This window comes from Dendrobium catenatum, unplaced genomic scaffold, assembly GCF_001605985.2.
Source record: "Dendrobium catenatum unplaced genomic scaffold, ASM160598v2 fragScaff_scaffold_1347, whole genome shotgun sequence".
In the NCBI taxonomy this organism is placed as follows: Eukaryota; Viridiplantae; Streptophyta; class Magnoliopsida; order Asparagales; family Orchidaceae; genus Dendrobium; species Dendrobium catenatum.
This window is the reverse complement of record NW_021319809.1, coordinates 952,676-1,018,495: the sequence shown is the minus strand read 5'-3', so window position 1 is coordinate 1,018,495 and position 65,820 is coordinate 952,676. Positions and strand designations below refer to the sequence as shown.

Genomic DNA, 65,820 nt, shown 5'->3' with positions numbered 1-65,820 from the left:
CTTAGATGGTTTGGTCACATAAAACGGCGGCCTTCTGATGACCCTTTTAGGAAAGTAGGGGTAGTATATTTGACTTATGTTAAGACTTGGTTAGAAAATATTAGAAATGATTTTTCTTTATTAGATTTAAATTAGAATTTGATTTTTAACATAACATAATGGAGAAAAAGTATTCATGTAGCTGACCCCATGTCTTGTTGTTTTTGTTGTGTTTATATGATAGTGCTATGGACCTACTAATTGGCTTTGGATGAAGATATCACCATATTGAGTGAAGTTTGCTTTGATTGGAATGATATTATTTTGGGGTGTTAATTCGGGTCAACGGGTTGGGTTTGGGTCCAACTTGAGTTGACCCTAGTGTAAACAAGTTGACCCGAATATTATATGTTTAACTAGACGTGTCAGGATATACAACATGGACTCGACCCGTGCAGGTTGTTGTGTTGACCCGACCCGCGAACTCGAACCGATATGGATTTCCTTTTATTAGCGTAGTCGTTGAGCCGTGCCGCATAGGGAATTAAGGTCTGGGCCTGGGCGAACAGAGGGGGTGACCGGTGAGGTTGCATTTGCATGTGAGGTGAATTGTCGTAGGCTGGAGGATTCTGGAGTCGGGATGTGGGCAGTGAATTGGTCAGGCTGCAAGTGAGGCCGGGCGAGGAGGGTAGGAGGTGACAGGGCGGGGTGGTGCTGGTTGGCTGGAGGCGTTGGGGCGGGGTCGAGGGTCGGCAGTCGACCATGCAGACATGCGGTCTGTGGCGACTAGGCTAGGCAGACATGAGTATGAGTCATGACACTAGGCCAAGGTTGCGACTCACGAGTTAGTCAGGTTGACCCACAAGTTTTCGAGTCAATCCGAACCCGACTCGTTTTTCATACCGGTCAAAAATCTGAACCCGAGCCCGACCTATTATATAAATGGGTTGACCCAAACCTGAATTTTTTTGGATCGGGTTTCAGGTACTTAGAGGTCAACCTTGCAATTTATAGAAGATTTACCTTACCCTCCATTGTCAGGACATGCAAGGAATAAAACATTTTCTGTGCTTTAAGCCACTTGTTTTTAGCATCCAATGTTTGACAAATATTTATAGTTATATGCAAATAAAAATGAATAATTAAAAGAGTGAAGAGCACGAAAACTTTGCTTAAATATCCATAAGCAAGCAAGGGGTGGTTATGGTACAGTAAAAAAAATGATGGAAAGTAGAAAGATGAAACGATGGATTTGTTTGAGATGATTTTTTTATTGTTTTTTAAAATAATTTTTAGATAAAAAATTAAAAAATTGCTTTAACAAACAGTAAAAAAAATCGTCCCAAATAATTTTTGTAAAATATCTACCATTATGATTTCTTTAGACCAGTAGACACTAATAATCCTGTAGATGAGGTATATATGTTCACTGCTTTGCGTTGGCATTGGAGAGCAATAGCTGAAATAGTTCATCTACGTAGCTTTTGAATCATATAATAATTGCCACAAAGACAGTCTTCATGCATTAACAGCAGCTGCTCTGCAATCTGTATTGTATTACATGGAACAAAAGAAAATAAAAATAAACATAAATAAATAGAATTTTAGGTTACCGACTGTATAATTGGTATAAAAAATCATCTCTTTATTTTATATAAACAAAAGAGAAATTTAATATATCTAAACGAAATTTTAAATTTTCATTTAAATTTGATAAAGAAATATCATTTCTAATCTTTTATAATCAAGTCCTTTTAAGTCTAGTTCTATCTTTTTTAGCATAAGTCAAAATTTAATATATCTACCTCATAATCATATCATCAGAAGCTGCCGTTTTATAAAATAGAACTTAAAGATATCATATGCAAATAAAGGAAAATAAACATAGAAAGTGATAAACACATTTTGAAAATTGTCAATCATGGAAATAAATCTCATTAAGTTTCCAATCGATTTTTGCAACAAATCATCAGTCATCATGATCTACCAGCATGCATTTTCTTCTTAGAAGAATAAATTCATGAATAATTTCTCTTCCCATTCTATTTATCTCAAAATAGATCCAATGACTTCAACGCTCATCATATTAAAAAGATTTGATCAGAATATCGTTGAATAATTTTTTTCTTATAAAAATAAATTCATGAAGATTTTCTCTTCCCATTTGAAGAATAAACAGCAAGAAAGCTGTCCCAAGCTATATCTGATATTGAAATTCAATTCAAATTTATGTATCAGTTTCTCAACTTAAATTAGAAAGGAAACCTTTGGATTGGCAGAACCACGAGAGAAGGTTTCTCAACTTAAATTAGAAAGGAAACCTTTGGATTGGCAGAACCACGAGAGAAGGGTTGCGGCGAGCTCATCGCACTTGCTTCTGGAATCGAGCCCGCCACACTCGTGCCGGACCGCCATCTGAAGCGCCGACCATTGGGAGAGGACGAGAGATATTCCCTCCTGCAAAACCTCCTTCGATTCCAGCGACATCGCTGAAGATCTCTCTACGCAGCCGCCGAAATCCATTGATCGGATCGGCTCGGCTCACGGTTTCTGTCGGAAATTCTAGCTCTCGCCGCCGGTATTGTGCGCCGCGCAACGTAGCAGCAGCTGCATTTTTGTATAAAAGGGGAGGAGAACGGGGAGGAAGAAGACGGGTTTCCCGCATTAACATTTATATAATAAAAACCTATACTTTGAAAATTATTAAATAATTAATAAAAATAATAATTATTTTTTTTGGGAATAATTGGGGCCTAAGCCCATCTATTAAATAACAAAAAGGTTACATGTAGAAGGTGATTACAAGAAATAAAAATTCTACATAAGCAAAAACAAAACCTTATGTAAAAAGAGGAAGAAAAAACCCCAACTATACCACCCTTTCAGCCAAAATTACATGTAAGGAAAAAACAAAGCTAAGCCTATCAGCAATACAAAGAAAGGCAAAAAAGAAGTATTGAGCCGCTCCAATGGAGGCAAAAACATCTGAATCCAGCAACCGGAAGCCCAATCCTTCATCTATACCGAGAGAGGATACTGGAGCACCTGAAATGACAGAAGAGTAGCCGAACAGTAACAGCAACAATAGATTTGAACCAAAAACAGAGGAGCTTGATCCAGAAACTCTTAAACCAGGACTCAGAAAATTTTAGAGAGGCTAAACCCCTGGTTGCCCGAAGGCCATCCAAGAGGTGGTAAATCGTTGTGCAACAGTTTGGAGCTTCATCATTGTCCTGGTTAATAAACCAATCCGTCCAGACCATAACCTCCCAATCAACGCATGAAATCCATCCATCTATATTCTCCAGGATCACAATAAAATTGCCATAGCAAGCAACAGAATAAAGGATAACAGCCACAAAATTTACATAATATATCCAGAGCTTCGAACAAGGCCTCACCCAGTGAATAAGAAACGCAGCCACAGAAACATCATCCACAATTAACCCCAAAAAGATACACCCATCCAAACCATACCGCGTGATAGAAACCATTTTTAGAAATTCTCCAACAAATGCCATGAGTTTTTCCAAATCATCACCTTATCAAATATATTCCTCTTAATATTAAGAATCAAAGTAGTTTGGCATATAGAAGAATTACCAAATCTCCTGGAATTACGTTCTTTCCAGATATGATAAATAGCACATGAAGTCGCAATTTTATAGAAATTTTTGATATCAGCTTTACCTTTATACTTAGAATTGATCCAATCCAAAATCCGCATGATATTAGGCCTTAAAAGGAAGCTATTAAGACCCGGAATAAGCTTGGAGATGATGCCAAAAGTGTAATGACATTCAAAAAATAAGTGGTTAACAGTTTCTTTATGTAAAAAACAAAGGCTGCACAATTCAGGGACATTAATGTTTCTAATTTGAAGGGCATCCACAGTTTTTAAACCCCCTATAAGGGCAAGCCACATATAAACCGCATGTTTGATGATATATCTTTTAGGCCAGACTAGTTTGTACCAAGAACAGTTAGAGTAGTTGGCATAATACTCATCAATAAAGTAACTGAATTTATAAGATGCACTATTTTTCCATCTCAGACAATGCCCATCATCTACAGCTATATTAAAATTTTCACACAAGTTTTTCACAATACCCGGGAAATCCACAGGAAAAACCCAATTAAAGCAATAAGTGAGGTCCTTCAAAAGACAGTCAGGAATGATATCACCGTAATTAGCCCCTAAAATTTCAGAGACAGTAGCAAAATTGCACTAATGATCCCATCGAAAAGAGATAAGAGCATTGTGGGTAATTTTAAACTGACAGCAAGATTTAATAACAGTAGCAGTGACACAAATTGCTTGCCAAACTTTAGAAGCCGTCATAGTAGGTGGTTTCCATGGCGATCTGTATCTAATACGTAGCCAATTAGAGAGAGGGGAAGCAACGTTATACATCTTGAATATGACAGAACAATTATAAGCAAATTGCAAAGCAGGAATGGACGGAATACCCAAACCTCCCTTGAATTTAGGCTTGCAGATTTTTTCCCAAGAAATCATGTGCAGCTTTTTAGAAATATGAGAGTCGCCAAAAAAAAGGAACCTCGAACTAGCTCTTTTTACAAATTTATAAACAGATTTAGGTAAAATGGATCCCCTAATCCAGTAAGCAATGATATTTTGTATAGTAAATTTGATGTATTGCAGCCTACCAGCAAAAGACAAAAGATTTGCCTTCCACCCATTCATTTTTTTGTTAACACTATCCATAAGTGACAAAAAATCTTCCACTTTCAGCCTATAAAAAGACAAAGGGACACCCAGATAGGTAATTTTAGATACCAAGTTATCAATAGATAGGGCTTGACAAATATCCCTAGAATTCTTCAAATGTTTAGGAAGCATAATAGCACTTTTGTCATAGTTGATGAATAAACCAGAAGCATTGACAAAGTCGTTAAGTATACTAGATAACAAATTAAAATTGTCAATAGTAGCTTCTCCAAAAATAAGCACATCATCAGCATACAACAAATGTGAAATAGTGTACCCCTCATAATCAATCCCTTTAAATCCCCTCCCCACAAGGAGATTAGAAAAGGCGTCCATAACTAGGCAGAACATGTAAGGACTAAGAGGGCAACCTTGACGAAGCCCTGCAGAAGAAGAGAAGTAACCCTCAAGGGCCCCATTAAGCACCACTGAAAAGTTAACATTAGAAATACAAGCTTTGATCCAATTCACAAAAAGATTAGGAAAACCTTTTTGAATAAGCCTTGCGAGTAAGAATTCTCTGGAAACGGTGTCAAAAGCTTTTTTGACATCAAGTTTAGAACAAAAATAGTTACCTCTCTTATTCTTACCAACATAAGCAAGAATATCACTGGCCAAAAGGATATTGTCAGTGGAAACCCTGGTTTGGACAAAGCCCGCTTGAGTGTCCATCACAATAGAATTCATAATAGACTTAAGTCTCTCAGCAATCACCTTAGCTATAATTTTGTAAAGAGTATTACACAATGCAATAGGCCTAAAATCAGAGATAGTCGTAGCATTTTTATTCTTGTGGATAATAGCTAAAGCTGTAGCTTTCACCCCATTAGGCATATAGCATTTATGAAAGAAGGATCTGATAGCCTTGCAAACCGCAGGCCCAATAATGTGCCAAACAGATTTATAAAAATGAAAGTTATACCCATCAGGCCCTGGGGCAGCATTGGAAGCACCTTTGAAAATCACCTTTTTAATTTCATCATCCAACACAAGAGATATGCAAGAAAGAGCAAAATCATCAGGAATCCTAGTTCCAACAGGAAACAATTCAAGCCGCAAATTAACAGGAGGAACAGGATTGTAAAGATTTTGATAATAATCCATGATAGCTTTAATAACCTCCTATCTAGAAGAGTTGGGATTAGAAGTAAGGAGATTCACCGTAGACTTATTAGCACCCCTTCTGGATCTAATTTTTGCAAAAAGGAATTTTAAATCATCCTCACCTTTTTTTCAACCAGTTCACTTTTGCCCTTTGGATGATCCAGGAATTGAAAATAGAAGTGAAGTTGGCAATATCTGCATTTATCTCCTTATAAGCCATGTTAATCCTCATATTGTTATGATCATCCTGGAGCAAACCCAACAACTCCTTTTGTTTACACAATAAACCATCAAGATACTTTTTAACACCGTTTATAGAAAACCAAGCCTCCTTTTTAATACATTCTTTTAACAGTTTGAGAGAAGCAGTAAAGTGTGTTAAAGGATTGCCAACAGAATGTTTAGAAAATACATCAATAAGATGAGCCCAAAATTTATCCATCTTCGACCAGTAGTTTTTAAAAAGAAACCGGTGATGCACTTGAGAAACCAAACCAGAGTGCAAAATAATAGGACAGTGGTCAGAGCATGAATGATTTTGTAAAGAACAGTACGATTCAGCAAAAGACTCCAACCAGAGGTCATTCACAAGCACACGGTCAAGTTTTATGTGGATGGGATTGTCATTGCGTTGATTATACCAAGAATATTTGAAACCGACATAATTAAGTTCCTTGAAACCCTTAGAAAAAATTAAATCATTGAAATCTTTCAAAGCAGACATGGTGATAGGAGCTCCACCAAGTTTTTCAGATGCATACCTACAACAGTTGAAGTCCCCTATAAGAGCCCAAGGAAGCTTATTATCATGATTTGAGTTTGAAATATCAGCCCACAATCCCTTACGATCAGTAGAATTATTAGAAGCATAAACGGCAGATAGCTGAAGAATAGGCTGCCTAGCAACCCAGATGGTACCCGAGATTAACTGAGAAGTAATCAAAGCTGGCTTGAAGCAAAGTTTAGAAGAATTCCATTTGATCCAGATGCGACCCGAAGAGTTAAGATGGAAATTGTGGCAGCTAGATTCGGAAGGAAAAACAGAGTGCGAAGATTCAAAAAAAGGATCCAGAAGCGACTGGACATTGATATGATTCTCCAAAATACAAACCAGATCAAGTTTGAAGGAATGAATCAAATTCTTACAAGCAAAAACCTTATCAGGGTGATTAAAACCCCTGATATTCCACACCGCCATGGGTGGAAAAGACATTAATGCTTTTTCTTTGTTTGGGATTTTTTGGACTGCTTCCCCCTTGCAGAGTTTTTGATCACCTCACTGGAACTTGCCTGTATATTTTTCCCCTGGATATGAAAGTCATCAGGCAACTTGACTTGCTTATCAATCTTGTCCTCTAATACTTCCTCTTGTTGGCTTTGATCATCCTCTATAGTTAAAGCATCGAAACTATTAGGAGAGTTGATAGATTTAGGAAGATCAGAAGTTTTAGAATTCTGTGAGCTGGAGGCAGAAGAGTTCACTTCCTGAGGAGAATTAAGATTTGGGATACCCGACCCAATCTCCAAATTGGGTAGGGAAGTAGTAGAATCAATACCAGGTATAGTCAGTATTGTAGCATAATTTTTGAGAGTGGGAGAATGTGGCTGGAAATGAAGAGGAAGCCCTAAATCATTGGTGATGGCTTCAGCTGGCTTTTCTATCTCATCTGCAATGCCCGTATCAGTGGTCCCAGCAGTATCAACATTTTGCTCCAACTGCGATTTTGGCTTAGCACGGTAACGGGGCTTTCTACTAAAACTCCGACCTCTATTTTCTACTTTAGTCTTAGTGTTTAAATCTTCCTCAACATGAGGTTTTACCGGACAGGAAGACGATAAATGCATTAAAGACTTACAGTGATCGCACGGAAAAGGACGCCATTCATATTGAACTTTCAGGGATACCTCATCACCATCCAAAGAAACTCGAATAACTTCAGGGTAAGTCGCCTGATTATCAACAAGCACACATACCCTAGCATATATAAGTCTTGTCTTTTGCTATGTCAGTTTGTCTGCAGCAACAGGAATGCCAATCCACGATTTGCCTCTTGCATGTTGGAATTCAGAGGGAAAATAATAATTATTACTCATCATTATACCAATTTGACTTTGACCTAATAGATTATTAAGTAATTAATAAGTCATTAAATTAATTAACGTTTAATGAATGACAATTAATCCTTAAAATAATAAAAATGATAAATAACCCTATTAATGAAAGGGGGATTTACATACGTGCCACTTAATGAAAATAGATAAATGAGGAAAGCCTCAGCGCACCCTTCACTTCTGAACTCTTTCCCTCCTAAAGCCCGCGCCATGAACCCATGGCTTCCCTCCTCGCCACCGGCCCGCAGGCCCTCGCCGGCGCCGTCGAGCTCGCCGTATCCTCCCGATCCCTTCTCCGCGGCCGTTCCACCCACGCGCAAATCATCAAATCCCTCTACCCTCTACCCCTGCCTTCTTTCCTTTCCAACCACCTCATCAACATGTACGCGAAGCTCGACCTCCCTTCTCCCGCCTTCCTCCTCCTCTCCCTCGACCCATACCCCTCCGTCGTTTCCTTCACCGCCCTCATATCTGGTGCCGCCCAAAACAACCGCCCTCTCCTCGCCCTCAACCTCTTCCCCCTCCTACTCCGCTCCTCCGTTCGCCCCAACGACTTCACTCTCCCTTCCCTCCTCAAAGCCGCCGCTCGCCTCGGCTGCCCCCTCGCCGGCCTCCAGCTCCACACTTTTTCGCTTAAATCCGGCCTCCTTTCTGATGTCTTCGTCACTTCGGCCGCCGTCGATATGTACCACAAGACAGGTCTTGTTTCCCACGCCCGCCACCTGTTCGATGAAATGCCACATAAAAATATAGTTGCTTGGAATGCTGTCATGACCAATGCAATTCTCGATGGTTTCCCCGAAACTGCCATTGACGCCTTCATTCGCCTTCGATTGGCTGCTGAAATTCCCAATGAGGTTTCTTTTTGCGCCTTCCTGAACGCTTGTGCCTCGGTGGAGTATTTCCGGCTCGGATCTCAGCTCCATTCCTTCATCATAAGGATCGGATTTGATACCAATGTGTCTGTAGGAAACGCATTGGTTGATTTCTACGGAAAATGTTCTAGCGTGGTTGAAGCAAGGCAGGTTTTTGATAGCTTGGCCATCAAGAACGACGTCTCTTGGTGCTCTGTGATCGTGGTGCACGCACAAAACGCCGAAGAAGAAGAGGCCTTCCGACTTTACCTTGCAACCAGAAGGGAAGGATTTATCCCCACTGATTTCATGATCTCGAGCCTTCTCACCACCTGCTCTGGCCTCTCCGGCCTTGAGCTCGGCCGTTCGCTTCACGCCGTGGCGGTTCGATCCTGCATCGACGGAAACATCTTCGTCGGTAGCGCTTTAGTAGACATGTATGGAAAGTGCGGGAGTATTGAGGAAGCCGAGCAAGTCTTCGAATTGATGCCTGAGAGGAACTTCGTCACTTGGAATGCTATGGTCGGCGGGTACGCCGCTCAGGGAAACGCTTCTATGGCTCTCAAAGTGTTCGATGAAATGACGATAAGAGATGAAGTTAAGCCTAATTATGTTACTTTGGTGAGCGCAATGTCGGCTTGTGCGAGAGGAGGAAGGTTGAAGGAAGGAATGGAATTGTTTGAGGAGATGGAGGAGAGATATGGAATCAAGCGGAGGAATGAGCACTATGCCTGTGTTGTGGACTTGCTTGGAAGGGCAGGAATGGAGGAAAAGGCCTATGAGATCATTAAGAAGATGCCGATGAAGCCGTCTGTGTCGGTGTGGGGAGCGCTTCTTAATGCCTGTAGGATTCATGGGAAAGAAAAGCTTGGCCGAATCGCTGCAGAGGAGCTTTTTGAAATTGATCCTTATGATTCTGGCAATCATGTACTGCTCTCAAATATATTTGCATCGGCTGGAAGGTGAGTGATTTCCGTTATTTCAGCCTATTATTTTCAAGAAAAATATTTGGAAATAAAAAATCAAAATACTCTGATAAAATTTTGATTATGATGATTTTAAAAATGATTTAATTATTTTGAGATGAATGCAATGTATAAGTAATCAATGAAATTTAATATTAGGCTTGTTGTGTCCTGAAATATTCGCGGTGGTAGAGAATGATATAGTTTAGCATCTTAACTTTGAACGAAGATCCAGCACACAAACAAATAAGAGAGTATGGTTATAGCGTTTGAAAGAGACCATAATTTTTATGTGGAAACCCCTGAAAAGGAGAAAAACCACAAGGTCTGACCCTGTTTGAATGGATCCACTAGTGTGTGAAATTGATTACAAATGAGACCCTTTCTAAGGAGGAAGGTCTTGGCTCGATGTTGCAAATATACATCATATAAAGAGCATTATATGGTGGGAGTTAAAAAGAATCAATGTTGAAATGCTCGTTTGGGCGGCAGGACCATAATCGGTGAGCGATGTAGGTCGGAAGGACCATAGTCGAATGACAGTGATCGAAAGGACAGTAGTCAGGTGACGGAGATCAAAAAGACCGTAGTCAAGCGACCACCTGTCGGATGGACCGTAGTCGGTGGACAACGGAGGTTAGAAAGGATAGTAGTTGGCGATGGTGGTTGGAATGATTATAGTTGGTAAGTGACTAAGGAGGATCGTAGTCGGCGAGAGACTAAGGTCAGAAGAACTGTAGTTGATAGGGGTGTCGATTTTGGGTCACGGGTCAGGTTCAGGTCAACCCGAACTCAACCCATTTTTTAAAACGGGTCTGTCACGGCCCGAATGACCCTTTGCCAACAAAAAAATACTAATTTTCGGGTCCAAAAATAAATCAATCTCCGCTTTTCAGGTCAAAACGGGTCAATCTCGGGTTGCCGGGTTAAAAATGAATTTTTTGGTCAAAACGGGTCAATTTCGGGTCAAAGGTTTAACTTGAACCCGACCCGATTTTTGAAACAGGTCGAATTGTTGAACTTGAACCTGACCCGTTTCGGGTTTGAGTTGACCCTAACCCGAAATTTTTGGGTCGAGTTCGAGTCATGTTTTCGGGTTGCGTCAAATATTGACACCCCTAGTAGTTGGCAATGGTTGGTCGGAAGGTCCGTAGTCGGTGAGCGACGGAGGTCGGGAGGACTGTAGTCGGCGGGAGACAAAGATCAGAAGGATCGTAGTTGGCGATGGTTGTTGGAAGAACCGTAGTCGGCAAAGGATGGTGGTCGAAAAAACCGTAGTATTCAGGCGACAGTGGAAATCCGTTTTTGTGCACAATTTGTTGAGTAACATCTTATGACACCTAATTTCTGATTTAGGACTATATTTATATTCTCCAACTATATTCATGTAAATCTAAATTCTCTAGTTATTGCATTCTTGTTAATTACTCTCCTATTCTCACTGTGGCCTTTGATTCAGGTGGAAGGAATCCATAGAAGTGAGGAAGGAAATGAAGGATGTAGGAATCAAGAAAGAGCCTGGGTGCAGTTGGATAACCTGGAAGAACTCGGTCCATGTCTTCCAGGCAAAGGACACCAGCCATGAGAGGAATGCTGAGATTCAGGGCCTGCTGGCTGAGCTTCTTCAAAGGATGGTGGCTGCCGGTTACACTCCCGACACTCGATTCGCTCTCTACGAGCTTGAGGATGAAGAGAAGGAATCAGAGCTTTATCAGCACAGCGAGAAGCTTGCGCTCGCCTTTGGTCTCATTTGCATCCCTCAGGGAATTTCCATAAGGATCAACAAGAACCTCCGGGTATGTGGAGATTGCCATCAGGCTATCAAATTCATCTCTGGGATTGTTGGAAGAGAGATCATAGTAAGGGATAATGTTAGATTTCATAGATTTAAGGACTACCAATGCTCTTGTGGGGATTATTGGTGATTGAATTCTTTGATTATTCTGTTATAAAATCGAGTGAATTATTAACATTACTGTTATGTTAATTCAAAATTTGGCATGTTCATTCGTGTTTTCAGGTTACAGTGGTCTTGCAATTTTTTTATAAGTTGCTTAGAATTAAGACGATGGTAATAAATTATGTTTATTTTTATTATGCTGATGAAGAATGTCAAAAAATTTTGCTTCAATTGTGACCATTTTTCATATCTAAGTCGAACTAAGGCTTAATCTTCATTCGTTTGGGAAGGTTTTCTTACTGTTTTTTAAAGTAATTTTAAAATGTACTAGAAAACTATGATTTTTTTTACTGTTTCTTAAATTAATTTTTTAGTAATAAAGCTGTTCCAAATAAAAAGAAATATTCAACACAAATAATTGTCTGAACATGTGAGTGTATGATGCATATAAATTTATACACATTGTGTATCTTCACAGTTTGAATTAGAAGAACTCAAATAATTCTTCCTGTTCGGACTCCGCACAGAATAATCTTCCCAAATGAAGTCTTAGTATTAAGACAACTTTTTAATTGCTTTCTAAGATAATTTTCTAATAAAAAAAATTAGTAGTTTCCAAAATTTTTTACTAAAAAACTGTTTTAGAAAGCAGGAAGCTCTTCCAAACGAGCCTAAGTATAATAATTTCTTGATATAAATTTTACCAAAGAACAGTAAGACTTTAAGCATGAAAAAAAAAATTATTAGGATACTCATGTTCAATTAAAACATGGATATACTGTTGATTGTCATTATTTACTCATATGAACGTTCTCTCCATAGCAAAGCAACAATTATTCTTCATTCCAAGTAGCCCAAAACATGTAACTAGAAAATATTTTCTTTTTCCACTTCACAGGAAAAAAATAAAATTAAGCTCTACTCATTTTCTCGTTGAGCCGCGCAGCCGCCGTGACAGAGTCGGCGACACCGCCCGGCACCGTCCTCAAATCGGGCCTATTCCTTAGTTCAGCTCCCATTACTGCTTCAGCGTCTTCCCTGGTCACCTCTTTGTCCGGCGCCAGCTTCGCCGTCGCATTCTGTATTCACCACATACAATATGCAGTCTTAATTAATAGTTTATCAGTCGAATCAAATTGTGTTTCAAGATAGAATTTTTATTTAAAAATTATTACATTTTAGTCAAATTTATCTAAATTTGGCTAAATTTAGTTACAGAAGGATGGAAATTAAGCTCCGAAACTGGACATCAAAGTAAAAAACTTAACGTACGTTAAGCACGTCACCAACCGTAATCTTATCCTCCTCCCTCGCAATCCTAGCATTTATCTCGGCCGCCGACTGAGCCGCCGCGGCCACCCCTCTCGGTGCCGTCATTTTGATCGCCCTCACCTCCGCCGCCTGTATCGCCGCCGCATCACTCTGTTCCACTGGCCTGTCGCTCTGCGAAAGCCCTGCCGCCTCCAATGCTTCTCCCATAGTTATTTTCTCGCCAGGGACATCCTCTTCCGCCGGCGTCGCCGTCGGAACTGTGAAATTAACGACGGTCTGGCCGGCAACCCTCTCGCGAACTATGCGGCAGCCAGGAGCCTCAGTTTCAGTAACGGTGACTCCTCGAATGGCTGCGTCGTCGGTGAAGTCGTCGTGGCCGACAAGGCCGGCGCGCTCATTAAAGGTGGCAGCGGACTGCATGACGGCGGCAGCGCCGTCTTTTTGGGTCTTGCCGGTGATCTTGTTCTCGGCGGTCTGCATCAACGCGGCGTCGCGAGGTCGGATGGGTTCACCGGCAAGGTCTCCTTGGACCGGGAAAACGTCACCATACTTGATGGGTTCATCCAGATGGTCGGAGCGGCGGCGGGGTTGTTCATTCTTGCTCATGGCTGATTGGAGCTTCGGAATCGAAGTGAATCATCCCAGAGTACACCGGTGTATTTAAAGGGAGAGGTGAAGAGGAGATTGTAACACGTGGGATGGGGTGATGGCACGTGGTGGAGTGTGGCTTGTCCTTACGACATGTGGCGGTCCAACGGTTTGAAAAGGTTATTGCGTGTCAACGTACCTACGACAGATTTTTTTTAAGGAACAGTTCGATTAAATTTTAATTAAAATATTTTAGCCTAAAATTTTGGTAACTTTTGCATATGACAAACTTTAAACCCAAAATTTCTTAATTGATAATCAAAATCTGCAATCAATATATTTATATGAGTTCTTATATCATAACATATATTAAATATATATAATGACCCACCATTATTTAGTTTGGTTAATGAGCGAATACTGTTGGGTATATTTTTCTCTCGAATAACAACGCCTCTTAAGTGAGACCCAATCAAATGCGAGTCCGGAGGTTTCTGAGATGAATACCTCTTCTAGATCAATCAAGGATTAGTCAGGCCGTCAAGCACCCTTTCAAGAGTTACAATAGTTGGATACCACATTCCCAATATATATATATAATATATATATAATTATTTCTTAAATATTTTGAATATTTTTTTATGAAAGATCATTATAATTAATAATTAAAAACTGAAAGCTAAAAATTGAACTAGAATATAGCTCCAATAAGAACTAATAAGATGAATTTTAGTTGTTATAAAAAAAGAATAAAAAAATAAAAAATGATGAATTTTGGCAAGCTCCAGAGAAAAGATAAGCATAACATAATAATCATAAGTACAATGGTTATTTTCCTCATATGTTAGCATCAGCAGTATTCAAATACTCCAGAATGTTTGACTTCACTTCTTCAGAAAGAGGAGCAAAAGGTCCAGCTTTTGAGTAGAAGTTTGCCAGTGATCTTATGGCCTTTTCAAGTGCAGCATATGATTCCTGCCAAAAAAAAAGAAAAGGGGAAGGGGCAAATTCAAAACAATTTCTTCTTTTGTTATCCACTATAGAACAACATTTTTACGTGCAAATGCTAAACTCCGTCCATAGATCATCTAGAATGTGTCACGTCACCCCTTGCTCGGTATCCGGCTCGGTATTGCTCGGTGCTGCGGCTCAATACTGCTGAAGTGGCGCATTCTGATTGGTCTCCGAACGATAAACTACATTCAGCGCTAGCAAAGAATAATTTCTCCCTAATATGAAGATGGCAGATATTACTGTCTGATTTCTGACCTTATATATAGTACCACATTCAAAGCCTCTAAAGCAATTCATGCAAAACAAGTGGACAATCAATGCTTAAATGCTTATTTTGCATATATGTATGAGAGATATATGATATTGAAATACCTCAGTAACAACTACTTTCTGCCCTTGCCAACCATTCAAGTATTCTCGTATAGCTTCCTTTGCAGCATCAGCAGATCTCCTGAATTTGGCAACATCTTTGGCATCTTCCTCGAGTGACGCTTTGAGAGTTTTCACTACTTCTCTTGCAGCCTTCACGTAAGCCTTTGGCAACACTTTTCCAGTCTTTGTTGTCTCGTTGGGATCAAACAGAGATGTAATTGACCCAATAACTCCGTTATTATCACCCTCATCTTCCTTTCCTTTCTTCTCTTCAGCTTTCAATGGTGAAGGAGAAATGGAAACCAATGAGAGACTGCTGCAGAGAACAGCAAGACGTCTACCAAGTAAACCTTCCTGAGAAGCTGCGATGGAAGGACTTCTTGTTTGGGATTCATCTACATGTATTTTAAATGAGACAATCAAGCATGATTAAGTAGTTGCGATGAAGAGAGAAAAATATGGAAAATTTTGGGTCAGGATATTCTGATTAAAATTTGATTGCGAGGTATTTTATAATCATCAAATTTGTTTTGAGACGAATATAACACAATGACTATTCAATCAAAATTTTTTAGTATGAACTCAAAATAAATTTGATGGTTATAAAAGACATTAAAATTAAATTTGAAACACCTTTTTTATTGCTGGCATATAAACTTTCGTTTGAGACAGTTTTTTTATTGTTTTTTAAAGCAATTTTTTAATAAAAAAATTTTTGAATTAAAAAATTTTGTATTAAAAAATTATTTTAAAAGTCATCCAGAAAGCTGTCCCAAATGAAGCCTAAGTTGGAAATTACTAGTTGTGCGGTGCTTTGCCTTCTTTTCAATATGTTTTGAAGAACACCTGTAGCAATTCTCTAGTAATGAAAAAGAAGCAACCATTATGTCCGCTAATAATATGCTGCAAACAATAAGTAGTCTTCTACCAACACCTGCACATTAGAATTGTACGCAATAGATTTTTTAAGTATGAATGTACATAAGCTGTCATAACTTCTAGCAAGATGTATAAGCTGACTAATTAACAGGATAAAAGAATAATTAGTATATCATATGTAATTAAAAAAATTAAACATATGGTTCAAATGTTACTAGAAGCATGAAAATACGAATGGGATGCCCAATCTCTAGAAAGATCAGAAAAAATTACAGTAAAATCAAAACGGTGGATGATTTTTTATTAAAACTTCAACAAGATAAAACTAGATACATGTGATCTACAATTCGAGAGATAGATTGACTCTCCCAATCACCTTTGATGCTGTTAGGAAGCGCTCAAAGAAAAGAACTACAACAAACACCCACAAAACTCATCAATAGCATGAACCTAAAACTATAGACAACTTCTTAAATAGCCCTAAAACACAATAACATAATTAGAATCATCCTAATCAACATAAACATAATTTAAAAAGTCTTTCCAAATAAATAGAACATTTCTAATCAATATAAACATAATTTAAGAAACCTTCAAAAATAATAAAACATGATTTAGAAAACTTCCCAAACAATCAAACATGATTTATGAAACATTCCTAAACAATTAAATATATTTTAGGAAACCTTCCGAAATAATTAAAAACCTCTTAAATAGCACAAACACAATTCGGAAACTTTTCTAAACAGCTCCCCTCTTGATTATGAACCTTTCTAAATAATTTTCCTTAATTAGGAAATTTCTTAAAGAACTCTCTTTTGATTAGGAACCTTCCTAAACAGCTCCCCCTTCTTGATTGTGAGCCCCTCCAACATATCAATACTCCCTCCCAAGAAATATACCTTGTTCTCAAGGTTTACGGAATAGAAATGTCACATGATCATCTGTTTTAATAACAAAATCTGCTTCTTGTCGAGAACCACTTAGCACATGATCCAGTTCTATATCCTTCATTATTCGCACGTGCTTCACTCTAGAGAACATATATCTTTCAAAATTTTAACATATTTGCCAATGCCTTCACTTTTTATCCACTTGCTCCAGTGATCCCAGTTATCAACTATTTTTTTTTCACTCAAAGTCAGAAAGGTTAAAAAAAATGGCGCAAAAAACCAGGTGACAACAAGGAACCACATGGATGCAGTAAGAAGCATAAAGGTTATTGAATCAGTAGTTGCATATCCATAAATTTGATAAACAATTAGCGGCAGGCAAAAACATAATTTCCAGGCCATTTGTAAAATGACTTCTATAGTATATCTTATAGTTCTTTGCAAACTTTCCATGTCGCCCAATGAATCATCTTTCAGTAGCTTTTTATTTTGCTCCGCCATATAGGATTGTCCGTCCAAAGTAATAGGATTTCGTTCCAAGCAAGAATGTAAGGAACACTAAGTACAATTGAAGTTGTATGATGATTATGTTATTGTTGCCCAATGCAGTTCTTGTAAAAATGTGACCATGTACACCAAGAATGGTTAGTGGGAGCAGTCCATGATCTTCATTGAATTCCCCAAAAGATTCCTCTTTTTGAAAGCCTCTTCCAAATAGTTTAACCTAATTCATATCAATTGCCTGAAGAGCCTCCGCTCTGGTAAAGGCAACTGCATGATTTTGATTTTCTTGCTCACCTTCACCAATCTTTGTAGCTCTAGATAATTTAATGCAGTAGATTTTCTGATCGACACCATCAGCTTGGTTTTGTAAGTTTATTTCTTTGCTCTCTTTATTCACATCTTTCCCTTTATCGATTTGTTTATCCTCGGAAGAAGCTTGTGTATAAATTATTGAACTCTCACTCTTCTTCTCCTCAATTATTCGCATATTCAACTTTTTCACCTTAGGATCGCCGCCGCCCCAACAACTTCTTCCTCTTCCAGTGTAGTGGTTGTTGTGATCCTTCCATGTTTCCCCCATGTATCAAGGATGGGACTCCCAACTTTCTTCCATTCGCTTCACATGACCAAATCCCTATGGCTCGGCTCATCCTCCTCCTCCTCCGATCATCCACACTCCTTGCCCAAAAAGCCTCCCATAGTGATCGACCACTCTAACACCTCCACAATAAAACTCCCTTCCTACCGTCCCCTATCTGAAAACCCTATTTCCCCCCTTCTCCGAGCCCTAGGAGATGGCTCTTGATTCAAAAAAAAAAAAAAAAAAGAGGAGATGACTCTTGATGAAATGAACTCTTTTCGTCGAACTCTCAAGAATGCATTTTTCTTGGGTACTCTTCTCTTCACAAGGGCATGTTGTCTTAATATACATTCCAACAAAATTCATATTTTCCGTCACGTTGTGTTTCATGAACATATTTTTCCTTATATACCAACCGTGACCTCTTCATCTCATTCTCCACCTCTCTCGCCTCTATTCCCTTTATTACTCATTCCAACTTCTGTTACTACTGCCTCACTTAAACCTTTTAAATTACCCGCCTCCGCCCATTCTTCCACACCATCAAATCCCTCACCACTTCCTACATCTATATCTCCAAGCCCAAGTTTCAATACCTCCTTTGCCACTCCTTTGGCTACCTATTCTCCTCATAAATTTCATCCAATTCAAACCGGGGAAAAGTCCAGCATCACAAGGTATCAGAGAAAGACAATGGCGGAACAAGATTCGGCTGCTTGTTAGAACCATATACACGTCAACATCTGACGCGTCTCTGTTTATGTTTTTTACCTTCTGTTTCTATATAAAGCTCTGTACCGCAGCTCTTTAATGATATATATGTTTATTTCTTCATTCTTCACACCTCTTATCTTCTTTCTTAAGTTCTTTTCTTCTCTTGCCGTGGGTTCTCACATGGCATCAGAAAACGACAATGGCGGACCAGGATTTGGATGCTTCCCTCCTGCCCACCTCAGCTCTCTCTATTTCTCTGTCCGAGTTCATCATCCCATCTTCCCTGAAGTTCTTGATTTCTAATCTCAAGAACTTGGTTCCCACCCAACTCACGTCTGATAACTATGCTATATGGAGCCTCCAGCTCCTCCAACATTTCTCTACTAATGGGTTTGCCGGTCATCTAACAGGAGAAATTCTCTATCCGCCTGAAACCTATACATCTGATCATAATCTTTGGCGTCTGATAGATCGCAATATGATATTTGCTTTACTCTCAACAATCTCTCCTTCAATCTTTCCGTATGTTCTTTCTTTCTCGACGGCTCATGAAGTATGGTCGATTCTTGAACGACGGTTAAAACCAACCAATCGTTCTCAAGTTATTCAACTCAAGAACCAACTTCATCATATTCAGATGCGCAATTCCTCGATGCAGCAATACCTAGCTCAAATCAAAACCATCGTTGACACGTCCGGCTCCAAGATCGACACTGAAGATATCGTTCTTTATATCTTGAACGGCCTTCCTTCAACATACAACTCCTTCAAAACCTCTATTCGCACTTCTCTCCATTGAATTGATCTTGGTATTCTTTATTCTCTGCTATGTAGAGAGGAAGTAAATTTACAAAACGAACAACATAAAGGTTCCAATCCTCCCGCAGATACTCCTGCTCTTTACATGAATCTCTCCACTTCTACTCGTGGCAGATATCATTCTTGTTCCTCTAAAGCCCGAAACTCTTATGTTCGCCCATCGCATAACTCAGCTTCCCCTTCTCAGTCCTCTCCCAACACCTCGAATGCCCTATTTGTCAAATCCGTGGGAAGAATGGCCATTCAACTCTAAATTTTTTGGCACATATGCAACTTAAAATACGCCCCAACCACCTCTTTGTCTCCTCAAGCCTTCTTCACACGTCATTCTCCAACTCATTCTACGGATTGGGTTCTTGATTCCGGTGCTTCAACGCACTTAACTCCAGACATCACTAATCTACAGCAATCCACTTCTTATCAGGGCACAAACCCGATTTCGATCGCAAATGATTCAACTCTTCCAATCCACAACTCAGGGAATGGGCCCTTCCTCTACCTAACCCGGCTCGTAAGTTACATTTGCATAATCTTCTCCATGTTCCATCTTTATCTCACAACATTTTTTCGATTTCTAAGCTTACCTCTGACAATCAAATTTCCATCTTTTTTGATGCTAACGGCTTTGTCATCAAGGAATTGCAGGACAACCGTCCCCTTCTGAATGGTCATCTTCGTGACGGCCTTTATCAAATCAAGATGCAGCCACATAAATCCACAAAGGCCTTTCAAGCTGCCATCTCCTCCACTCAGCTCTGGTATGCGCTTCTTGGTCAACCTCACCAGTGCCTTTTGTCCACCTTAGCTCAGAATATTCTAGCTCTTTGTAATCTGCGATTCCTTTATGTTTGCACCTCTTGTAATTTGGCTAAGAGCCACAAACAACCTTTTAATAATATCTCTACGATTTCTTCCCATCCCTTTTATTTAATCCATTCTGATGTTTGGGCTCCAACCGCGCAACAATCATTAAATGGATACAAAATACTACGTAATATGCATCGATGATCACACTCATTTTTGGCGGCTTTACCTCATGTATTCTAAAAGTGAAACATTTACCAAATTTAATTATTTTTGCTCTCTAATTCAAACCAATTTTCATTCTCGACCTACAATTTTCTACTTTGATTGTGGTGGTGAGTTCACCAGCAATTTATTCAAAGCCTTTCTCCTTGAACATGATATTACTCATCAAATAAGTTGTCCCCACACTCTTGAACAAAATGGCCATGTTGAATGCAAGCACAAACATCTTATGGATCTCACCTGCACTCTGTTACATGCATCTGATTTACCCATTTCATTCTGGGTTGAAGCTCTATCTACGGTTAATTACCTAATCAATAGGCTTCCTTCCAAAGCCCTATCTCTTCAGACACCATTTCAAAAGCTTCATGGCAAAGCCCCTAACTACACTCATCTTCGTACATTCGGTTGCTTTTGTTTTTCGTGGCTTAAACCTTACGCATCTCATAAACGTTCACCTTGCTCTCAAGAATGCATTTTTCTTGGGTACTCTTCTCTTCACAAGGGCTATCGTTGTCTTAACATACATTCCAACAAAATTCATATTTCCCGTCATGTTGTGTTTAATGAACACATTTTTCCTTATACACGAACTGTGACCCCTTTATCTCATTCTCCACCTCTCTTGCCTCTATCCCCTTTATTACTCATTCCAACTTCTATTACTACTGCCTCTCTTAAACCTTTTAGCTTACCCGCCTCCACACATTCTTCCACACCATCAAATCCATCACCACTTCCTACATCTGTATCTCCAAGCCCGAGCCTCAATACCTCCTCTGCTACTCCTTTGGCTACCTATTCTCCTTGTAAATTTCATCCAATGCAAACTAGGGCAAAGTCTGACATCACATGTCCCAAGAAAATTTTTAATCTTTCGACTATCACCTCTCCATTCGTGACACCTACCACTTACAAGCTTTCAAATTGCAATATTGGCGCTCTGCTATGTCCCCAAAATTTTTAGCTCTTCAATAGCAAGCCACATGGTTACTTGTGCCTCCTCCCATCAATAAGCCTATTCTCTGCTGCAAATGGACCTTTAAAACTAAGGTCCTACCAAATAGCCAAGTCGACCGCTACAAAGCTCGACTTGTCGCTCAAGGCTTCGCCAAAGAATTTAGAGTCAACTATACCGAAATGTTTAGTCCGATGGCCAAAATGCCAACCATCCGCATTTTACTTATTTTAGCCCTTCACCGAGGGTGGTCTGTTCTTCAACTAGACATTGCAAATGCACTCCTACATGGAGATCTTATTGAAGAAGTATACATGCAGCAGCCTATCGGCTTTTTTGACAATCAACATCCAAACCACGTTTGCAAATTACACAAGTCCATATACGGGCTTAAGCAGGCACCCCAGCAGTGGCTTCAAAAATGCACCAACTTCTTACAAAAATTCATATTCGAGTTTAGTCGTTCTGAGTCTTCTGACCCATCGCTTCTTATTTATAACACAAGCACATACACCTATACGTATTGATTTACGTCAATGACATCTTGATGATAGGGAATGATCAACACATAATAACAACTCTCCTCAATCAGCTCAACTCAACCTTCAACATCAAATAACTAGGGATTGTTACACTGTTCCTTGGCATACAGGTTGTCCGCAGATCAATTGGGTTGTTTCTTCATCAGCAACATTATGCCTCTAACCTTCTTAAGACAGCCGGGTTTGCTGACTGCAAAGTAGCACCTACTCCAATCACTCCAAAAACATCCTCTAAGACACCTTCCGATCAATCTTTCACCGACCCACAACTTTACCGCAAATTGGCAGGCTCTCTACAATATCTCTCGATCACTCCACCAGATATTGCATTCGCTACCAATTCCATCTGTCAGCACATGCAAGTGCCAACAATAAGCAATTTTCAAGCTCTCAAATGTCTGCTACGATACAGTAAAGGTACCTCACACAATGGACTTCCGATCACTATTGGAGATCTACAACCACGGACCTATGCAGACGCAGATTGTGCTGCCGATTAAACAGATAGGAAATCTATCTCAGGATTTTGCACCTTCCTGGGCAATAATCTTATCTCCTGGTCCATCAAAAAGTAGCCTACTATAGCTAAATCATTCACTGAAGCCGAATATCGCTCACTGTCATCTGCTACCTCGGACGTCCTTTGGCTTCGTCGACTCGTTGTTGAATTTCAAATCACTCAACATTTCCCAACAGTCATCTACTTTGACAACACTTCGGCCATAGTGTCTTCCATGCCAAAATGAAGCACATCGAAATCGACTTCCATTTCATTTGTGAGCATACTAATTCAGGAGCCATCACCATCACTCATCTCAACTCAAAGGATCAAATTGTAGACATACTCACAAAGCCTTTCTCGGCAGCACGCTTCTCAGAACTCCATCACAAATTAACCATTCAACCCCTAAATGCTTAATTTGAGGGGCCTGTTAGAACCATATACATGCCAACATGCTGAAGTGTCTCTGTTTATGTCTTTTACCTTCTGTTTCTATATAAAGCTCTGTACCGCAGTTCTTTAATAATATATACGTTTATTTCTTCATTCTCCAAACCTCTTATCTTCTTTGTTCAGTTCTTTTCTTCTCCTGCCGTGGGTTCTCACAGTTTGACTTCGGATCCGACAGGAAGTAACGTCGTCGAAGGAGACGAAGAAGTTATTTAGCGACACGTTCAAAACTCTACCTCTCTCGCGAAGCAGGCCAATTCAAAGGATTAAAAAAATGTATGCTACTACTTGCAGCCATATTTGACTATTTGAGGCGACAAAGCATCAAAAGTAAGACAATAGACATCTAAAAATAAAATGTATCTTTTGACCGCATTTGCAAACTTCTGAATTTATAATCAGCTCAATATCTGTAATTTTGTTGATCAAACCTCTGATTGAAAAAAAAAAAAAAAAAAAAGATTCGGCTAGTAAAAGAGATGTCTTCTTGCGTGAGAGAATCTTGGCTAGTTAGAATTCGCAAAATGGCAATATAAATTTAGCTAAGCACAAAAGGAACAGTCTCCAGAGCAGGCTAAGAACATACCTGTCGCAGGTTGCCGGAGAGACTCAGCGCAATACCTCGCTTGTTCTCCTCCGCGGAAGGGTCGCCCTTATCCCTTCGGGTTTTCTCCAGTCCAAATAGTTAAGTCGCAAATTATTTTTTAACTTATTAATTAGAATAATTTATTCAAATTACGATTTTATTATTATTTTGAGTGCCATTATAAAATAATGAATATTATTAACATTATTATTTTGAACATATTTGTTAAAACAATAATTTTTTTTACAATTAGGTCAATTAAGATAAATTTAAAATGTCATATACTCAAGTTATGAACCTAAGATCTCTTATTTGATAGCTAAAGCTTACAATCAACATATCAAAATGAACTGCGTATGAATGTTATTACTCGAAAATTGAATGTTTAACAACAATTGTTTCCAATTAAAAAAATTAAATTTAAAATTTGAATAAATTTTTAATTATTACATATTTTGTAAACTCGAACATTTGTGGCATTAGATAGATAAAGAGCTTAATATCTTAGGCATTTGTTTGCTGATCCAAATTCATAAAAAATCAAATTTGAAATAAGCTCTATTAATTAATCAAATTAAGCTACATTTGAGGATGCTACTCATTTACATCCAAATGGTCTATTTGGTTTTACAAGATTTTATAAACTGGTTATAAAATAGTTATTAAAAAATAACTTATTATGAAAATAAATTTTCATCTCAAAAAAAAAAAATTATAATTAATTTCTAAAAAAATAGAAAGTTTTTATATACATAAGATCTAAAATTATTATTTTTACATTCCTAACCAACGTTGATGCAATGGAACAATTATTACGTCCTCTGACCGGACGTAGAGCTACGTTCGGCCGCCAATAACATGTCGCCACGTGCTCTTACTCTTTACCGTGCGGCCCGACGACTTGACCCGGAGCGGAACCCGGGAATGCTATGTTCGCGATTTTCTCGGTATTGCTCGGTATTTGCTAGGTATTGCTTTGCAAAAATGAGAAATACCGCTCTGTGAAGACCAATACCATGCAAATACCGAGTTGTACCGAGTTTTTTTACAACTCGGTACAACTCGGTACAACTCAATATTTGCTCAGGATTTTGCTCGGTATTGCTAGGGATTTGCTCGGTATTGCTAGGCATTTGCTCGGTATTGCTAGAAAAAACTCGGTAAAACTCGGTATTTGCTCGATATTGCTAGGTATTTGCTCGGTATTGGTTATTGACGAGCAAAATCGACCAATACCGAGCAATCTTGGGTCCGTTCCGGGTCAAGTTGTCGGGGCGCGCGGTAAATAATGAAAATGCGTGGCTCGATTCTACTGGCGGCCGAACGTAGAGTTGCGTACGTTCACCGGACCAAATAAAAGTTCGATGCAATGGGCTTACCAAAACTTCCTAAACTATCACGAAAAAATCTCACCTCATTCATTGCCAAAGTTGATTTTGGACATACATCTTTATTGTCAATCAATTCTACTAGACCTTGCAAAACTCCAGATTTGTTGCAATAATTTTCTCTATCATACTGAAAATGAGGGTTCAGAAAATAAGCTGCTGAATGTATCCCTTGTCTTAGTTGATTATCCCATCTTCTCTTGATGATACTAGTGAAAGGCTTGTACATTCTTTTATTATTTCTAAACATAGTCTTCATTGCTTTTCTAGCTCTAAACATACCGTCATAAAGGTATCCAAGATATGGCTTTTCATATGCATCAACAATTCTTAACAACCTAATTAGGGGCCCTGATAATTTAGAAATTATGAAACTGTCATTCCAAAATTTTGCATCCAAAATAATTGAGGCTGCCTCTTTCCCCTTCATTGTCTTACTTAGCTTTGAATCAATGTAAGCCTTGCTGGTGATGAATGCTTGCAAATCATGTTTATGATCATGGACACTTCTCAAGGTAATGAATGTTGTTGCAAATCTAGTTACTCATGGCCTTACAATTTTAGTCCAACCTTTCCTTTTTCTTAACCAAGCCAATATAAAAGCATGGTTATAAATAAAAATTGCAACCTTTGAAGCTTTTCTAGCTAGTTCTGTAATATAAGGCATGCTTCCAATATCTTTCAGAATGAGATTAATGCAATGAGCTACATAAGGTGACCAATAGATATTTCCATATTTTTCATGCAATAACTCACTAGCATTCTTATAATTTGTTGCATTATCTGTTATAAAATGAACTATATTCTCCGGACCAACCCATTCAACGATATCAGTGAATAATGAGCACAATGTTGTGGCATCTCAGATGCATCTACTGATTTTAGAAATGAAACTCCTCGAGAACAATAAACAAGAAAATTTATTAATGTCCTATTTCTTGTATCTGTCAAACCATCAGCCATCAATGTACAACCAGTTTCTTTTCATGTTTTTCTATAAGATTCAATTAGCAATTTACATTCCTCTTTCGCATCTCGTAACAGATTCACTCTTAATCTGTGGTAAGACAGTAATTTGTATCCATGTCCTATTACAGCAATTGCATCTATAGCCTTTTGTGCAAAATGTGAGTTGATGACATTGAATGGAATGCAACTATCATAAAACCATCTAGCAATTGCTAAATCTGCACGGTGCACTGTCTCCTTAGATGTCATCACACTTTTTAAGGAAGGTTGAGATCCCGGTTTTGTTCTAGGTGCAAAAAAATTATCAATTTCATCAATTTTTCTCTTTCCTTTATCCATTCCTTTACCATGTATATCTGAACTTTGTGATTTCGTGTCTGAACATGAGCCCCTCTCTTCTTCAACTGGATCTTCACCAAGTAAATCATCAATTTGTTGTGCTTGATGTTTTTTCTTTGATATCTCATTCAAATTTTGTTACATCTGATGTCGTATGTCATGTGACACCTTCTTACAAGAAGCAATGTTCCCTTTAATCCCCGCTAGATGTTGCTTCATCCTATGAATGCCTCCTCCCTTATAAATTATTCCACAATGAAGACATTTTTATTGCTTCTTACCATCAGTGATTTTAAACTCAGTAAAATGGTTCCAAGCGATATCTACTTTCTCACGAATGCTTTGAGTTAATTGTGCAGATTGATTGTTTTGTCGTTGATCTATTAGTAGTATTAAACAACAATGGATCAATATTTAGCCTGAAAAGTATATAAACCTCTTAAGATGCATACTAATATGAGTGTTTTGTAAATGCCATGAAAAAATATTAGAATTGATATTCATGTATTCCAATATAGGAAGATGCCATTGCCTTTGAAAGGTAATCTGATTTCTTTTTTATTTATATGGGGAAAGTTAGTAGAAGGTCCAAGACTTACCATCTTTAGCATAAACATATATGCATTAAATTAAGAAGAAATAAAGAAGAACCTTAATCTATCATAAGTTTATGGGAGCAAAGATGTGGTTTAAGCATAATACTAATATTCATTCTTGTATAAAGTCTATGTGTAATCATTACTTCTTAAAACAAAAGAATAGAGAATTGCTAACTAATAAAGTTTGATATTTTTGAGTGAGGGAAAGGCCGTTGCAAATTAAAGTAAGTGACAATGTAAAGACCGAGAGAAAACCTCCAAAATTGATGGGAACAATGTCATTCCACCAAGAATGCCAAGCCTTGTCAAATAAGCATTTTGCTCTGAGATAGAAGAAAACTAAAATGGCATTGTTGGCAGTATGGCACTTCTCCAGGCAATGAAAGTAGATGCATAAAGAAAATGTATATGGTAGAATCGAAACAAGAGATATGTGAAGCACTCCTGAAAAAGAGCAACTTTCACAGTAGCCAACATCACACTACTTAGAGTATGATCAAGCACCACTGCACAACAAACTCTTTAAGACTTGGATATGGGAAGCATGCCAATAGCAATTGCAAATGAGGCCTTTTGCTGGAATAAGATTAGGATTGAAGCCGATTGGGCAGGTGAGATCAACAAATCCATTTACAAAAGAATCCGAGGCAATTTCTACAATGGGACCAGGTGAGTTTGTTGATAATAACATGAAGTTCATAATAACGGGAAGAAAAACGGGAAGAAAATTAAAATCCAGTTCTTAATCCAGGCGAGTTCAAACTAACAGGAAGAAAATTAAAATCATAAAATTGCTACAATAAAGTTAATAATAACATGAAGTTGTGCAAATAGATTTGTTCAAAATAAAGTTAACATCTTACAATAAAAGAAATCTCAACTGTCGTTGAAAAGCTTTTCGAACCCACTTGCAAGCTCCAACTAGCAAAAGAAAAATAAAAGAAATCTCAACTAGCAACCGGCAGGCTTCACCTTTCTGCTTTGTATATTAACTCCTCCTTTACCTTTCCTTCCCAGACAAAAAAGAAAAAACCCCTAACCCTAACCCTACTTTCTATCTTCTCTGCCCTCCGATGCTCCATCACCTGACTCCCACCGCCTGTGTTCTTCCAGCGAAATCCTCGCCGACCGCAAAAGACCAGTCCACTAAATTTCCCAAACCCTTTCTTCAAAAAAAAAAAAAAATCCCCAAACCTCGTCGGCGAAGGAGCCGCAGGGAATTCCCTGGAAAGGCATCGACGGGGCTCGTAAGACTCGCTGATTTAAGTTAAATTCACCTAATGCCCGAATTTTCTGAATCCTTGATTTAAGGCAAAACGAAGGAGAAACGGACTGCGGGATAAAAGTTGTCATGTTTGCTGTTTGGCCGAACATAATCCGCCTTTACTCCTTTCTCCTAATTTTTCTGATAGACGCCATCTCCACCCTCAATCTTACTCTACAGCTAGATCGATTCAGCTGTTGATCTTCTCCGCTTCGCTCACTGATTCGGATCTTTCTCATTCATGGAGGGATTTCATTCTCAAGATTCTGTCGCGATTCTGATCGGATTTTTAGTTTTAATAGTGGTAATTCGACTAGCTTATGTACTGTACTGGAGTGGCAGACCTCTTCGGACATTGTCGCAGCGTGTCAGCACCCTAATTGTTCTTGGTTCTGGTAAAAAATAATTTTTACTTGTTTGAAGTTTATCTCATTTGGATATCTAATATTGAATCTGTGATGGAACTTGATTTATATGATTGAAGGCGGGCACACAGCGGAGATGCTTAGCATTGTAAATGTACTTGAGAAGGATAGGTTTGTACCGAGATTCTACATTGCGGCTGGCACGGATAACATGAGCCTTCAGAAAGCTAGGGTTCTGGAGGAATCACTGATTCAGAAAGAAGAGGTGCGTTTCTTTTCAACTCATCACTACTTTGTTTCAAGTTTTGAGCGAATTATGGATATTAAAAGCCGCTTTATATGCTCTTGTATGGTATAAACACTAAGTATGAAGGTCTTATTCGTTGCCATTTAGCCTCATTTGAATTGTTACTTTTAGGGCTGTTTGCTGCAAGATTTAGTGAGGATTTAAGCTAAATCATTCCAAACAGTTTTTTCAGCCATATAAATCCTACTGTTTTCTTAATTACCATTTCCCTCCCATTTTAGGCTAAATACCAAATCTAGTTAATTTTGGGGCAAGTAAAATTTAAGAAATTTACAATTGTTATAATTTAACTAGATTTAACATTTATCATGACAAACAAATTTCAAGATTTAACGCTTCTAGGATTTACTATACCTAGATTTACAAGACTCACCATTGCTTCTTTTATGATAGCTTTCTTATTGTTTTGCTTTTCAGACTATAATCACAATTTATGTTTGGCTATTGCTTTTTTGGTTGTTTAAATAAATTTATGTACTAGGAAGTTATTTTTTGCAACAATTAAAAAAAAAAAATATTTTTCCTGCTACAACTTTACAATCACATTTACAAAAAGCTGCAGCTGTTTCAAACATATTCTAAATCTTACTTGAAAATTAGATTATACTTGTAGCCAAATAAACCCTTAGCATTCTGCAGTTCATTATCTGATCAAATGGGTGGTCCGCTTTAATAAAAGTTGTAAATATATCTCTATTAATTAAGGACAATAGCTTGATTTTTTGGGTAAATAACAACAATTAGGCAAGCTCACTTATGGATTGGCAATTGTGCAATTTCGTATTTGATTGATAAGCACATAAATGACATAAAACTATGGCTTGGCTGATCCACTCATATTCATCAATTGCAACTTGGAGAACTTACTAGTTTTTGCTACTAGTAGTACCAATGGTTTGGTTACATTTGATTGTATATGTGGTAGGCTTGATATTATACTTTCTCATATGTCACAAATTTCAATTATTGCTCGATAGCGCTGAAGAAATTGAAAATATGTCTTTGCAGATTGGCAATAAGAAAGACATTGAAAAGATTGCTTGTTTTGAGCAAATTTATCGAAGCAGAGAAGTGGGTCAGTCCTATTTGACCTCTATTTACACAACTTTGGTCGCAATATTGCATGCTCTGTGGCTGATGCTGAAGTTCAGGCCTGAAGTAGTATGTCATCCAACTCTTATAGCTGAATTTGCAATAAAAAGTTAATAGCTGATTATATTTGTCCAGATTATCTGCAATGGGCCTGGGACCTGCATTCCTATTTGTCTTGTTGCATTTATCTTCAAGGTTTGTATTTTTTCTTTTGAAATTATCACAGTATCCCAGGTCTTTTTCACAAAATTCCTTGTTTTGTCATACCTTTTGAGTGTTTATAGCAAATTGCAGATCGTTATTTATTGATCCTTTACACCTTGTGTGCTGTAGGTGGTTGGTATTAGATGGTCATCTATCTTTTACATTGAGAGCATTGCAAGAGTTAAGAGGCTCTCCTTAAGTGGCTTGCTGCTCTACAAATTACACCTAGCAGATCAATTCTATGTCCAATGGCCTCAGTTACAGAGGAAATATCAGAGAGCTCATTATGTTGGTTGCCTCATGTAAGGTGAATATTACTACCAAGGACATTGATCATCACTGTACGTTGACTCTGCTTTGTTTACCACCTTGTATTTGCTTTGATTAGAAACTATCAGAGGAAATATCAGAGAGCTTGGTATTTTTATTAATCCTGATGTCGGTGTTCTTGAAATTGCTAGAGTATAATTGTTGAGGCTTTGATGCAATGTACTTTCTCATAAAATATTAAATGATTAATGAAGCTTATTCTAACAATATGGAGTTCTTGGTTTTATGATTGAAATGATTAGAACTTCTCTTCTAGAAATCTATAAATAGGCTATATTTGTACACATTCGTAGGACTTAGGGAGGAGAAGATTGGATTTAGATAAATGTAGAACTCTATCTACTATTGTCCGATGCGAGCTGTTTGCTAACATTGATGCCCGCCATTGGTAGAGGTGCAAATAAGAGGAGCTTAAGCGAGCTCAAGTGTTATTTGGCTCGACTCATTAAACAAATGAACCAAATTTTTTTGTTTAATTACTTAGCTAAACATGAGTTTTTCACAAATATAAAATCTATTTTGAAGTCAATTGTGGATTATAGAATATATGTTATTATGTATAGATATATATATGTATCCATGCAAATATAGATGAATGAATATGAACAAACATATACATATAAATACATATAAGTTTACATGTGCGGACGCGCACATGTAATATTGCTATTATCAAACTAAACATGTTCTTATAGTACTTTATTTGTGCTTGGCTCATTGAATAAGATCTTTTAAAAATTAGTTGAATTTGCCCTAGTGCTCTTTGTCTTGTGCTGTTAGAGAGATAGATGAGTAATACTTGAGGTTTTGGTGGTGTTATGAAGGCAATGATTTATGAAACTCAAGGTTGATTAAGAGCTACAATGTAAAGAAGGAGAATTTTTGTGGGGTTTAAGGTATGGTATGTTGGGGAAAGAGGATCAAAACATCACAATGATGAAACAAGCAAGAAAGTAAAAGCAATGGAAACATAAAGGTCACCAGGATTTAATGTGAAAAAATCTAAATTAGGGAAAAAATCACGGAGCCACATCATACCAAGAAATTCACTATGAAAATTGGGATAAATAAGTACATATATCTCTTATCTCTCACTCTCTCCTTGCTTCTCTTCTCAAATGCCAGTGTTCTCTATATCTTCCTCACTCAAATAGAAGAGAAAGCCAAGTAAAATAATCCTAAGGGATGTAACCCTTTAGAAAAACGAGAAAGAAAATCGTCCAGTTCGTCTCACAGTGCTGTGACATTAGTAAAATGTTTTATATTAGAAAGTTATTTTAAAAAACAGTAAGAAAACCATTGAGAATTTATGATTGGGTAATCTAGTCCTTCACTCTCAGCCCAAACTGCTCACTTACAAAATTGTGCCTTAAAAGCAAGTAGCGTTTCATAGAAAAGAAATTTATTACGATTTATGAAGCAAAAATACCCAAAATAAGCTTAGAACTTGCGAATTAGATGGTGCTCAAATACTAATAAGCAAATTGAAATTTCATATTGTTGCAAAGCTTTGGGAATTGCTGACCAATCAATTTACGCTATTCTGGCAGCTCAAATTCTTATTGGTCATGAATTCATGCTTTTTTTCTCCAATATCTTTGCCTCTGGAATGAAATACTAGCCGTTGAATTTATTTTAAAATGAATGTAATCTATAACTAATTAATTAAAATATATGTTCTATTTAACATTTTATTAAAAAAATATTTAATCAAAGCATAAATATTTATGTAAGTTTTTTATTTTGAAAATTTTCAAAGTCAAAATTGGAATCATCTGAATTTTTTTGTTTTTTAAGCTGATACATGTATCTTGATAAGCCAAATTAATGAGCCTAAGGCTTCGTTTGGAACGATTGTCTTACTGTTTTTTAAAGCAGTTTTTTAGTACAATAATTTAAAAACTTTTATATTAAAAGCTATTTTAAAAAGCAATAAAAAAATCATTCCAAATGAAACTTAAGATGATGCCTCAATCATTATGTCATTGAGATACTTAATTGTTTAAAAAAGATCAAATATTTAATGGGGGTCATTTTGAGCCGTTTGATCAATATTGTATGTTGAAATAAATATGCTCTTGTTCTAAACTTGAAATGAATTTTGAATAGAGAGAATTCTCAAATTGTAAAATTTGAATCCTTGCACATTGATCAATGTTGACAATCACCGCCAACAATTATCAGCACTCTCATCGTCAAACACCAACATTGACCGCCGCCACCTAAGTGTCATTGCCTTTTGTCAACTAACATCAATCGTTGCAATCACTTGAACATTGTCATCTATAATCAATCAATGCTAACAACCGCTATTATCCCATCACCTACGCCGGAGGTCAACATACATTGACGGTCTCCATTTTCAACATGCAACTAAGTTCTCAAAATAAAACCAATACTCTCCTATTCATATTATAATAGGGAAGCTCCTCCAAAATTTAAGATTGACAAATAAATGTTGGGCTAAAGATAGCTTCTTCTTTTTTTTTAATCTATGATGTTTGATTATTTTCGATTAAATCTTAAAATATGATTAATTTAAAATAATAATAATAAATAGTAAGGCATCATGATAATAGTAAGGCCACTAAAGCAGTCTAAAGAGAGAAACAAACTAATCTTCATGTCGGTGAAATTATTATTCAAATATATGCATTTACACAGTAAAATGTCACGAGGAAGATTGATTAATGTCGGAAGAGCATGTGGATGGGGTTAAAAGGAAAATCATGATGAGAATTCATAGTGGTTGAGAAATGAATGTTTCATTAGCGACTTAAAAACTTGCAAATAGCATACAAATCTCAAGGGAATATGATTATGTCAAGATATATTAATATAAATTATATAAAAATAAGTTTAAAAATTATTAAATCTGCTTTAAGATTATAAAATTATACTGCATATGAAACTTTAGCATTGTGTTAATCTCAAAGCAAATTCGGCAATTTTCAAATTCATCTTAATATCATTTATATTAAGATATTTCAAGGGTTTGTTTGAGATAACTTTCAAACTATTTTGTTTTGTTTTGTTTTGTTTTGATATAGCTTTCAAAATTTTAGGTGTGCCGGATATATATACATTGCTAAGACGTTTTATTGTCATACTCTACTGTTACGTATATTCTCGCCCGCAACAAGAATAACTATAAATTCGTTCGACAATTATTATTTTTATTGTATTTTAAAAATTTATGTGGTTGAAATTTGATTTTTAATCTCAATAATAACTTCATAGCTAACTGTATAGAATGTTGTAGCCGTCTCAAATCAACCCCTAATCCAGATTAAGTTTTTATATGATATTAAGATTTGTTTTGAAAGTATATGTGTTTTACCATTGGATTAATTAGTTTGAAAATTTAATATTAGGTCTCTTATTGGCTATTTTATTTCATGGTATTGATTGTTGTGGGAATTATAGCAACTTATATGGGCTGTTGTTATTCATAAAATCTATAAATAGAAGGTCAAATGATGGAGAAATTATTCTATTTTATATGGTGCACAAATATGGACATGATGGCATGGATATGACACGGCATAGACACGAGATATGTCAATGATTGAAAATATAGAACATGGATACAGGTTAGGCATAATATTATAATTTTTCTATTTTAAAATAGTGTATAAAAATTGAATAAGTATAATATTAAAAAAAAAAATAGAAGTAATACGTCATTTACCAGAATTTGTGCTTAAAATGATTAATATTAGAATGTCGAGAGTCAGACGCCAATGTCATGTATTAGACATCGAAAGAGGAGACGACAATGCTGTCGAGAGCCGGGCATTAATGTTATGCAATAAGTATCAGAAGTCAATGTCAAGAGGGCATCTGTCGTTGATGTTGAGAGAACCGTGATCGTCAATGTTAAGAAGGCATCGGACAAAGATGAGCTGTCAAGTTGTGGGCGTAAAAACTACTAGCATCGTGCATCAATGTCAAGACAACGTCAAACTTTGATGTTGAGATGCTTTTGAAATGTCGATGTTGTAACAACGTCAGATGTCGATGTTGAGATGATATTGGACATTGTTGTGAAACCAAAGTCGCAACCCGCCAAATAGAAATAAAAATGAGAGCATTTGATGAATGAGGTATTGAGTGCAAATGATTGATTTTGTGTTGTGGATAAGAAATAATAAATTTAGTTTCTAAATTTTAAATACAAGAAATTATATTAAAAAAATTCATAAAATATTTAAGACACACGTGTTCAATTTGTATTTAATATTTTTTTTAACCCGACACGTTTTCGGTGTGTCCAACAAGTGTTGGAGGCGTGTTGTGTCGTATACGTCACAGATACTTCATGCTTCTTTGAGGAGAAATGTTAGTGCATCATACGTGGTTTTCTACTTACTCAACAGATGGAAAATTTTAAGAAAGTGATGATTTCTTCAGTTACATCCGGCAATTACAGGGATCACCTGCCTAGGGTCAAGGCTACAGTTTTCTTTAATAAGTAGATACATTATTTCGATAGATTCAATTAATTAGGCATAGTTGGGGCTAATTAAGAGGCTCAGACCTATCAAGCAGTTTAAATATTCAAAAATTTCATGAGAATGCATTGATGGAATTATATTCTGATGTACCAAAAGAAAGTCAAGCATCATTAATCAAAGCTTCGCCTATAGAAACCAATATAAGCATGGCACTAATTGTCCTAAATTTCTTGCTCTAATCTCCTCTGTACAAACTTAACAGTGCAAAAAGTGGGCAAATAGGTGAGATTATCAAAGGTTCATTCTCCTCCTAATGAACTCCTCGCCTCAAAAAACTATTTAATAGCGCATCAGCTTTGTATCAAGAATTTATTGATGAAAATCATAATTGAACTAGTTGGAAACAAGCAAAAAAAAGATTCAGTAAAAAAATAGGCAAAAAATTACCTGTTTTTAATTAATAATTTAAGCAATTATCAATCAAAATATCATCTAAAGACAATCAGGAACACCATTTTGTTTGTAAAGCACTATCAAATTGAATATACAAACTATTAAGATATTTTAAAATGTACAAACTGAGACTCTACTTACAAGTACGAAATTAAGAGATTTCATTTGGAACGGTTTTTTTTAGTACTTCTTAAAGTAGTTTTTTAGCATAAAAGATTAATTTTTTAAAAAAAAATCTACTTTAAGAAGCAGTGGTAAAAAACTACTTTAAGGAAAGACGTCTCAAACGAAGCCTAAAGCTCAAATTAAAACGGAAATGCAGTTCTAAATCCTGATGAAAATAAACCTGCCTTTCCTCTAGAGTGGGGCTTTGTTCAACAGTAGGCCACACGTGTTACAGGTATTACCTATCCTTTTAACTATATTATGTCCCCTAAAGAATCTGGGCTTAGTTTTTTGGGAGTCCCCAAAGGCATGGTTCAGTAAGGCTTTATTTATAATAACCCTGCCAAGAGCTGAGGCAGATTGGCTAGACAAAATGATTAGAACAAAAAGATTGATATATTTGGCTTATTTATTATAGGGAAATGTTATAATACAATAAAATGATCATTTCTTTAATGATTTTCTTAGATATAGTCTTATCTAAATGTTCATTTATGTCTCTAAACATCTTCTTAGTATTGATTTTATCTATGTCAATTATTCTTTAAATATTATCCTAATAGATGATGAACAATCACTAAAAATATGACAAAGCCCAAGTTATATATAAATGATAATTTTGTCAGAATCGAACTATCTCAATTTATAATAATACCACCCAAATATTTTCCTATAAAAATTAATATCTCAAGACTCTTATGCTTGTATTTATCCTTGAGGGTAACAAAATCACTAAACCCATAAAGCATATATCTCTTTCACATTTAACTTTTGCAAGCAATATCATCTCCTAGATTCATAAAGTTCTCTAGACAACATGCATTCCTATATGTAGGTTCAATTATTACTTTCATACTTGGGAAAAACATGCAGGGCTTCATGAGAACAATAATAGCTTCCTGATCCCATTAATTCGTGCAAGGATAAGTTGCATGGTCCAGGGCTATTTTCTCATCTTTTTGTGGTTTATAGTTAAAAGTCTGGCTACATTATTGCAGCCACACTGGCTTGAAGCACTCATAGGAACTAATTACCCCATATGGGTTAATGCATGAAATTTTATTCTTTTGATATGTTAGCATGCCTAATGAAGATTGTGAAATTAAGATTTCCTATAGTGACCTTAGCACCCTAGATGAAAATAAAGATTTATGTTTTTATCGGCGTATTAGTAAATCTGAAGTTAGAGAGGCTTTAAAGAAAATGAAGGGTGGAAAAGCTGTTGGACCTGATGATATTTCAATAGAGGTATGGAAATGCTTAGGAGATGAAGGAATTTCATGGCTTACTATACTTTTTAATACTATTTTGAAGACTAAGAAGATGCCAGATGAGTGGAGAATGAGTGTGTTAATTCCTATTTTTAAGAATAAAGATGATGCACAAGATTGTGCGAATTATCATGGTCCAGGTCTATTTTCTCTTCTTTTTGTGGTTAATAGTTTTAGTCTGGCTACATTATTGCAGCCACACTGGCTTGAAGCACTCATAGGAAATAATTACTCCATATAGGTTAATGCATGCAATTTTATTCTTTTGATATGTTAGCATGTCAAGATAAGTATCATTTGCAAGGGCTTCATATACAGAGAGCCAACAAAAAGAAAAGTCACATGTTAGATGGAGATAACCATCAGGGTTTTTAAAGGGACCATTATAGGAAACGCTTGTAGGAACAAAAATTTTCCTTGTTGAATTTGAATTTCAACACTTGGCAAAAACAGATTGGAGAAGAATTTGAAAGAAATAATCAGAAATAAATCTTTTTAATTGATAAAAAATGAAAGAGATCCTCAATTGGAGAAGAGGATCCATCTCTCCCAATCTCTAGCCGGCGGCTAGAGCCCAAACAAATCCTAGGAACTCTCAAAATTCAGCAAATATCATGTTAATCCTAAGTCCTTAACCCTAGGCAATCTCATCTATTTAAAGCATACAAATACAACTCTGATTTAGTAAACAACTCCTTAAATTAAAACCTGCCTAATACGCCCCCTCCTCTTCAAGTAATGGGCCCCACAAGGGGGTCGGCGGCTGGCTTGGCCGCCTAGAGTAAACTAGCCTCAGGGCTGGTTTAGCCGGCCCTCCTTGAGCCGGTCCCGCCGGTCTATCAACCATCTAGATCGTTAATTGTCTGGCAATAAAATACTTACATGTATATATATTGAAAATCCTAAGCCATTTTTTCTTTGTCTCTAGTTGACCTCAATTATGTATATATATGTGTATCTGAAATCTAAAAGCATTCATACCAGAGGGATAATATGATTCAACCAAAAAGGGAGTATTAGTTTTATATCGTGGTAATTAATAGGTAGGAATGTGCTTACACATAAGCTAGCCTTGCAGCTTGGTGACCACACAAAAAAGAGAATGAAAGAAAGCCATCATTTGTCCAATGGGGGACAAGGTACAACTATAAACTTTTCCAAGGCTTGTAATGCAAGCACCAACTACTATTACATCCACTTTCAAGCACATCAAATCATACATTTTTTTGCTTTCGTCTCCTATATATAGCTTCAGTCTTCCTTTCTTCCCATTTATGTATGTCTACAAGTGACAAAATGATCAATAGTTCTTTCCGATTGCTCTGGGGCATCCTCATACTCTCAATTCCCTACTCTGCTTCCTTGTCAAAAGTCAAATTTATCACAGAGCAAATTGATCCTTCACTTTTCCACGCCAACAAATACTATGATATCTTATGATTGTCTTCTTTTCCTATGTTTTACAGGTTCACATAGTCTACTTAGGCCACAACCATGGAAATCAGCAAAACCTTACCACCAAGTTTCATATCAAGCTCCTTTCTAAAGTCTTCTCTAGGTACCTTTTTTTTTCAATTTATGAAGTCTCCCTAATGCTTGCAGCCTGTCCCTAGTTCACTATTAAATTATAAGTCAAATTTAACCATCATTTGAAAAGTATGATTCAATAATAATTTTCAGTAGTTCTTCTTTATAAATGTTACTAAAAGCAATATCCTTTAACCAAAATTTGATCTTTTAGTAAAAGTGAGATAAAGAGTGTTTTCTGGTCCTAAATAAGAAATATTCACAACTTCTAAAAGTGTGGCCAAAAGTTTGAAAAAAATAATGTTTTTTAGTTACACTTTAAAGGAAAAATACGACTAAGACTTCGTTTGGGATGACTTTCTTATTACTTTATAAAGCAGCTTTTTAGTACTAAATTGTTTAGTATAAGAAATTTTTGTAATGAAAACCTGTTTTAAAAAAACAATTAAGAAGCCATCTCAAACGAAGCCTAAATAATGTCATTGCTAGTAAACAAGTATAAGCACATCACAAAATTCTAGTGGTTCATGCAAACACTTGGAATAAGGGAAAGGCAGTGAGTGACCTTCACACTACCCTAGTTTGGGTCCTTTGGGATAATCATCAAGCCTTCTTAGTGCGGTTTATTTGTTTATTTTTATTTTTCCACTCTCTCCCTCAAATCCTGATTCCACAACTATTTCAAATACTACCACTGTAATTTTTTAACATCAACAAACCACTTTTGCAGAGAGGATGAGGCGAAGGAGGCCATGCTCTATAGCTACTGGCATAGTTTCTCTGGCTTTGCTGCCTCACTCAATTCAACACAAGCAAGCAAAATGGCCAGTAAGAAGCTCAAAATTAAACACTACTATACTGTCATTTGCTATACCTAAATTACTGCTTAGCTCTAAAAGAATTAATCAATTGAAAACTTTTGCAGAGATGAAAGAAGTGATATCTATTTTTAGAAGCAAGACATTAAAGCTGCATACAACAAGAAGCTGGGATTTCATGGGTCTACCTCTTTTCAGTACTGAAACTACTCCAATGCAATTGGAACATGGTGATGATGTTGTCATTGGCATCTTTGATACAGGTTTTTCCTGTAAAAAGTTCTTTCCTTAACTTTCGAATCTTTGTTTCAGATTTTCCAGTAAAAAATTATTTCCTCGATCTTACTTTCCTCTCTCCTTTAGCCTCTGCGGAGCTTTTAGGTCTCATCAATTCAAACTTCAAAGGAAAAGTCTGAAACATGAATTGATAGTAAGGCTAGGCCATGCATTTGAAAAAAATTGTAGTGTAATTTAAAAGCAAACACAATTAGGATTTCTAACTGTAGAGAATAGTTTACATAATCTCCTGATTTGAGTTGGGACTAAATAAGGATGGAATGATGGATCAAGTAATGAATCAAGCAATTTTTCCAAATTTTGAAGCATAATTTTTACTTGAAGTAACAAAATGAGCCTTCACTTTGCATTAAAGCTAAGCCAAAATGAACTCAAGAGAAAAAAAAAATCTCCTGTAGGTATATGGCCTGAATCAGAGAGCTTCCAACCTGAGCCGACGCTGGGCCCTATTCCAGCCACATGGCGCGGCAGATGTGTGGCCGGCGAGAACTTCAATCCCGCCACTGCCTGCAATCGCAAGCTTGTCGGCGCTCGATACTACCTGGCGGGCTTCGAGCGTGAATATGGCCCTCTCAACGCCACTGGCTCCGAAGCAGAATTTCGATCACCCCGCGACCGCCTCGGCCACGGCACTCATACGGCATCCACTGCCGCCGGATCGCCCTCCATCAATGTTTCCTACCTCGGCAACCTCGCCGCAGGCACAGCGCGCGGCGGCGCACCTCGCGCACGCCTCGCCGTTTACAAGGTCTGCTTTCAACTTGGTGACTATTACAAATGTAATAATACATTTATAAGGGTTAAGTGCTGGTTTACAATATTACCAATATAAATCTTAGTTGGCAAATTTACTGGTCACATCAATGTAATGTAACATGATACACACAAATTATTTTTCGGAAAGTAAGTTCGAATATTCGAATTAGATTGATCCTGTAATTTCTCGTTTGGAGTGGATACAGGTATGCTGGTTCAAGGACCTGCAGGGCAGGTGTAGCGATGCCGACATCCTCGCGGCATTCGACGATGCCATCGCCGACGGGGTGGGGGTGATCTCAGCCTCGCTCGGGGCTCCACCGCCGCTGATGCCGTTTTTCCAGTCAAGCATCGACATCGGCGCCTTCCACGCATCGCAGGTCGGCGTGTCGGTGGTGTTCTCGGCGGGAAACGACGGGCCGGAGACCGGCGTCGTTCAGAACGTTTCACCGTGGGTGATCACCGTCGCCGCTGGAACCATCGACCGCGGTTTCCCGACGATGATCGTCCTCGGCAACAAAGCCTCATTTATGGTAATTGTGTTAATTCTTCTATACAATGGTCGAATTTTTTGTGCGCATTTTCACGAACATATAATGTGCAGGAGATTGAACTTGTGGTGGGTTGCTAATTTGGATTGCATGTTCTCTCTTTATTCGACAGGGAGAAGGGTTTCTTGATCGAGAGATGAAGATGAATTTGATAGATAGCGGCAAATTGTTTGATGACGGGTGCGGTTCCTTTGAATATTTTGCGGTTCATATGATAGAAATGCTAAATTAGTTCTAAAATGCATCACAACATATCATTTTTATTCATTTTTGAAAATTATTATTAGGGTTTATCAAGTTCAACCATGTGAAATTATTGTACATGAAGGTCATGCTCGTTTGAAAAGTGGAATCGCCGGAGGCTGGCTACAGGAAAAATTGTTCTATGTTTTGCTTCGATTGGAGAGATTTCAAGCACAGGTGCAGCAATAACAATCTTGGCTATCAATGGATCTGGAATGATTTTTACAGAGTCCATGACAAAAGAAACGCCTCAAGATGATTTCCTTCCAACCGTTCATGTTAATCTCTACGAAGGAACTAAAATCTTACACTACATTGAATCTTCTAAGTAAGCATTTTATTTTATTTTATTTTATATCTCCTTGTGGATTCCATGTTTTCCAGATCATAGATCTTATGTTTATTTTATTGCTCTTTTACTTCATTATGTCATTGAATTCAAGTTGGATGGTTGAAGTGGAGGAATGCATCGGGCTTGTTGTGCGATAGAAAAGTCCCTCAAACTTAAGGAAAAATTTTATAAGATGGTGGTGAGACCTGCAATGCTTTATGGTGCCGAATGTTGGCTATTAAAAGAGAAGCATAATACTAAGTTAAGTGTTGCATAGATGAGGATGCTTAGGTGGATGAGTGGCTTTACCCTTAGAGATAGGATACGAAATGAGCATATACGTGAAAAGGTTATAGTAGCTCTAGTGGAAGATAAGATTAGAGAGAGTCGCCTTAGATGGTTTGGTCACGTTAAACGGAGGCCTTCCGATGACCCGATTAGAAAAGTTGAGGTATTAGATTTGACTTATGTTAAGAAATGAAGAGGTAGACCTAAAAAGACTTGGTTAGAAAATATTAGAAATGATCTTTTTCTATTAGATTTAAATGACAATTTGACTTTTAACATGACACAATGACGAAAAATGATTCATGTAGCCGACCCCACGTTGTGGGACAAAGACTTGATGTTGTTGTTGTTAATATTGTTGCATCACAATAGTTTTGTTATTAAAAAAAAAAAACTGAATCAACATGGATGAAAGAACCCTAATTTGATATGGAAAACTCATCTCTGAAAAAATTCTAGAGGATTGCATTCATCAACAATATAACATATTTCCACAATTTCCTCTGTTTATGAGGTCTAGAGGATCACAGATGTCAAATATTCACAAATATTGGCTCATAGCCAAGAATACATAGAGGGTTGGGCACCTTTCCTTTATATAGGGAAATAAATGAATTCTAAATGCATTTATTATAAATTTAATTATTTTGCCACCTAGCACATTCATTCATAAGATTGATATATGAACATAATGAATAAATTCTTATGAAGCAAAATATATTATGTTTTAGAATTTAATGAAGACTTGAGAGTTTAAATTTTTTTAATCATGGATTACTTAATGAGTTTTTGTGGTTTTATGAAGTGACCCCACAGTGCAAATTCTTCCCAGTAAAACAACTATAGGTCACTTGCCAGCTCCTTCAGTTGCGCACTTCTCGTCTAGGGGACCAAGCTCTGTTTCCCCTAATATTCTTAAGGTAAATGATCTTGTTTTCATGTATCAAGGGCAATTTAGTTATTTAAATTATTTTTTTTGTCAATGATTCTTCTTTTTCTTTCTCTTTTTTTCCTTATAGCCTGATATTACAGCACCTGGAGTCAACATTTTAGCAGCTTGGCCTCCAATATCTTCTCCCACTTTGCTACCATTTGATAAGCGATCTATAAACTGGAATTTTGACTCAGGGACATCAATGGCTTGCCCCCACATATCAGGCATTGTAGCTCTTATCAAGTCTGTTCACCCAAATTGGTCTCCTGCTGCAATTAAATCTGCATTAATGACAACTGGTAAGACAAGATTTTCTTTCTTCAAATTATGTCTTATCATCATAAAATACCATGTACACCAACTTTTAAAACAAATATTTGAGCCTCTAAATTCTCTTAGAAAGGATTTTAGTAATTTCATGCAAGAACAATATTGTTTACTTTATGCAATATATCATTTGATGCAGCTTACTCAATCGACACAAGCTCAGATATCGTCGCCGCACGTGGAACAGTGAAACCATCAGACTCTTTTGACATCGGTGCGGGACATGTTAATCCATTGAAGGCAACTGATCCAGGACTCATTTATGACATGGAAACGCAAGATTATGTTATGTTCCTCTGCAGCTTAGGGTATCAAGAAAGCCAAATTAACAAAATGATCCTTCCATCACAGATGATTAACATCAGTTGTCATGGTAACCATTCTGACATCGACCTTAATTATCCAGCAATCACTATATCCGATCTCCGCTCTACGATGACGATTAGGAGGACGGTTCACAATGTTGGACAAGCAAATGCTATTTACTATGTGAGTGTTATAAAACCTCAAGGAGTACATGTCATGATATGGCCAAATTACCTTGTTTTCTCAAAACAAAGGAAGAAGATAACATACTATGTGACAATTACACCCCTTAAATCATCTCAAGGCCGGTATGATTTTGGGGAGATAGTCTGGTTTGATGGCTATCATCATGTGAAGACTCCATTGATAGTCCAAATTAACAAATGTAAGGACGAAACGGTAAATCTCGCTACTCACTCAAGTACTTAGCTTATCTTCATGTTTGATGATTTGTGGTTTTACTATTCTTGATGCTTAGAACTTGATAGAGGTTAGTGGCTAACGACCTGACTTTAAAATCTCTTAAACTTGATATGTATCTATTGTCCTAACGATGATTAATTATAAGTATTCATGATGCTATATATCAAAGTTGTTTGTTTTCAAAGTTTATTCATGATGCTATATAGCAAAAATCTCAACTTATTTGCCATTCCTAAGGGCACGATGAGGAGGATTGAGCCTGAGGCCATTACTAGCGGATTCCTCTTAATCGGGTCTTTGAAAATTGTTTTGTAAGTGCTAGGAAGGGGCTTTGGGCCTTCTATAAGTTCTTTCATTATGGGCATTTGTGATTCACTGTGGTCTTTTTAGAGGTCTTCTCCTAAGAATTTGGGCCATCTCTATTTTCACTGTCTGTCTACTTGCAATATCTTCTCCATTCCACTAAGGCATTGTGGTTTCATTTTATTTGCATTACCTGTCTACATTCAAATTTCCCTCCTAACTCCCTCAAAAATCCTTCCTAAACAGCTCACGCACGCTCAGGCGTGCGTTCAACGCATACAGGAGGCGGATATTTCTGCCTCTGTTCGCGTAAGCCTGTCCCATCGAACCGGCTTGACCGGTCCAATGGACCGGTCTAACACAATGTCTGGCAGCAAGCTTGAAGACATTTCATGTTGTAAAAAGCTTCAAAGCTAGTTGATAATTTAGAATTTTCTGAAATTCTTATATCATTATGATAAGACAAAAGGTAAAATTAAAAATTCTAAATGAATTGAAATGGCATATGATGAAACAGGAGACATTGGTGCCAATTTTTTTGAAAATTTTCTGCATTTCATGAATATTTGAGTATTAAGTGTAGCCAAATTCATTGGACTCATCTGTCATGAATGAGGAAGCTAGAAGATGCAACCACTAGATCAGAGTTTTACAAGGTAGGCATCACTTTTGTGTAAATCTCAATGCAATTGAGTCACAGCCATAGTAAACTAGATAGAAAGGTGCCTAAAATATAGATGACAAATGCCAAAAAATAGCAGCAGATATTTTAAGTTTTTGCCACTAAATAACTGTGTTGGGAAGCCCATAATAGACAATGTTGTGATCACATGCAAGAATTTATAGCTGGAAGAGCTCCATGTCCATCAATGGGACACTTTGATCCCAAATGAAATGACGTGCAGTAAATATCACAGAATAATCCTCAAAGTTCATGTACAGGAAATATGAGTACACAAATTATTAATTGTTAATAATTATGATTAAATTTAATGAAAAATATACGCTTATAATCATCTCCACATACAAGTGGGCCCACCTATATGTGAGTTTACTTATCACATATGATAGAAAATCATTAAAAAATGGAAAATAATCATGAAAAATTTCACCTTTTACACCTAAAAAGACTAAAAATTCATTTCTATGCTTCAAAGTTCAAACAAATAAGTCAATTTTGCCTTCCCTCGTTCATCATTCTCAACTTTTACATTTCTTAGAAGGAAACCAAAGTAATAAATAAACTACCTTCAGCTTTATCCTATTGAAGGAGTTGCCAAAATATAATAAGGCTATAAACCTGTAAAAGAAGTAATGTACAATTAAAGCTAAAGCTCTTAAAGGAAGATACCAGCCAAAAATAAAAGCAATAGAAAGCAAAAGAGAGGCAGAATACACACATTAAAGTATCAACTGTCTCGTCAATTTATAGCTTGCTAAAATTACTGCAATGAAAGATGAAAACAAAGTGTCTTTATGAGAATATTTATGATAAAAGGCCCACTGCCAAGAGAAATAATTAGAAGAGGTTCTCTGTACAAAGATTCTTTTGATTCTGCATTACTTTGTTTATTGTCTCTACTAATAATGTTACAACATAGACTAAACTCATAAATTACAAAATAATATAAACTAAAATACAGACCAACACATAAGAGAATTACAAAACACCAAAACCAAAAGGGTAATTTACAAACATACCACTGAATTTTTATATATTTATATATCTAATACTTAAATTTACTTGCACAACATTTTGATGTTAAATTACATCAAAACATATGCATGAAGATGTATTTCACTTTAGATAAAAGTAACATTAGTGATACTTTTGATATCATTTAGAGAATAGAATATTATATAAGTAAAAATAAAGATTTATGTATTGGACATGTAAATCATAAAAAGAACATGGTATGCATGTAAGTCTCCCAAATAAAAAAGAAAAACAAAGGTACATTGTAGGATGAAGCAATTGATATATGTGAATCAAGTCCTAAATTAGATGGAATTGGTGGAGAAATCAGCCATTCTCATCTCCATCACCTTCTTGTGAGAGTTGGAGTGCTTGTAGTTCACAAAGGTGGGGCTTTTTGCTGGTCTGTACTCAGGCAAAAGCCTACCAGATTTGAATCTCACACCACAAGCATTGCAGAGAGTCTTAGGTCCCAAAGGACCTGTCCTCCACTGAGGAGTCCTCTGTGACAAGCAATGGCTGCATCTCTTTGGTTGTTGGTGCTGTACTCCTCTGCCATTAATGCCTTTTTCCTCATCTTCTGTTTCTGGCTTGTTCTCGTTTTTCTCCATTTTAGGGGAAATAAGGAGCTCACTCTCTGCAAGCCAATGTTTTTGGTGGAGGAGGGGAGAATCAATGGAGGAATTGATGAACTGGGAACTGGTTTTAGTTTTCCTTCTCTTATTTCTGGCCTTGGCCGGAAATGAGGGTTTTTGAAAGGAACAAGGATTTGGGTTTCTGAGTGGTGCAGGATATGGATCAGTAGCGCAAGAATTGGAGGCGTTGTTGGTCTTAGTTGGAATTAACGGTGTTGGAAAATTGAAACTTGTAGTGGAAGAGAAGCAATCCTCCATAAAAAAGGAGAGCCACTGCAAGCTAATATTATCTTCTTCATCTCGTTCCTGATTGCAGGCATTCAAAAAAGCTTTATCATTTAGCTTCAAAATCACAAGAACGGGAAAAATTATTCTGTGCGGACGCCGAACGTCATCCGGAGACCAATCAAAATGCGCCACGTCACTCTTTTATTGTACCGCGGCTCGGTACTGCTCGGTACCACGGCATCTGGACTTAGAGCTTCGTACGGCATCCTCATAGAATAATTTCTCCAAGAACGGGGGCACAAATCATATATGGAAATTTTTGTATAAGTATGAAGTGGGAACTCCTGATCATCATTCATTTTACATTAATATTTGTATATATTTTAATATGGATTTATCAATGATATTGATAAACTTATCAACATAAATCTCAAATATAAAAGTAAAACTAAATAATGATGAGAAATTTCTCATATGATTTTTTTATAAAGAGTTTTTCTTATAAATGGAGTGTATTTTTCGTTTGAGAAATTTCAACAAACAGGAAAAGGGCCTCAGCTCAACATTTAACCAAAAGCTAGCCCTCGCTAAAAACAAGCACAAGTGATGCCATTAAAAGAGCAAGAGAAAATGCAGGACAAAAGAATATGAACTCATGAAACTCCAAAATGGAGAAAAAAAAAACATTTAAAAAGCAAACACCTACAGAAATTTTTTTTTTTTCTCTGAATTCTTAAGTTATTATCTTTAAAGGCATGAACTTGGAGATAGAATTCGGGTCTACTTCCTCTCATTACAATCGTGAAAGAGCCGTAGAAAACGAGAAGAGAAACCGAACCACATAGCCTTTCATGGAAGATTACAGAGGAAAAAAAGGAAGGAAAAAACTCAAAGAATAGGAGGACCAATTAGAAGGAACAGAGAAAGCAACAAAAATATTTACCATATTTTGTCCTGGAATGAAGTCCTCCCAAATGGCTCCGGCCGGAGAAGATAACATCTCGGACTGAAAGTCCGTTGAAACTTCACCGGGAACTTTTGCTTTCCCGTAAACGTCCATTTCCCGAACAGGAAGAGAAGTCGCGAACTATTAACAAGGCTATGTTGGGAAGTGGGGAGAGTGGAGGAGAAAGACAAAGTGGCTCTTTTCTCGTGAATAAATCTGGTATCGCTGTCGGAGAAAGAGAGAGAGAGAAAGAAATTGTTAGGCTTAGGGTTGTGAGTCAAATTTGAGAAGAACTCAATGCACTTAAGATATATTAGTAGTACTTTAACAAAAAACTCATATGAAAATTTTCGGAATTTAATTTGAGATCATTTGAACTCTAATTTCAGCAAACTTAAAATCAAATCAAACCTCTAATGAGGAGAACTCAATGGCATTAAAAGTGATCCAATTGAAGCCTACATAAGTCCAAATCAAACACTTAAAGTATTATTAAAAAACTTCGGATATTAATTAGAAGATCAAATGATCTTCAAATGTGACATGCTTATGGTCGAATAGAGTGTCTCGACGATATGAATCCAATTAACCCAAGGCTAATTAATTCTGACATCATAAAAACCCTTAAATGCTAATGAACACTTCATGATCAAAAGGAATTGATATTGACTGTATGATGGAGTTTTTTGGATTCTAATTCAAATTATTAAAATACCGATCTCAAAAAGCCTATAAATAGAGTTCATTCTCCACATAAAGGGAGGAAGAATAGAGAGAGAACTAGAGAGTATGGCCATTGATGACCACCAACCAATATCGTTGTCGACGACCATCACCACCAGCAATCATCTTCATCTTCAAACTTTAACTCTGATGTTGTGAACTAATTGTCTGCCTATGGATATGAGACCCTTATAATTTTTATAGAGAAAATCAATCTTTATTGTTGGTGTTAATTGTTCATCTATGGACATTTGATTTATGTAATGCCCATATGGAAAATCAGATATTTGTTTTCAAATAATCTCATCTTCTTCAATTGTGAGGAATTGATGATTCTTATATCACCTATTCTATAGTGAATTTTTCAAATAGGCCAAATCTCATATTTTTTTCCTCCTTTTGGGTTTTCCACATAAAAAAAAATTAGTCTAACAACTTCTATATGCACACGTTAAATTTATGTGCAATGCGGAGATATAAAATATACAATCTATTGACTCAAAGTTTCTAACGCATAACAATTAGTATTAAAAAAATTTTAAGTACAAAATTATTAAAAATATTTATAAATAACAAATCACTTTCTTATATTAAGTAATTCTTCCTATTTTTCTTCTAATTTCTCTTTTTTTTTATATATATGTTATTATATTAATTGCCAATCATATTTATAAATATCTTAAATTGTGCTGCAAATTACTCTTGATATGGAATCGAAGAAAACGAAAGAGGTCTCTCTTGAGAGAGGGCAATTAGTATGTGTCCAAGGAACTTGGCCCCTGTCCAAGCCAAGAAGAGTGTTGATGTCACACAAGGCATTCCATCTTGGAAAAGTATAGGGCGGCTGACATCCTTAAGTTACAATGGGTTGTGAAAACAAATGTCTTCACCTCTTCTTCAAGATGGATTGGAATCCTCTGCGCTAGAACACTAGGTTTTAATGTTCTAGATTGGATTTTTTTTTTTAACAAAAAGAAAATGAAATTAAAGAAACGAAAGATACACCACAAGACTCGATCAGGCCACATCAAGAGAGGTACAATCAACAAAAAACCAAAATCATAAATGGATCAATACGGACTCAGACCAACACCCAGTTGCCAGGGATGACCATCCAGTGAGGATCCAAAAATAGACAAGAAATCAAATAAGCAGACTACCACGATTGCTCAACACTGGCCATCACAGGTGCATGCAGAATAACTGCTTCCTCATCGTCCAGATCCAAACCAACGAAGGCAGCCAAAACCATATAGTAGCCAAAAACCACATCCCACGAAAAAGTCAGAAATCATTTCTTTTCGACTTTCGTTTATGATTTCTAACAACAGTATCTAGCGAACCAGTATCCAAAATACCATCAAAAGTATCCTCCCCTTCAGACATCAAATCATCGTGTAACCAATCACATTACCACCAGACATTGTTCCTAGCTAGATGGGCTTGTAAATTAGCGATTGAAATAATCGAAATAGGCATCTCCACCAGCGGATCCACACCAACCCCCAGACATTGTACCACACCAACCCCCCCTGAGTTAACATCACCACCATCACCTGAAGAAATCGAGATAACATACGAAGACTCCACACTAACATTAAGTAAAGGATTAGCTATAGAATTAACACCGCAATGAGGAACAAATAAAATTTGCACAACTAGGAGCCACAAACAGAGGGCCCCCACCCAAAACAATATCACAAGTCATTGAGCCACCCGAACAATTCACAACAACAGAAATAGGGGCAACATGGGAATTTACTGGGCCAACCAGAGTAGAAACAATGACAACTTCAGCATCAATAATAACCAAATTGCCCATTGAATTAATAGGCAAAGAGACAGGAGAAACAGGCACCTGAATCTCCAAGTCATCAACAGGAGAAACAAGAACATACGGTAAGGCAATAGGAGACAGAATAACAACATTAGGATTAGAGTTGATAAGTACAGTTTCCTCTAAATTACCAACATCAAAATCTGAAACCTGCACATCATTCTCTGTCATAGTAGGAACAACAACATTCTCAACATATGAGGGAATTAAATTCAAAATCGGTTTAGAGGTAGCATTAGGCAAATCAGTTGAAAGAGGAGGACAGCATTTCCCAAGCACATGCCCAATACACTTACAAGACGCACAAAAGGGGGGAATTCATCCAAAACAACCTTCTGCACATACCATAAACTCTCAGAACCTAACCAAACTTGATTTGGATAGGATTTAGTTATATCAAGCTTCACTAAAACGTGAGCAATAGAAGGCCGGGATCCAACATAAGTAGCATCATGAATTTTCAGAGGTTTCCCAAAAATAGCACCAACCCGTGAAAAATACGAGGGTTGTACAGATGGGGACGGAGTTCGGAAAAGAGACCCAAATCGGTATGAAAGGCGACTTAACACCAACATCCAAGCATGGAAACCATTTTGTTAGTTGCATATAACAGTTGAAAACAAGATAGGATCTATGAATAATACCCTACAATAGTCAATATCATTTTGCTAATTTGATCAGAATATGCGAAGGATCAAGCAAGGCGATCGAAACTTTACCGTTTAGCTTTAGGTTAAAGAAAAACTTGCGAATTGAATCAAGAGAATGCCGCTTAGAAGGGAAGAATCTAACTAAGAAAAATTGAAAAGGGATAGCTAACTCCTAGATTTCTTGGTCGGAAATCCAAAGAGAGGGCAAGCCACGAAACGTAGATGTCTGCAAATCCGAAAAAGAGAAAACCGAAGAAGAGCCAGCAAGCGCCTCCAAAAACGAGCGCGAGTGAGACGAACCCCCTAAAAAATCAGAGTTGCGCAACTTATTCGGTGCCATACCGACAACCACTGGATAAAGACAAAAAAAAAAGCGAGAAATCATGATGCTATATATCAAAGTTGTTTGTTTTCAAAGTTTATTCATGATGCTATATAGCAAAAATCTCAACTTATTTGCCATTCCTAAGGGCACGATGAGGAGGATTGAGCCTGAGGCCATTACTAGCGGATTCCTCTTAAACCCTAGCAGAGGGAAACGAGGGGGAGAGATGCTTGAATGTTCTAGATTGGAATTGCTTCTTAAAAGTTTAGGGTTTAGGGTTTTGTCTGATAAGTCCTTGGGACAGCCGAAGTTTTTTTTATCTAACCACCTTCCCAAGTTGTCAACTTCCTTTTACAATTTTGTAACAGTCTTATTTATAGTATCAATTTGATGGTTTCTTTGCTAATAGCTGATAGAAGATGGTTTAAACTATTTTGGTATTAAGCACATAAATTTGTAGAACTTTTGGTCTCTTAGATAGTACTCCAAGTGTTTGATTTGAGTGCATTTAAACTCAGATCCAAAATACTTTTTATGGTGTGGACTCTTCTCATTGAAATATTCTATATGAATATAAATTTGATATTGAAATGATCTCAAACTTTATTTCTAAAGCTTAAATCAGAATATAATGTCAAAATTTATGTTTTATTAGATGAATTTTTTGAAGATATATCAACTTTATATTGACTTTGTATCTCTCACAAAATAAAAAATAGATGTTTAACTTATTATGACAAGTTTTTTTTACAACTTTTTCTACTATTTAATTCATAAGCATTTGATAAAAAATATTCTTAATTTTTTTCCAGTTTAGTAATCCACGTTTCTTATTTCTATTTTTTAAAAAATGCATTTGCATTAACAAAATAAAAGTACAAAAAATTATAACTATGGGCGTATAACTATTTTCCTTTAACAAAATAAATAATAAAAAAAAGGGTTAGTCCATGAATTTTTAATTATCTTAATTTACGTAATATATGCTTAAGCTTAACCACTTTCTAAAACTATTTAATTACTTTAATAATATTTTAAGAAAATGATTATCTGCAAAATGTCAGGATGGCCGAGTGGTCTAAGGCGCCAGACTCAAGTTCTGGTCCTCGGATGAGGGCGTGGGTTCAAATCCCACTTCTGACATTTAACATTTTATTTATGGCTACTATTTTTCAATGGAATTCTAAATTTCAATGTAATATATAACATTTTATGGCTACTATTTTTCAATGGAATTCTAAATTTCAATGTAATATATAATAATAATAATTTTTTTTTTTGGAACAAGGGTATCTACCTACTGCCACCTCCCGAAAGAAGCACTTGGCGGCGAAACTAATCCCTTGGCGAATCTACCAGCAACCAACCCCACAAGTGCAGGACCCACGGTTCTTTTCTGTCCACTTAAGGAGTCGTGCCGTATAAGAAGGGATTCGAACTTGAGATGGGGGGTTCCCAACCAAGCACACCCACCAACCCACCTAAGCCCGGTGGGGTAATTAATCCTTTTATTACAATCATCTCTAAATAAATTTAAAGATTTTAAAAGCATCTTCTTTAATTTTTTTTTTTTCATTTTAATAGATTGATGTTTAGTTGATTCTGCTGTTCACAGCTGTTGTTGAAGGTATAACTCAAAATTATTAAATTTGATCTTAATTTGAGTCGAGTTTAGTTATAAATTGGTTCGAGATTTATCAAAAGCTAAATCAATTTTTTTCTCTCCAAATAAAAAAATAATTTCAACATATAGATCAGTTTGATGCCTAGACATGATTGCATAAAGCCTCTTAGATTAAAAAAAATAATATTTAAATACTTGAATTGATTTTATGATGAATATAATAAAAATTATTTGTGATGAATATATTTTATGAGCTGACTAATGAGCTATGTCTAACTCAAACCAAATTTGGATTAAGCCATGTTTAAGGCCTCGTTTGGGACGGCATTTTTACTGCTTCTCAAAACAGCTCTAAACAACTTTTAAATTTTTATACTAGAAAGCTATTTTAAGAAACATTAATAAAACTACTCCAAACGAAGCCTAAGGCTTCGTTTGGGACGACTTTCCTATTGCTTCTTAAAGCAGCTTCTTAGTACAAAAATTTTAATTTTTGTACTAGGAAGCTGCTTTAAGAAGCATAAAAAAAGCCGTCCCAAACGAGGCCTAAGTCTTCGTTTGTGACAGTTTTCTTTATGCTTTCTAAAATAATTTTTTAATATAAAAATTTGTATTTTTACGAAGCAATAAGAAAAATGTCTCAAACAAAACTTAGATCTGATCAAAGAAGAATATAAAGAATGTGGTGCTATCTAAAATTATAAGTCATTCCATCATAGCTTGTATCTTTTCCTTTTTGACCACCTCTTTAGTAATCAAAATTTAGGCATTATCAAGACTACTTAAATTTGAACTACTAAACAATTCAAATTCTTTTAGTCCGAAGATATAAGCAAACAAAACACACTAATATTAACTATGCTGAATCAAGCAGCATCTGCGGAAACTTGACCATAGAACTGGCATAATGCAAATTAAAAGAAAAAAAAGAATCATTCAAAGACTTCAATGTTAGAATACTTGAGCATCTAAAAACAAAAAAGTAACAGAGATTTTAACATTTTCAATGAAGTATTAGGTGAATGACATAACAGAATAACACCAGATCCTCAGTTGTATCAGTTAATGCACCAGGTAAATGAATCCCAACAGAAAAAGATACAGATAATATAAGAATTATTCATGAATAAAGGTTGTATGAACCTTCCATGAAACATTTCAGTCCTGATAAATTCTCTCTGGCTTCATCTTTCTCTCTACTTTGCCTACTCTTTGGGGAGGCCAGATAACATGGGTCACTCTCCCTCTAATTAGACCCAAAGGGATCTGCAGAAGACATGGATATCAATAAACAAATGATCAGGTTTTTAAATATACCTCACTATTCAGCAAAGTATTGTTGAGGCTCATTTGGAAGCTAGTAAACAGAAAATATATTTTAAAAAACGATGATATAATTTTAAACATTTCACAAGAAAAAAAATGATACCATGGCCTTTTAAAGAGTTTAAGAGTTTTGCAAAGGCTTACAGAATAGAAGATCAATATTGATGCATGAATGCATACAACTAAGGCTTTATTTGGGACGGCTTTTTTACTGCTTCTTAAAGCAGCTTTCTAATATCATAACACACTATATTTGGGAGAGTAAGTATATTATGACCCTCCTTAGGGAATTTGATTATCCAATTGCACAACCCATGATCTTAAAATATGATAATTGTGTTACCATCTATATTGCTAGTAATATTATGTTTCATGAAAGAAGAAAATACATTGAGGTTGACTATTACTTCATATGGAATGTGGTTCTTTGAAAGAATATTATTTTTCATGTTTCTAGCTCAAAGTAATTAGCAGATAGGTTCACCAAGTCTTTGCGTCTAGCTCAATTTTCAAGCATTGTAACAACTTGAAGCTAGTTAATGTTTATGCTCAAACTTGTGAGAGAGTCCTGACATAGGAAATACCATTTCAAGAGGTTCTCTGAATATATTTAGTGGAGCATGTTTTTTTCATTATGCTTTAGCCTTTAGTTTGTTATATTGATTCCAAAATTATATATAAAATGTTCTTTATTGAATAATACATAAATAGTTATTTCCATCTAAAACTTTCTACTTAACTTCAACCCAATTTATATTCGATCCACCTATTTGTTTTCCCAATCCTTCACCATTACACAAGCTATAATCAGGTATGTACAATTAACTATTGAATAGGCAATGCAAAAAATGAGTCAGTAATTCAGGAATACATGATGCATGAATGAATCTACTGAGACTTTTCAGACTTCTATTTAATAATGTTTAGAGTTTAAATGAACTAAATAAAACTGTTAATTATGAATAAATTCTTCACGATGTTATGTTATCATATAATCATGAGACTTGATAGATATGATCCCTAAAAATGTTCTTATGTCGTAGAGCAAATTCAATTATTGTTATTTTTTTCAACCTTTTTTTTTTTTTGCAAAAAAAGTATGGAGCATGGATTTTTCCACATTGTAAAATAAGTTTTCCATACACTAAGATATGCATGCATCTATAGATGAAGTTAATTATCATATTTGCAATATCCGCTTTCAACACTTTTGGTCCCTACATCCTACTTCTCAAGACTTTTGAATCACCATATCCTTTATCCTTTGTGTCCAAACTTCACAATAACTAGCATTCCATTTCAATTGTCTTGCATCCAAAATTAGCTTGCATTTTACAACAACATGAAAAAGGTAAACAGTTCTAGGATAACTTACAGGGCCAAAATATCTTGAATCTAAACTCGAAGATGAATTGTCACCCTCAACCCAACAATGCCCATCAGGGATTTTCAACATATCAGAGGAAACACGAATCCATTCACCAGGCAAAGCTATCAAACGTTTGACATATATTTGCTTGTGATTACTTGGAGACCTGCAATATGTAAAAAAAATAAAAAACATGCAATTGCATGAATACAAAATAACGCACAAGAATTTCTCGGGATACATCTTAATAAACTAAAAGCAACAGCAAATGGTCATTCAACTTACTGGAAAATCACAACATCTCCATGGGAAAATTTAAAGTCGTGAAGGCAGAATCTTTCAATTAGTACAAGATCACCTGTGATCAAGAAGCTTTTCCATATAAATGTATAATCAGCCTTGAGAACAGAACTCTTTAATTTTCTTCTTCCAACTATAACCACTTGGTCTAAAGGTAGTACCTTTTAAATACCCAGGGAATGTGGTGGAGCTTGAGGCAAATGTAGGATGCATCGAGTTACCTCGTACAGGAGAAACAGTCAGATACCTATCTGATACAGTGATGCCAAATAGTGCACCAGTCACAGACTTCCTTGTAAGCAGCCATAAATAATTCAGTGTTCCCATATCCCAGCTCTATCCATAAATACAAATGATCAGAAACAATAAGTTGCGAAGACAAAAATAAAGGAAAACTGCTTGGATGAAAAAGTAAATAGCAAATTAAACCATAGCAGACATACAGATATGCACAGAACATAAAACCAAGGAAATCATTTAGCACGATTACAAATCTTTGTATTGGTATAACATCAAATATACGCATATATACATTATTACAATATACTTAACTCATTCATAGACTATTCTCACAAGTTACGTGTTGCAATTGAAACATAACATATAACTTTTGATCCAATCAAGATATTTGAACTAAGTACATTGTCATAGCTAGAGTTTACATGTGAGTACATATCTAACATAATCATGTTGCTTATCAATATTGAATTTACACATAATTTAAAGCATGAGCATGTGAATAGAACCTACACATTGAGATAAGACAATAAATACATGAATCTTCTCTAAAATCAATTGATGAAGAAATGAAATTTAAACACATATTCATATGTAAGCTTGATCGTCAATCATATAAGAGTACATCTTGAATTACAGGCTATGAATGGGACGTTGTCACCCAAGTCAGAGATTTTTTTTTAAGATTCTATACATAAAGACACGATCTAAAAAAATATATAACGGGCTATGGTTTTTAATCATGTTTAAAAAAAAGTTCTCTAATTTTGATTTTTAAACAAGTTGCACGCATTTTATGCCCAAAGAATGGTAGGAGAAGACTTCATTAAATAACAAATATGGCTAACAAACATGCTTCCAACTACTAGAAGAAAACACATCAAAAGAGAAAAGACTTTTTTTTGTTACATTGATTCTATACAAACTCATAATTTAAAGACAAAAATAAACAAAATTATATATCACAGTTATCGAATTCCCCATGATATAATAACAAAAATATATAGTGTTGAGATTTACAAGCATATAAAAATATTCATCATATAGTTATAAGAAATAGAGCTTTACATCCACCACATGCTTTATACTTAAGCTCAATCTACAACTACAAGCAATTACCCATGGAAAATTCATGCAAATCACCTTCTCTTCCAAGGCATTTCAACATACAATACTCCTTTAAAAGCAACACTTAATTTATTATCCTTTTTTTTTATTTACATTTGAGAATTTAAATATGCATAACAAATCTTGAAATTCCTTACACAATATGCAAACTTTCTATTAAGTTTAGTTTGCAACCACAAGCAAAAGGACTACGGAACTTGGCTAATTATGAGAGTATTATCTAACACCACCCCCCTTGCTCTTTAAAATTGACGCAAATGTTATAGGTATTATAAAGAAAAGGAACAAATGTGAATTTGCTTCATTCCAAGAACTCATGAAGCCCTTCAACATAAACATCATGCTCTTTTCATTGAAAACATGTATACTCCAAATCGAAATATAAAAGCAATAGAGTTATCTAACATAGTCACAAACCCTTAAATCATGCAACATCAAACATGTCTTTAGAGTTAAAATTTAAGAGACTAGGTATGCGATCATATTACCATAATCATAATTCTTTGGAGCAAAACATGTCCCTACAACTCCTTTGCCAAATGCTAATACCAGTATCACATCTATCATTAATAACAAAGGGTCGACTTGATGCATAATGAAAGGCTATGTTGCACCGATACGGATATAGCGACACGGATACGATACGATATGGATACGAGACACGTCAATTCTTAAAAATACATGATACGGGTACGGCGCGGACACGACATTATAATTTATAAATCATACATAACAATTAGAAAAGCAATCAAATCATAATATTTGAAATTACAAAAAAAAAAAAAAGAAAACAACATCATTTATAGCCTTGTAGCTTATAATATCAAAATATAAGTAAGCATTAAATGTCTAGTACAACAACAAAATCATAAACATAAATTGTCTAGCACATGAAGTTTCAACTATTCTATAGAAGGAATGATATGATTAGCTTCTTCAGTGGGTTGTCTTTGAACTTCTATATCATCTTAAATAAATAACATAACTTCTAATTCAGGCTCATCAAGTGAAAGATTAGCAATGTCTAATATTCCCATATCATCACGAGACTCAAATCCATCTTGGAAATGAGAGAACCTTGCTTGCACCCGCGGAAGTAAATACGACGCATCTTTTTTTTTTCGGATTTCTTTTTGTTTTTCAACGGACATGCGTATCGGATACGCGTGTCCTTTTGAAATTAAATAGTATTTTAATTGGATACGGCTTTGGCGTATTTGACACGTATCGGTGGCGTATTGGATGCATATCCGTGTATCGGTGTATCGGGCACAACACACCTTCATAAATAGGTGTATCGGTGCAACATAGATGAAAGGTTTAAACTACAAATTTATATTGCTAGGAATTTGATATCACCACCTCTTTCAATTGTTTTCCAAAATCAAGCAATAAAATTGTATTTATCATACAAGACATCACATAATTCATTCACAAGAAATGAATACACCTTCCAATCCAATAAAAAAAAACATCAAAAGTATATAGTCGTTAATCAACGTCATATTTTATGGATAAAATGGCAAAGGGGTTTGTACCCAATAAGGCAAAACAAAGCACAGAGCAACAGTTATATGTTTTTTTTTTTTAAAAGAATTAAGTTACAAAGTGCACTATTTGTGAAGAAAACACAATCCAACCAATCTAAATTAATGTCGTCTTTTGATGTAAACTTTCACATAAACAAAGGGTTGATGGCTCGTTTAGGTTTGGTTCTTGATAACAATCTTCATCAATTACAATCCTAACATACATTACTTCAGAACATGACTTCCTCATTTCACCGTAAAGAAAAAAAAGATAATAGTCATTACACTATTCTCGAGTGAAAGATTAAAGCTAACTTCAGATTTCAGTTGTAGAAAAGATCAAACATAACTTGATTAAAGCTGACTTCAGATTTCAGTTTGTGGAAAAGAACAAACATATTCTCAAGAGGAAGAAAAAAATCACCTTGCAAACGGAGAGGGGCCGACGGTTAGGGCAGGGCTCGGGCTGGCGTGCGACTGCTGCTCGTCGAGAGGAGGAGGTCGCCTCCTCTAGGTCGTGCGTGAGAGAGACAAAAGCCGGACGGGACAGGGAGGGGGTTTTCCGCCTCCTGGACCTGCGAACGGAGAGAAACGAGAGGAAGAAGGCGTCCGACTCACTGGAGTTGTGCGAATGAGGGAGGGGAGAGCTCCTGTAGCGTGCGAATGGGAAGAGACCGAGAGGAGGAGAGAGGAGCTCGGCTTTTTGCTCTGGGGCGAGCTGAACGAGAACGCCGCGGCTACAAGAGGACACCGGAGGCCTCGTTTGTTCTGCCCGGTGATATCACGTCGCCGTACCTTCTGGGCACATCACGCGCGAAGGCCTCGAGACAGTCAAAGGCAAACAGAACTGTGGATGCAATGTTTGGATTTAGAAATACATTCAGATTCATTTAGAAAGTAAATTGGACTGATCATTGAACCAATTGAATTGATTTGGTTTGGATTTGAGTTCTAACCAAGCTCAATTTGACTCAGTTTAAATTTATTTGGGTTTAATTTAATTAGACAAAATTGAACACAAAATCAACACTAATTTGAGTCACAAGAGGTTCAACATGGCTGATATACGTTAATCGGGGTTGATCGAATGAAGTCGAGTCAAATTCGACTTCATATGAGTCAATTTGAAACATGGTATAATTTGATCGAGGCAATTTAATGAAATCAAGTTCAAATTCGACTTGATCGAAGGCCAACAAAAAGAAGCGAAAACCAAAGATAAGATTTAGAGAAACTCTCCTAAGTCACAAGAGAGATTTTCCATAGAGATCACAGCCCAAGAACGTGCTAGAGAGAAGATCTAGGCAAGAGATTTGAAAAGGGGACGACTATGGAGAAACATAGTAGAGTAGAGCACGAACGTGGAGCTAAACAAAAAAAAAATGTATTTGATAAATCACATGCAAGAGACAAGTGGGATGTTCTTAATTTTAAGATTTGCATTTATGATATGTCTTTTTATTTTGAATCAAAATCAATCATTCAACTTTTTTACTTCAATTGAAATATTCTTATATATTTTTTTATTTTAATTTTCAAGTTTTTATTTACGTTCGTTGGTCCTAGGGGGGAAAGAGTTTGAACATCTTGAGATATGGAATTTCATAGGAAAATTTATGATTTATTGAGATTTGTTTTGGCATAACTATGAATATTTTTAAATGGGTTGTAAAATCTTAAATAACATTTTATGTTGCAATCTTCTTTGGCTAGCTTATTTAAGAATGTTGTAAGGCGCTATATAAAATTTTCTGGATGCTTGTATTTTTTTTTTTCTATAATGGGCGAGGAGGTTTCATTCTTTGAATCTCGTGATTGTTTGGCTCTTCAATTTTTCATGTTTCAATTTATCTTTGGGGCTATTTGGTTTGATACCTTAAGTATTTCTACTATATTCGATTGTTCTCTTCTTGCATGTTCAAATTTATTAGCATTTTAGACACAGGTTTTTATGAAAATGGAATTCTCATCTTTTTTGCTTTATTCTGCGGGCTCTAAACACTGATGATCCACATTCAACCTGCAGGTTTTTGTCACACTATTGTGTTGTGACAATTTGAGCATATACTGTCATTGTACAGATACTTAATTAATACTTGGATTAATTATTTTGTGCGGACGCCGAACGCCGTTTAGAGACCAACCAGAATGTGTCACGTCACCTCTTCGCTCGGTACCGCTGACGTGGTGCATTCTGATTGGTCTTTAGATGATGTTATGCATCTGACCTTCGCACATAATAATTTCTCTTCATAGAGGCTTGAGACTATCATGGATAGCTTTAAATTTTTTTTTAAATAAACTATAAAATTTTTTCGTGTCATCAAGCCTTTGCCCCACTACGTGGGGTCGGCTACATGAATCCTTTTTCGCCATTGTGTACGGTTAAAAGTCAAATTATCATCTAAATCTATAAAGAAAGATCATTTCTAATATTTTCTAACCAAGTCTTTTTAGGTCTACCTCTACCTTTTTTAACATAAGCCAAATCTAATACCTCAACTTTCCTAACCGGGTCATCGTAAGGTCTCTGTTTAATATGACCAAACCATCTAAGGCGACTCACTCTAATATTATCTTCCACTTGAGCTACTCCAACTTTTTCACGTATATGCTCATTTCATATCCTATCTCTAAGGGTCAAGCCAGTCATCCACCTAAGCATCCTCATCTCTGCAACACTTAACTTAGTATTATGCTTCTCTTTTAACAAAAAAAATATTTGAACCCCAAAGTTATTTCCTGAAACTAAAAAAAAAAAATACAATTGATGAAGTTTAAAAATAAAGTTTGTAGGGGAAAGATAGAGTGATGTACCTTTTTTATCTATGAAGAAAGCAAATCAAGTCAAAATAAAGGTTTAATGGCGTAGGGGATGGAGCAGGCTGCGAAAAATAAAAGATGGATTAATTATTCTGTGCAGATGCCTAACGCCATCCGGAGGACAACCAGAATGCACCATGTCACTTTTTTGCTCGGTTCCTTACACGGTACCGCTCAGTACCAGATGATGTGATGCATTCTGGTTGCCCCCCGGACCGTTCGTATCTGCACAGAATAATTTCTCCAAAAGCTAGGAAAGAATTTTGTGGAAGAACGAAGAGCGAAATGACAAATATTTTTCTCACGTTTATATATATATATATATATATATATTGATGGTCTGGCTACCAAAATATAACATAGCATGGAGCTAGTGAATCATGGTTTAAAATCAATAGCAAATCAAGTTGAAATAAAGGTATGACGACGTAGGGGATGGAGCAAGCTGCGAAAGCGACAAAAGCTTGATTAATTATTCTGTGCAGATGCCGAACGCCATCCGGAGGACAACCAGAATGCACAACGTCACTCTTTTGCTCGGTTCCTTACACGGTACCGCTCAGTACCAGGTGATGTGATGCATTCTGGTTGACCTCCGGACCGTTCATATCTACACATAATAATTTCTCCAAAAGCTAGGAAAGAATTTTGTGGAAGAGCGAAATGACAAATATAGTTCTCCTTACGTTTATATATTTACATGTATTTTTATGGACCGACTACCAAAACATGCCATAGCATGGAGCTAGTGAATCATGGTTTAAAATCATTAGCAAATCAAGTCAAAATAAAGGTTTGACGACGTAGGGGATGGAGAAGGCCGCGAAAGCGATAAAAGCTTGATTAATTATTACGTGCAGATGTCGAACGCCATCCGGAGGACAACCAGAATGCACCACGTCACTCTTTTGCTCGATACCTTACACGGTATCGCTCAGTACCAGGTGATGTGATGCATTCTGGTTGACCTCTGAACCGTTCGTATCTGCACATAATAATTTCTCCAAAAGCTAGGAAAGAATGTTGTGGAAGAGCGAAATGACAAATATAGTTCTCCTTATGTTTATATATTCACATGTTTTTTGACGGACCGGCTACCAAAATATACCATAGCATGGAGCTAGTGAATCATGGTTTAAAATCAATAGCAAATAAAGTTGAAATAAAGGTTTGACGATGTAGGGGATGGAGCAGGCCGCGAAAGCGACAAAAGCTTGATTAATTATTCTGTGCAGATGTCGAACGCCATCCGGAGGACAACCAGAATGCACAACATCAATCTTTTGCTCGGTTCCTTACACGGTACCACTCAGTACCAGGTGATGTGAAGTATTCTTGTTGACCTCCGAACCGTTCTTATCTGCACAGAATAATTTCTCCAAAAGCTAGGAAAAAATGTTGTGGAAGAATGAAGAGCGAAATGACAAATATAGTTCTCCTTACGTTTATATATTTACATGTTTTTTGACGGACTAGCTACCAAAATATACCATAGCATGGAGCTAGTGAATCATGGTTTAAAATCAATAGCAAATCAAGTCGAAATAAAGGTATGACGACGTAGGGGATGGAGCAGTCCGCGAAGCGACAAAAGTTGGATTAATTATTCTGTGTAGATGCAGAACGCCATCCAGAAGACAACCAGAATGCACCACGTCACTCTTTTGCTCGATTCCTTACACGGAACGGCTCAATACCAGGTGATGTGACGCATTCTGGTTGACCTCCGAACCGTCCGTATCTGCACAAAATAATTTCTCCAAAAGCTAGGAAAGAATTTTGTGGAAGAACGAAGAGCGAAATGACAAATATAGTTCTCCTTACGTTTATATATTTACATGTTTTTTGACGGACCAAATACCTAAATATACCATAGCATGGAGCTAGTGAATCATGGTTTAAAATCAATAGCAAATCAAGTCGAAATAAAGGTTTGACGACGTAGGGGATGGAGCAGGCCGCGAAGCGACAAAAGTTGGATTAATTATTCTGTGTAGATGTCGAACGCCATCCGGAGGACAACCAGAATGCACCACGTCACTCTTTTGCTCGATTCCTTACACGGAACGGCTCAATACCAGGTGATGTGACGCATTCTGGTTGACCTCCGGACCGTCCGTATCTGCGCAAAATAATTTTTCCAAAAGCTAGGAAAGAATTTTGTGGAAGAACAAAGAGCGAAATGACAAATATAGTTCTCCTTACGTTTATATATTTACATGTTTTTTGACGGACCAGCTACCAAAATATTCCATAGCATGGAGCTAGTGAATCATGGTTTAAAATCAATAGCAAATCAAGTTGAAATAAAGGTTTGACGACGTAGGGGATGGAGCAGGCCGCGAAGCGACAAAAGTTGGATTAATTATTCTGTGTAAGATGCCGAATGCCATCCGGAGGACAACCAGAATGCACCACGTCACTCTTTTGCTCGATTCCTTACACGGAACGGCTCAATACCAGGTGATGTGACGCATTCTGGTTGACCTCCGGACCGTCCGTATCTGCACAAAATAATTTCTCCAAAAGCTAGGAAAGAATTTTGTGGAAGAACGAAGAGCGAAATGACAAATATAGTTCTCCTTACGTTTATATATTTACATGTTTTTGACGGACCAGCTACCAAAATATATCATAGCATGGAGCTAGTGAATCATGGTTTAAAATCAATAGCAAAATCCCGCCAATTTCTACAATCGGAATTGTCCTTATTTCTTGTAATAATAATAGAATTCGTAGAAGGCTGAAGGCTAAATGTTTGTTTGATTGCTTTCATACTAATATTAATACACCTATATAAAGGCCTCAGGACAAAGTAACAATGGAAATATAATAAAACAGAATATCAGCAATAATGAAAGTACGAAAGTATAATAAAACAGAATATCCTCAATAATGATGATATATTGCATGAATAAATACTATATATTTTTACTATAAATATTATATGAGTATATGACAATGATTAATTCCAATAACTCTATTTGGTTAGAGGAATTTGAAATTTATGAGTGTTTTAAATTAAATGTAAACTAAAATAATGTATTTGAATAACTTTGCACATGTTTAGTTACTTATAATAGAACTTTATGAGTTTTTTTTTTTTTGGTTGGGTTACTCTCAAAGTAAAACTAATACTTGAAATACACTGACGGTTGACAACAGCGGGTAGCGTTGGTGGCTAGCTGCCTGAAGAAAGGGTTAGGGTTTTGTGTTCAGGGTGGCTTTTTCTGTGAGGAGGAAGAAATGGTTTAGATATCTGAAGATTTCTGTGTGTGTTGAAGAGGCTGAATCTTTCTGGTCTCCCTTGTTACTTCTTCTTCTCCGAGAAAGAAATTGAAAGAGGTTGTAAGTTGGAAGCAAGTTTCATGCCGTAAGACCTGTTCCTTTTGCAATACTTGGCTGTGTGTTTGTATGCAGGAAATCTCTTTCTTATTTAGATAAGACAGGAAGATTGCATTGAAGTATTGTTTTCGGTTTGAGGCTCTCTCTATTCTCTGGCATATCCGGCTATATTTGTTTCTTCTTGGCTTACATTCTCTTAGATATTGGTAATATTGAGGTAAAGGCATTTTGTTACTGTTATTAGTTTTTATTCAAAAGATCTGTATCAGATATTTGTCCGGGAAAGTCGTGTGTTGTTTGTTTGGTTGCTTAGAGAATTCTTTCTTATATATATTTCTTGTATTCATTTTTCTCACATATTTGAATAAAGGAGATGATCGAGATTGTCCCATGGATATAGAGTTCATAAGAACTCAAACCACGTAATTCTATTGTGTTCTTATTTTCTGTTTTCATGAATCTATTTTTTCTGAAATTATTTTTCTATCAGCTGTTGAGAAAAATCAGTCGTTATTTATTGTGTGCTTTTGGAATAAATTTTGTAAGAGCTCATTTTTTGTAAATAACCTATAATCTACGATCAAGATAAGTGTAATCTTAGGTTGGGTGGTTGATTTCTATCTTCCACGCACAACATGATTTGGCCAAATAGAATGATATATTTGTTATATCTAAAAAACACTAGTTTGACTTAGTTTTGCGGCGCTTAAACACCCAAAGCTGTTGCGCCCACAAAAATCTTCTATTATCACACAACCTCCTAGATCTCATCCCTAGCACCGCGGTGTGCTACCTAGTGCCACAATGCATGTCACACCCTAGGATCTACATTGAAAATTTTGTATCTTTCTTTCCTTATAATTATTTAACTAGAGCTTACAACTTTCATATAAACAACGGTAAGAAACATGGATGCATTTATATTCATCAATATGCATAATTGTTACAAGCCTAAAAATATTATGTATACAACAATCATGATTCATAAAGACTAGCCAAGGATTGCAAATACAAAATGGCTACAAAATAAATTAAACATGTATAAAGCAAAAACTACGCAGGCTATTCTGAGTATTACTTCACAAAATTCTTACCCTTTCCTGAAAATATATAAAAATCACATAATGTGCATATAACCAAGCAAGTAACCAATGTCTTACAACTAAAATCAATTTATACACGTGAAATCAATGTAAGGCAAAAGAAGAATAGTATATTGTATATATATATATATATATATATATATATATATATATATTTGATATATATAATAATATATATATATATATATATATAATTTGGTTAAAAGTCCGAACCGACCCGAGACGCGACGGAAGCTGCACTAACCGGATCTAAGCTTTGGAATTTGGTTCCGGAACTGAATCTTCCAAAATAATTAATTCACACAGACTACAAACACCAGAGAGCTACTTATGTATCATCA

The 65,820-nt window shown here is 36.3% G+C and overlaps 10 protein-coding genes, 1 long non-coding RNA gene and 1 other non-coding gene across 13 annotated transcripts; 4 read left to right on the top strand and 8 right to left on the bottom strand.

Annotated features, from left to right (window-relative positions):
* Positions 1–1,448: 1,448 nt before the first annotated feature.
* On the bottom strand, positions 1,449–2,601 carry LOC110108026. Its single transcript, XM_028699599.1, has 3 exons — positions 2,283–2,601; positions 2,157–2,182; positions 1,449–1,526 (listed from the first exon to the last, which is right to left on the bottom strand). The coding sequence occupies exons 1-3, from the start codon at positions 2,500–2,502 to the stop codon at positions 1,449–1,451; spliced, it is 324 nt and encodes a 107-aa protein (XP_028555432.1). The 5' UTR covers positions 2,503–2,601.
* A 3,332-nt stretch (positions 2,602–5,933) lies between these two features.
* LOC110108042 lies at positions 5,934–7,013 on the bottom strand. Its single transcript, XM_020838548.1, has one exon. The coding sequence runs from the start codon at positions 7,011–7,013 to the stop codon at positions 5,934–5,936; it is 1,080 nt and encodes a 359-aa protein (XP_020694207.1).
* Positions 7,014–8,093: 1,080 nt separating this feature from the next.
* Positions 8,094–11,753, top strand: LOC110108053 (pentatricopeptide repeat-containing protein At4g14850). Its single transcript, XM_020838560.2, has 2 exons — positions 8,094–9,743; positions 11,206–11,753. The coding sequence occupies exons 1-2, from the start codon at positions 8,146–8,148 to the stop codon at positions 11,669–11,671; spliced, it is 2,064 nt and encodes a 687-aa protein (XP_020694219.1). The 5' UTR covers positions 8,094–8,145; the 3' UTR covers positions 11,672–11,753.
* A 650-nt stretch (positions 11,754–12,403) lies between these two features.
* LOC110108025 (late embryogenesis abundant protein 31) lies at positions 12,404–13,969 on the bottom strand. Of its 2 annotated transcripts, none has more exons than XM_020838517.2 (2): positions 12,937–13,969; positions 12,404–12,725 (listed from the first exon to the last, which is right to left on the bottom strand). In XM_020838517.2, exons 1-2 carry the CDS (start codon positions 13,522–13,524, stop codon positions 12,558–12,560), a joined length of 756 nt encoding a protein of 251 aa, XP_020694176.1. In that variant the 5' UTR covers positions 13,525–13,969; the 3' UTR covers positions 12,404–12,557. The 2 variants fall into 2 exon arrangements, with proteins under 2 accessions (XP_020694176.1, XP_020694175.1); XM_020838516.2 differs by having other exon boundaries at positions 12,919–13,956.
* A 309-nt stretch (positions 13,970–14,278) lies between these two features.
* Positions 14,279–23,449, bottom strand: LOC110108049 (photosystem II D1 precursor processing protein PSB27-H2, chloroplastic). Its single transcript, XM_020838557.2, has 4 exons — positions 23,349–23,449; positions 15,692–15,826; positions 14,893–15,287; positions 14,279–14,481 (listed from the first exon to the last, which is right to left on the bottom strand). Exons 2-4 carry the CDS (start codon positions 15,774–15,776, stop codon positions 14,344–14,346), a joined length of 618 nt encoding a protein of 205 aa, XP_020694216.1. The 5' UTR covers positions 15,777–15,826; positions 23,349–23,449; the 3' UTR covers positions 14,279–14,343.
* Positions 17,389–17,748, bottom strand: LOC110108043 (callose synthase 10). The gene has a single exon (XM_020838549.1). It carries the CDS (start codon positions 17,746–17,748, stop codon positions 17,389–17,391), a length of 360 nt encoding a protein of 119 aa, XP_020694208.1.
* Positions 23,450–27,777: 4,328 nt separating the features above from the next.
* LOC110108034 (UDP-N-acetylglucosamine transferase subunit ALG14) lies at positions 27,778–30,412 on the top strand. Its single transcript, XM_020838537.2, has 5 exons — positions 27,778–28,302; positions 28,392–28,537; positions 29,588–29,740; positions 29,807–29,866; positions 30,005–30,412. The coding sequence occupies exons 1-5, from the start codon at positions 28,149–28,151 to the stop codon at positions 30,179–30,181; spliced, it is 690 nt and encodes a 229-aa protein (XP_020694196.1). The 5' UTR covers positions 27,778–28,148; the 3' UTR covers positions 30,182–30,412.
* An 8,403-nt stretch (positions 30,413–38,815) lies between these two features.
* On the top strand, positions 38,816–43,513 carry LOC110108035 (subtilisin-like protease SBT3.18). The gene is made up of 9 exons (XM_028699616.1): positions 38,816–38,906; positions 39,004–39,159; positions 39,592–39,941; positions 40,156–40,482; positions 40,613–40,680; positions 40,829–41,071; positions 42,168–42,282; positions 42,382–42,595; positions 42,763–43,513. The coding sequence occupies exons 1-9, from the start codon at positions 38,831–38,833 to the stop codon at positions 43,356–43,358; spliced, it is 2,145 nt and encodes a 714-aa protein (XP_028555449.1). The 5' UTR covers positions 38,816–38,830; the 3' UTR covers positions 43,359–43,513.
* Positions 39,007–39,763, bottom strand: LOC114580853. Its single transcript, XR_003702461.1, has 2 exons — positions 39,622–39,763; positions 39,007–39,308 (listed from the first exon to the last, which is right to left on the bottom strand). It is a non-coding gene; the product is annotated as an uncharacterized LOC114580853 (long non-coding RNA).
* Positions 43,514–43,823: 310 nt separating the features above from the next.
* On the bottom strand, positions 43,824–47,423 carry LOC110108033 (GATA transcription factor 7-like). Its single transcript, XM_020838536.2, has 2 exons — positions 47,158–47,423; positions 43,824–46,292 (listed from the first exon to the last, which is right to left on the bottom strand). The coding sequence occupies exons 1-2, from the start codon at positions 47,272–47,274 to the stop codon at positions 45,657–45,659; spliced, it is 753 nt and encodes a 250-aa protein (XP_020694195.1). The 5' UTR covers positions 47,275–47,423; the 3' UTR covers positions 43,824–45,656.
* A 4,331-nt stretch (positions 47,424–51,754) lies between these two features.
* On the top strand, positions 51,755–51,838 carry TRNAL-CAA. The gene has a single exon. It is a non-coding gene; the product is annotated as a tRNA-Leu (tRNA).
* Positions 51,839–53,219: 1,381 nt separating this feature from the next.
* Positions 53,220–59,030, bottom strand: LOC110108047 (mitochondrial inner membrane protease subunit 2-like). Its single transcript, XM_028699597.1, has 5 exons — positions 58,633–59,030; positions 55,476–55,650; positions 55,300–55,372; positions 55,021–55,180; positions 53,220–53,585 (listed from the first exon to the last, which is right to left on the bottom strand). The coding sequence occupies exons 2-5, from the start codon at positions 55,639–55,641 to the stop codon at positions 53,478–53,480; spliced, it is 507 nt and encodes a 168-aa protein (XP_028555430.1). The 5' UTR covers positions 55,642–55,650; positions 58,633–59,030; the 3' UTR covers positions 53,220–53,477.
* Positions 59,031–65,820: the final 6,790 nt, after the last annotated feature.

Excerpts from the sequence above, each read along its gene's own strand:
- LOC110108026 (XM_028699599.1), bottom strand. The coding sequence starts at position 2,502 with ATGGATTTCGGCGGCTGCGTAGAGAGATCTTCAGCGATGTCGCTGGAA. Across the intron at positions 2,183-2,282 it reads AGGTTTCCTTTCTAATTTAA|ATATAGCTTGGGACAGCTTT; the intron begins GTTGAGAAACCT and ends TTTCAATATCAG. Across the intron at positions 1,527-2,156 it reads CTTGGGACAGCTTTCTTGCT|ATTGCAGAGCAGCTGCTGTT; the intron begins GTTTATTCTTCA and ends AATACAATACAG.
- LOC110108042 (XM_020838548.1), bottom strand. The coding sequence starts at position 7,013 with ATGGCGGTGTGGAATATCAGGGGTTTTAATCACCCTGATAAGGTTTTT.
- LOC110108053 (XM_020838560.2), top strand. The coding sequence starts at position 8,146 with ATGGCTTCCCTCCTCGCCACCGGCCCGCAGGCCCTCGCCGGCGCCGTC. Across the intron at positions 9,744-11,205 it reads ATATTTGCATCGGCTGGAAG|GTGGAAGGAATCCATAGAAG; the intron begins GTGAGTGATTTC and ends CCTTTGATTCAG.
- LOC110108025 (XM_020838516.2), bottom strand. The coding sequence starts at position 13,524 with ATGAGCAAGAATGAACAACCCCGCCGCCGCTCCGACCATCTGGATGAA. Across the intron at positions 12,726-12,918 it reads CGGTTGGTGACGTGCTTAAC|AATGCGACGGCGAAGCTGGC; the intron begins GTACGTTAAGTT and ends TGGTGAATACAG.
- LOC110108049 (XM_020838557.2), bottom strand. The coding sequence starts at position 15,776 with ATGGTTGCTTCTTTTTCATTACTAGAGAATTGCTACAGGTGTTCTTCA. Across the intron at positions 15,288-15,691 it reads GGCAAAGCACCGCACAACTA|ATGAATCCCAAACAAGAAGT; the intron begins GTAATTTCCAAC and ends AAATACATGTAG. Across the intron at positions 14,482-14,892 it reads AGAAAGTAGTTGTTACTGAG|GAATCATATGCTGCACTTGA; the intron begins GTATTTCAATAT and ends TTTTTTTGGCAG.
- LOC110108043 (XM_020838549.1), bottom strand. The coding sequence starts at position 17,748 with ATGGGGGAAACATGGAAGGATCACAACAACCACTACACTGGAAGAGGA.
- LOC110108034 (XM_020838537.2), top strand. The coding sequence starts at position 28,149 with ATGGAGGGATTTCATTCTCAAGATTCTGTCGCGATTCTGATCGGATTT. Across the intron at positions 29,741-29,806 it reads TGAAGTTCAGGCCTGAAGTA|ATTATCTGCAATGGGCCTGG; the intron begins GTATGTCATCCA and ends ATATTTGTCCAG. Across the intron at positions 29,867-30,004 it reads TTGTTGCATTTATCTTCAAG|GTGGTTGGTATTAGATGGTC; the intron begins GTTTGTATTTTT and ends TGTGTGCTGTAG.
- LOC110108035 (XM_028699616.1), top strand. The coding sequence starts at position 38,831 with ATGCTCTATAGCTACTGGCATAGTTTCTCTGGCTTTGCTGCCTCACTC. Across the intron at positions 38,907-39,003 it reads ACAAGCAAGCAAAATGGCCA|AGATGAAAGAAGTGATATCT; the intron begins GTAAGAAGCTCA and ends AAACTTTTGCAG. Across the intron at positions 40,681-40,828 it reads GGCAAATTGTTTGATGACGG|GTCATGCTCGTTTGAAAAGT; the intron begins GTGCGGTTCCTT and ends TTGTACATGAAG.
- LOC110108033 (XM_020838536.2), bottom strand. The coding sequence starts at position 47,274 with ATGGACGTTTACGGGAAAGCAAAAGTTCCCGGTGAAGTTTCAACGGAC. Across the intron at positions 46,293-47,157 it reads TCATTCCAGGACAAAATATG|GAACGAGATGAAGAAGATAA; the intron begins GTAAATATTTTT and ends GCCTGCAATCAG.
- LOC110108047 (XM_028699597.1), bottom strand. The coding sequence starts at position 55,641 with ATGGGAACACTGAATTATTTATGGCTGCTTACAAGGAAGTCTGTGACT. Across the intron at positions 55,181-55,299 it reads GGAGATGTTGTGATTTTCCA|GTCTCCAAGTAATCACAAGC; the intron begins GTAAGTTGAATG and ends TACATATTGCAG. Across the intron at positions 53,586-55,020 it reads ATTCAAGATATTTTGGCCCT|ATCCCTTTGGGTCTAATTAG; the intron begins GTAAGTTATCCT and ends TGTCTTCTGCAG.